At 33.5% G+C, this 72,089-nt stretch overlaps 5 protein-coding genes across 11 annotated transcripts in view; 4 read left to right on the forward strand and 1 right to left on the reverse strand.

Annotated features, from left to right (window-relative positions):
- LOC107195057 (RNA-binding protein squid) overlaps positions 1-8,326 on the forward strand; it is a 12,330-nt gene extending 4,004 nt beyond the window's left edge. Inside the window, exons 2-10 of one of the 7 annotated variants that reach the window (XM_015584820.1) lie at positions 527-562; positions 801-841; positions 1,055-1,182; positions 1,606-1,752; positions 1,840-1,971; positions 2,059-2,326; positions 5,253-5,324; positions 7,142-7,257; positions 8,083-8,161. In XM_015584820.1, coding sequence (XP_015440306.1) covers positions 527-562; positions 801-841; positions 1,055-1,182; positions 1,606-1,752; positions 1,840-1,971; positions 2,059-2,326; positions 5,253-5,324; positions 7,142-7,209 — 892 coding nt within the window. In that variant the 3' untranslated portion in view covers positions 7,210-7,257; positions 8,083-8,161. Of the gene's footprint in view, positions 1-526; positions 563-800; positions 842-1,054; positions 1,183-1,605; positions 1,753-1,839; positions 1,972-2,058; positions 2,327-5,252; positions 5,325-7,141; positions 7,258-8,082 lie in introns of all 7 variants that reach the window. The other 6 variants (XM_015584823.1, XM_015584825.1, XM_015584826.1 and 3 more) reach the window with 6 other exon arrangements.
- A 2,726-nt stretch (positions 8,327-11,052) lies between these two features.
- Positions 11,053-22,229, forward strand: LOC107195051 (ras GTPase-activating protein-binding protein 2). The gene is made up of 9 exons (XM_015584813.1): positions 11,053-11,238; positions 12,676-12,859; positions 12,932-13,112; positions 13,756-14,127; positions 14,193-14,618; positions 14,731-14,917; positions 19,084-19,343; positions 19,436-19,598; positions 21,590-22,229. Exons 2-9 carry the CDS (start codon positions 12,762-12,764, stop codon positions 21,733-21,735), a joined length of 1,833 nt encoding a protein of 610 aa, XP_015440299.1. The 5' UTR covers positions 11,053-11,238; positions 12,676-12,761; the 3' UTR covers positions 21,736-22,229.
- A 7,837-nt stretch (positions 22,230-30,066) lies between these two features.
- Positions 30,067-31,977, reverse strand: LOC107195053 (putative nuclease HARBI1). The gene is made up of 2 exons (XM_015584815.1): positions 31,561-31,977; positions 30,067-31,043 (listed from the first exon to the last, which is right to left on the reverse strand). Exons 1-2 carry the CDS (start codon positions 31,801-31,803, stop codon positions 30,543-30,545), a joined length of 744 nt encoding a protein of 247 aa, XP_015440301.1. The 5' UTR covers positions 31,804-31,977; the 3' UTR covers positions 30,067-30,542.
- Positions 31,978-32,383: 406 nt separating this feature from the next.
- Positions 32,384-60,083, forward strand: LOC107195055 (SPARC). The gene is made up of 6 exons (XM_015584818.1): positions 32,384-32,505; positions 51,189-51,271; positions 54,383-54,604; positions 56,285-56,503; positions 58,060-58,410; positions 59,569-60,083. Exons 2-6 carry the CDS (start codon positions 51,197-51,199, stop codon positions 59,623-59,625), a joined length of 924 nt encoding a protein of 307 aa, XP_015440304.1. The 5' UTR covers positions 32,384-32,505; positions 51,189-51,196; the 3' UTR covers positions 59,626-60,083.
- A 4,058-nt stretch (positions 60,084-64,141) lies between these two features.
- LOC107195056 (histone H2A.V) lies at positions 64,142-68,635 on the forward strand. The gene is made up of 5 exons (XM_015584819.1): positions 64,142-64,209; positions 64,355-64,432; positions 65,680-65,793; positions 66,911-67,040; positions 67,941-68,635. Exons 1-5 carry the CDS (start codon positions 64,207-64,209, stop codon positions 68,000-68,002), a joined length of 387 nt encoding a protein of 128 aa, XP_015440305.1. The 5' UTR covers positions 64,142-64,206; the 3' UTR covers positions 68,003-68,635.
- Positions 68,636-72,089: the final 3,454 nt, after the last annotated feature.

The raw sequence follows: 72,089 nt of genomic DNA on the forward strand, positions 1-72,089 counted from the left end.
TATAATAAGCTTGTATCAGTGAGTTCATTTATTCTAGGAATGGTATTTTCTCGTGTTCATATTAATACTGCAAGTTTGAATTTAAGATGATACTTTTATTCTTACAAAGCATATTCATTCTTTCAAATTTTCGAAGTAGACATTAATGTAGGTCACTTAATCAACTGTAGATTACATTTATACACGAGTATATATTTATATATTCCTAAGAAGCACTTAATAAATTACATATTACCTATTAAATAAAATTCCTTACCAAAATGTCTTTACAAATTCATCCAGTGCCCCTTTTCCAAATGATACACTTCTTGTTCTTTATTACAGTTCTTGTATATTGTTAATACTAAATTTTAATATTTTAACTCTGATTCTAATTTTTCCAGGGGTCAAGTCAAACTCCTTTTTTTTAAAATATTAGTGGAAATGATTTATAACAAAACATAAATTTTTGCTTCAACCTTAGTCCTTAATAACTAGAGAAAAATTTAAAGATTGGTTTATTAAAATTCCTTACATTGCTTTACAGGTCGACCGGAGGTAACCAGGATTCCTTGAATGATAGGTACTTCAAACATTTATTACTTTTTTTGTTTTATTTTTTTTTTTGAGTTCGTGCATGGCAGTGAGTATTTAAACAATGTTACATTACATAAACAGGATTCAAGTACAATAGTTTTTTTTTTGGATAATCGTGAAGCTTTACACAAGAATTTATACTTCGTACGAAGTCGAATATTTTTAAAAGTTTTTAGGTATTATATTTCGTCATCGAATAATTATTTTATCTTATCTTTTTGCAGGAAATTATTCGTTGGTGGCTTAAGCTGGGAAACTACAGATAGTGAGTATTTTCTTCTTCTTCAAGTTACTCTTTCTCTAAAAGACTATAATTTTATTTATAAACTATGATGTTATATCTTAGGACACCTTCAGATGACATTAAGTCATGTGAGATTAATTATATAAAGAACTGAGTCTTATATTCTAAAAAAAATTGAGTACTATAGAAACTTCAATTTTGTCATTAGTTTCTAAGTGACATTTTGACTTTCAGAGGAATTACGAGATCACTTCGGGACGTATGGAGACATTGAGAGTATTAATGTGAAAACAGATCCCAATACAGGACGATCGCGAGGGTTCGCCTTTATTGTCTTTGCGAAAGCGGAATCGCTCGATAAGGTAAATTAATTACATATTAACACATTCAGTAACGATTTTGTCATAATTATTAAAAACATCGAATATCAATGTTCTTTACGCGACAAAATTGAAATTTGAATTTAACTGCTAGGATATGATTCTTCATTTTTAGTTGGATGTGATAAAAATCGTTGTAACATAACGAACAGATTGCATGTCCACCAATGGATTTGGTTTGTTTCATTAAAAATGTGTGTCTGTGTAAACAATGAAGATAAAAACAATAAGTACTAGTAGTACAAAAGTTTTGGTAAAATGCTAACTCAATATGATGATATTTTCAATTGTCAGTTCTGCTACTGAGTTTTTTTTGAAGACATTCCATATTCTGATTTTAAACTATCAACTAAATTCATAAACATAGGAATTACAATATGTTTCATACAAATAATTTGTTTTCAGATTATGGCAGCTGGTGATCATGTAATCAACAATAAGAAGGTTGATCCCAAGAAGGCAAAGGCAAGACATGGTAAAATTTTTGTTGGCGGTCTTTCAACGGAACTGTCTGATGATGATATCAAAAATTTCTTCTCACAATTTGGAACTGTAAGTACCATACTTGTACCGTACTTGCATAACAATTACCAATTACTATCATTAGACTAACGATTTAATAAAATGAAATTCTTCTAGATTGTCGAAGTAGAAATGCCATTTGACAAGACAAAGAACCAAAGAAAAGGGTTCTGCTTCATTACTTTTGAGTCTGAACAAGTAGTAAATGAATTACTGAAAACTCCCAAACAAACGATTAATGGAAAAGAGGTAGATCGAAAGATTCTAAACGCAAGATATATAGAAAAGTATTTTTGACATAATCCTAAAGTAATAATTATATATATTTTCACATAGGTTGACGTGAAGAAAGCCACACCTAAACCAGACGGTATGGGAGGCATGCGCGGTGGTGCTGGAGGTCGTGGCGGCCGTGGCGGAAGGGGTGGTAGAGGACGTGGATTTGGCGGTCAAGGTGGTTGGGGTCAAGGTGGATACGGAGGCGGTTATGGCGGCGGTTACGGCCAAGGCGGTTATGGCGGTGGCTATGATGGCTACGGAGGAGGCTACGATTATTACGGCGGTGGGTACGGCGGCTATGGTGGTTACGACTACAGTGGATACGGTAATTTGATTGATTATTATTAAAGAACTTACACACCGCTTATCGCTGTGTAGGATCATTTCGAAGAGTTTGGTTTTCCTTTTTCATAATAATCAATGGCAGATGATTGTCTGCTGCTACCGTCCCAGTGTATTCGGCAGACGATAACGCAACTTTACAATTATAAGTTATAGATTTTATATTCGATCTGTTTACCCTGTGTCTTTCATTCACTTTTTACGCTGTAATTTCGAGAATCGTAGGATTCTCTGAAATTACCAGTGTTCAAAGTCAAACAATTCATATTTCGTCACATATGTATGCTCAGAACGTGTATTTTTGAATGTTTGGTGTGGAACGTATTTTATTTAATCGGATCGGATATTTGATTTTTATACTTCAAAGATTTAAGCAGCAAAAGAAATTAAACAAGTTACGAATAATGATTGCTACCGTCATTGTCTAGAAAAACATGTAGATGTTAAGGTACTATTTGTTTGAAAATGTTGTGTATGATTATATTATGAAGAATTGTCGTTTATAATATTATACTAAATCTAAACAGCATTCATAAATATAAATTTAAAATTAAGAAACGGAATCTTTTGGTTCTTGAAGCTCAAGAGTTATCCGATTAGATTAAATAAATCTTGAAACAAATTTGAAGTGTTTACAGCATATACATATGCGACCATATTGACCAAAAATCTCTTTACGTACCTACCCACTCAATGGTTTACTCTAAGTGAATTTTGTCTCAAAAACAATTTCCACTATATAAGTTATAATCGTCTGCCACTATAGTACTACTTTGTAGTACATTGATGGAATGACATAAAATTGGCATTGTATGTATGTATCATACAAAATTATAAAAGATGTATGATATTAGTAACAGATGCTGCAGGGTGAGCGCTGGTTTGCAGGCGGATCAGCGATAGATTTTATTTTTTTGCATAGTATTATTTAAAGTCACTTTAATCCAAGAACGAATTGATCTTTGCAAATACGTTTAAAATATTTTCAAAATTGACAGTATATTCTGTGTGAAAACATTCATATTACACGAATAAAGTGAACCAGCAGCTCAAATACATAGAAAATACATTCGGATTGTGTTCCTTTGCTTTTGAATGCATTGCATACAATCAGAAGCATAGCTATATTACATACAAAAAGCTAAGTTTTTATATCAATTAAATAAGTACATCTTTTGTTTTCTTATTTTACTGTTGAGTATATGTTATGTAGTGAGAAGTATTTGTACTATAAGAGTGTGAAAAAAAATGATATTTTTTGTATTAACAATTATTCAAATATGTATGATATACTATTATATTATGCATTAACTTGAGTGGTAACAAATTTACAGAAAAACAATTAATTATGGAGTTTTGTAAATAATAGTAATTGAATATTTGTATGTAAATACTATTTTTCAAAAACCTCAGAGTATTATACAGTAACTAGTGTACACTAATATAAAAAATAGTCTTGGACATTCACGTTTTGGCTAAACAAATACTTTCGCTTCCGATTGTATGTTTTCATTTTTATGTAGAATAATAAACAATTTTTTCATTTTATAGGGATTTAAGAAGTGGAAGTTAGGTTTACTTCAGTTTTCTTCTATAATTTTTATGTAATAAACACAAATAATAATGACAGGAACATAATTCGAAGAGTAAATCCCTACTTCCAGAGGGTTGGCTGTTTTTGAGCTGTGATGAACTAACACTAGCAAATTGATTACATTATATTCTTTAATGTCTCATGAATGTTTAACATCTATATATATACACACATACATATGAATGAATATGACATTAATAATGAATTTCAAAAAGCAAGATATCATATAATATGTAACAGTGAATGTGTGAAGAGTAACACATACTCGTCACTGAAATTAAAATATATTGGTAGTAGTTCAGTGCTTTTACATAGGATACAGTGGGCACATATTCACGAATTTCTTGAAAACGCATACAAGTATTAATATTTCATACGTTCACTGATTGATGTTAGTGATTCCGTAGAGTAAATTCTTTTTCATATTTTCTTTTGCTTCTCATTATAAATTCTACAGACTCGCTGACTTCAAATACACGCAGTCACTGTAACATCATTATATGTGAACTTACAATGTGTAGAAAACATTAAAGTAAAACTACACAGGACGATATGTCGTATGGAATGGTATTAAACCTTAAAATCCTTGCTTACCAGTCCTGTTAATCCTAATGTGCATGTTTTATTCTAAATTTCACGTAACCATCTCATTCATGAAGCATTAACATACTTCTTTGACAATAATTATCAACACTCGCAGTTATTGTGTTTCACTTATTCCTTTTATTAATTGCTTTCCGTTGTCTGTAGCATGATTTTTGTTTCATTCGTGAAATAAAACAAACATGTCATTTTCTATAGGTCAGACTACAAAGTATATGCGGCACAAAATCATTTCATGGTACATGCATCCCGTAGATATTCCAAAAAGTATTTAAAACACATACACGTGCGTGTTCGACCCTGCACACACTTCCTTTCCCTGGGACTGTGGCAAATTATTCTGTATATTACACTGAAGTACTTCGTCAAAACGAAAAATTTAAATGCATGAAATTAAAAAAGAATGTAATTCAAGTAGCATTCAGATGATTACTATTGAAAAGTAATGAACAACAGCCTCTGCACTTCTTTTTATACATTGAATGTGCAAACAATTAACCCTTTGGAAGATATTAGTTTCTTATATTTAATTACATTTTCGTATGTTATATTTTCAATACGTTAAAAGTTAAATGAAGATTTCCATTCAAATACCGGTAATTGGTATTACTATTGTAGAGATATTTTAATATAGAAATAAAAATACAGTTCTGCCGGTACATGTTAATACTGACCCCATTGTCTCTTGTACCGTGTGTTCCATGAAACGCAGACGGCTATGGCTATGGCGGTGGTAGTTACGATGGTGGCTACAGTGGTGGGCGCGGTGGTGCACGCGGTAAAGGTACGCATTAGCGTTCCTTCTCTATTGTTTTTGTACTTCCCCGTCCCACTTTGCTAGCATAAATCATTGTCATTCAGTATTATATTTCATTAATCATTTTCGACCTTATTTGTCTTTTTCCTTCATCATATCCTATTATTTTCTTTGAGTATGTGTGTACATGTACGTGTGATCATATGGAACTTATATTTTATTATTATATCATAATAATCTAAAGGTAAACATAAATTTCCAGGATTTACTGATTCACATTGCCATATGCTCAAAAAAGTTTTTTCTTTATATGCAGATATCTCCATTTTGAATGGTACCTCTGTACAGTTCATTTTTCTAGTCATTTACCAAAAATAGTTTGTTTTCTTTAACCAAATAAAATAAAAATTAAGATACCTAAATGTATGCAGTTTATATGGCTTTTAAAAACCATGTAAACATTTAATTTTAGTGAGAAACTATTATTATAGTTTGAAAACACAGTTACAAACTTTCAATACCGGAATGAAACAAAAATTTATTTCCCCCTTTAAGGGGTTTATCAGCTTCACAATACAATAAAATTCTTAGTGAAATAAATACATACAAATGCGTCAATATATGCACTTCACCAGTATGATTTATTTAACCTTCTATGGTTCTGTAATTTAGATACAATGTTAGATTATAATACAGTTGCTGAGTACTTTAATTTTCATAGATATATTGCCTTATGATATCACATTTAAGTAGTTTTTATACTTTATTAGATATTGAAATATTGATAAATGTGTTACAATAAAATACTGAAAATCATTTTTATCGAAGAGGATTAAAGAGTTAATATATTCTTCGACGGAAACCTGTCATTAGCTGTATTAAAAAGAAAGCAAAATTATTTTAAATTTGACACGTTTGGTTAAAGAAAATTTTTGTTAGTAATTACTCCGTTAGTATATTAAGTGCCATTAAATCCAAGCAGTTTACACGAATATAACTTATGCTTAGAAGTATTACCAATCATAAATGGTGAACTAGAATTAAATATATGTTGTATAATTTTTGCGAGTAATAAATGAATAATATTACTTCATTAATACTCGTCATGACAAAATCTAGCGAAAATTCGGTTTGTCATTAGTACCTTGAACTGTGTCAACCAATTAACGAAAACTACATTGTTCGTTTTATTTTTTTTATGAACACATTTAAATGCATGTTAAATTTGATCAAAATTTTTCATCCGTCCAATGTTGTGGTACATGTGACGAATGAAAGACATCAAAATTCAATTTCATATTACACTGCTAAATTCATATCATTTTTGCTTCATCTTCACATCCTTAACCTTAAACATTTCTGGTTATTTTGTAGAACTAGTTTCGATTATAGTTAATAGTAGCATATACAAAATGACATACTGTTCTAACAGTATCTAAGAATTATTTAATTTAAGATTAAAATAGAAATTTATTTAAGGTTATTATAGACTATTTAAGTAACTCGAATAGTTAACCATATATTCGATATATCCTCTTAGTATTCCAGCATACGAAGATCCCAGAAATGTGTAAGGAGAAAAGGAGAATTTGAATCAGAACGCAGCCTGCAGCTTACTACCTTAGCCTGTAGCCTCTATGTAGATTCTTTGTAGTCTTATATCCATTACGTTAGTCTGTATTTTCATATTATTTATTCTGTTATTAATAGAAGTGTGCGTGCGTTAATTTTTATACAAATAGACCTTTTTGTACGGTCTTCTTAATAAAAAAAAAACGGTGGGAAGGAGAAGGGTGGGAATAACCAAGTTGCTGGACTAACGTACGTCATGGGTATTGTTTCAGGAGGCTCAGGCTACGGCGGAAAGCAGAGGGGAGGTGGTCGTCAGAACCAAAGGCACCAACCCTATTAATGGAAATCATTCATTGCGACCGCAATGCAATTCGCATTGTAACCGCTGGTGAGTCATCATAGCTTTCCTCTGACATCTATAACTCAAATATCGACAACCTTTCTCTTCCTTTTCCAAAATCATTTAGAGTGGCTTCAAAAATAGTTGTCCATACTAACATGTACGAGCGTATTCCTATCCCTAAGTTCATGATCCTCCATAATGAACGCGCATGTTTTCTGTTGGTAATCAGTTAACAATAAAGATTTCATTTTTATAGCAATTTCAGAAAAATTCTAAATTAATTTTCAGGAACATTAATGGTAACAATATTATTACTATAACATTATGTACCACTCTTTAAAATGTAATCGTGTTTATAAAAGGTTACATTAATATCACTGTTCGGTGAGTTTTATATTTGGTATCTGCTGGTAATTTTTTGTAACATATTGAGAATAGTTGACCCACCAGTGAGAGCCCTTTTGTGAATTTATGAAAAATTAAAGATGGTAGGTTTATATCATAGATGTGATTAATGATAAGTTATGTTTATTACTAAACTATAATTGCAGGTATTAATGCGAAACTCATTTTAACATATTTTTTACAAAAAAGTTTAAAGTGTTTAAGAGCTTTAAAGTTATTATAAATTTCAAAATTGTGTTTAGGAAGCAAAAAGTGTTCTGTAGTAAACGTTTATTTATTTTTTTCTCTCTATTATATTAATATTACGAATGAAGCAACGCTCATATTAGTGTGTTTGACACATTATTAATATGGACAGCCATTTTTCAATCCCATGTAAATGCTTCATATGGTTACAGAATAACTTAAACACGACAGTAGTGATACAAAAGTGAATGTTTAATTTTTTTTTTGTTTTCTTTTCAGGTTTCCTGTCCTACAACAAATCTCATAACTCGTTAAATCATCATTCCATTAAACCACGCCACTTTCAACAAGATTTTCAACCACGCAGATTACTGCCACAAACTAAAACGAATCATCAGGAGCCACGACAGAAACTGTAATAGTGTCACATCTTGCGTCTAGCAATACATTGTATTATCGAGACAGAAAACAAAAGCAAAACATATTATATATATATATATATATTATATATATATATATATATTATATATATATATATATGTATATACACAACACACACACACGCACACACATACATACCATACATATAGGTACACGATGCTTTCTTCCATCTCTCGTTTACCCTTTTGTACAAAGTCGAAAATGGTTCATGTTTCTCATTGGTCTCTCATTTTTCATCTTATTTATCATTTAATTTTTTTATCGCGAATACGTTACGTGATTCAACGTAAGGCACTGTCGTATCGTAATACGTTTGAAAGTTCTGTGAAAAATATGTAATTCCAGACGCATGAATGACTAAATCGTCGTTACACCTTACGATGAAGTATTGTAACGTAATATCGAACGTGTTTGTGCAAATGGGAAAGCAAAAGATGACAGGAAATAATTTAAATACACATATTAGGAAGAATCAAGTTTTCTCATTCACCGCTTGGGGACTGTTGAGAGAGGAGCAATTTGGTCCTTATTTTTAACAATAAGATTATTTTAATTTGTCTATAAAAGAACTAAACTTAATAAGATTATGAAGCCCACTATAGAAAAGTAAGCAGGCAATGTACTTTTTACACGACTACGTTAAGACAAAAACGAAATGAAAAGTACCGAGTTGTTTATAATGAACTGTGTGAGGTATGTGAAATGAGGTAAAAAGATTATTGCTTCCTTATTGGTAAGAGAAAATAGGATAAAATAAATTCATTTTGTGTACATAAAATATATCTCGCGTATGTTTGTATTTGTGTTAACCGATCCTAATAATTTAATTTTTGAAAGAAAAAGAAACTATGTACACGATATTTTAAAGCATAGCGAACGAACGTCTATACACTAGATTTAAAATAAGACTGACACGGAAGTTTAGTGTTTTTTGTATTACAAAAAAATATTTTGCTGAATCTACTACAGTACATGTATCAAGTTAGGTATTCTTTCAGTTTTAATTTTACACTCAAGGAATAACACATGTACATTATATATATCGACAATTTCATTCTAGGCAAAGAACATCGTAATAAGGTTTTTAAAGTGAAAGAAAATATTGTATTTTTCTCAAATTCAACACTGTTCCATGTCACAAAAGTATTACATTAAAAAATTTAGCGAAAAGTGTTGCCCTTCTTTAATTTCACTGTTCAAGTATATAAGTTTACGAAACTCACTACATCGATATAATTAATATAACGCGATTCAACATTACGTTCAAAGCGACAATTTATTTTCTTGTAAAATTTCTTTTTCAATTTATTAAGGACTTTTTATCTTATTTTTCTGCGTTGTATTATGTTTGTGCAATTTAACATATATTCCATATTGCAGTAAGAAATTGATATTTTTATTAATTAAATCTAATGTCAGTAGTTGGTTTTGTACCAAAGGAAAAACAAAATGACAATTGTCATTGTTCTATTCAAAATCAAAGTCTTAGTATTTTTATTTATTACATTAAAAACATTAAATACCGAATATTTATTTTATATTATGATATAGTAGTACTTTAGCCTCGGTAAAGTAATTGTTTTCGTTTAAATTGTACTGGAAACAAAATCTTAAACGATTGATATGGCTTTTGTGAACAACAATAGACTATTTTGTTAAATTAGTAAAATTGTGAATTCTTTTATCTTGAGTAATTTATCAGTTTATAAATAATTGTTTCGTTATTACTTTCAGTTTACAATTTAAGAAATAATTACGACAAACTTTTTATAGGTACATAATTTTATAAAATAGGTGAAAGACAAAACTTATTAAAAGTTTCGAACATTCTACAATCATAATTTATACTTCTTTTTTTGTATCTTTCTATTTTTGTTAGTTTTTACTTAGCATTAAGAAGTATACTGTGCTTCGTACATTGAATGTGTCAAATATACTTTTTAAATATATAAACTATTACAATTTATTTGTTTACAGGTATGTATTAAGTATTTCAAAATGTGAGTATGCGATAACATAAAGTCGGGTATAATAGATTTGCTCTATCTTTTGACAAAAATTCATGACTTCATATTTACTTCAATTTTAATTTTAACAAGATTCGTAATGGAGTAAATATTAAAAGTGAAAGATTATTTTACCAATAACGAATTATGCAGTAATTTTTGTATTACATAAAATTTATTTTTCAATGCAGAAAATATTTATATACTTTTATGTCACTATAAACACAGATAATTCATTTTCAAGTTTGATAATTTATAATTAAATGTAATGTTCCTGTGTTAGAAGTTAATTTAAATTATGTTTTGCATCATATAGTATTCTGTTGTTTCAATGAATCTATGAAAATTGTATGAAATGTTCAAGCAAATCGATACTTTTGTAATCTAATTTGCGAAATTTTATAAAAATTTAGTTAGAAAAATCTAACTGCATAAACACCACAATTCTTTCTTAAATGAAACAAATATTACAAACGGTATTTGCAAAAATAATTTGTTCAGTATCTATATCGAGAAAAAGCAGCAATCTAAGTGCGTCATTCCACTTACCCAATACAATTCTCGATTTAGCAGAACCTAATACCTCATTGGACCTATCGGAAGCCGCACCAACGTCAAAATCTTTTATTTCAATCTTTCCTACAATTGGTCCGTTTTGCAACTACTAATCTTTGTAACCAATCAAAGTCCTAGCATACCAGAGAAACCATATTCCCTGATGGTACAATGGACAAAATAGTTCTTACAAAGTCCGCACAGCTCCGTCTTGAATACGAGAGTCGTTCATCTTCGTACGACCGGTGCTTCTGTGCAGGTTCCGCTGCATGTGCTGACATCAAGGTGCTCGGAGGACTCATACATTGAACTGTTTTTATAATTACCATTATTGTGAACTGTTGTTGTTCGCGCGAGCTCTTCGTTTTCGTAGCAACTTCTCGTCCCTCCTGGAAAAGCCAGTGACTATATCGGCTAGAAGCAATTCCGTCGGGTGAGTCTAGCACGCCATAAGATCTGTGTTCTTTCATTCGACCACTCGGAGGGAAGAACTCGCAGAAAGGCGAACATGAGACGCGAGTGTCTTATTGCCGAATTATAAACGATATTTACCATTTAACTCGTAAAAGACAGTGATACCCGCTTTTAACTGTATTGGAAATTTCCTGTCGGTTTGATTAGCATTATGGATTCTCGAACGAAGAAAAATCGCCATGCTTGCTCGTGCAACCGGGCAGCCCCCTTGCCCTCGACCTCTTGCATGGTACATGAATCGAGGGATCTCTTGTTTTCGAAGAACTCTTTTACACCAATTTTCTGTTAACTTCTGTATGTGTTAGAACACACGTTTTCTTCTAACGTGTGAATTGCAATTAAAGGAAGCTTAATATAAAATCATTAAATAGAATTGAATTTTAACACGCGATTGGCAATTCTATTGTGTTTATCGTGTGTGAACGCTATGTAGTTGTATATGTTTGTGTTTGTTGTGAAGGATTGAATTGGGCATAGTGTAACACAGACATTGTTCTTGGAAAAATATATGGGATACTGTTTTTAATTTCATTTTATTGTAGTTAAGAGTTTTTCTATTTGGCACATCACTCTCATGTGATATTTAGAGAGCCACTTAGATTGATGTGCGTGTTTCTGCACCTCTCATGTGGATATACTTTTGTTTTTTGTTATATTATAATTAAAATGCAAATTTTATACATTTATGGTAAGATCGAATTTGTCTCTGTTAAAATATTCAATCAATCTATATTGTAATAATATTAAAATTTTTAAATATTTGAACTATTGAATGTAGGTATTTCAAAATGTATTTGAATGTTACATTCCAATAATTTTATGTATATTACTTATAAAGATACCTAGTAATGGTTGGGTATTATATTGGTCTTAAAATAAAGTCAATCTTTTTTGTGTAAAATATGATTTCTTATTTCTAAGAGAATTGCAAAAATAAAAAGATATATCTACTTATATGAAATTGCCACATAACTTGTATGTCTTTGAATCACAGATCAATGTATATTTTTAAGCACTCTTGATTTATTTGCTAATATATGACATACATTTTCTATTTCTTATTCTAAGTTTGTTACATTCTTTATATTAAACAAATACAATAAGTATGTTAAGTGTTCCCACAAGACAAAAAGCACAGAACAATTATAGTAGTAATAATTCCTTTTTTCATATTATTTATAGTATTTAAAAGTCCACCCATCAATTCAACTAATTCAATTTTGTACAAAAATTACTACAATCTAAAATCAGTTACAACTCAGAAACAAGATTAAATCAGATATATAATTGTATATATATATGATATATATCCAAAAATTGTTTATTGAATTATAATTTTGAAGTCTTATTTTAATTTAACCGTTTATAATTAAATATATACTTTTATTTGTTACAGAATTTTTTTAATTGTAGAACATTTGCCACGCAAACATTTGATTGCTGCTTAAGCAAAGTATTACTTCAGACGTTAGGAGTAAGAAAATGGTCATGGAGGCATCCCCTTCTCCACAAAATGTCGGTCGTGAATTTGTCCGACAATATTATACTTTACTTAATCAGGCTCCAGCACATCTTCATAGGTAATTTATTATATTATTTTGTGACTAATCTAGCGACTAATATAACCTTGTTTACATTAAATATTATTTTAGGTTCTATAATCAACATTCTTCCTTTGTGCACGGAGGACTAGATTCTAATAGAGAATCAACTCCAGCAATTGGCCAGAAGCAAATACATCAGAAAATTCAACAGCTAAACTTTCGAGACTGTCATGCTAAGATAAGTCAAGTTGATTCACAGTTGACACTTGAAAATGGTGTAGTTGTACAAGTGAGTGGCCATTATATATAATAAGTATGGCAAACCTAACTTTAAATTTATTACTATTCTTAAAACAAGGAGAAAGATAAAAAAAAGTTTCTTCAACACCTCGAACACAGTGTCATCTACATGAATACATATATGGATTAAGAATTAAATATTAACAAAATAATATAAGTTTGCCGAATGTTTATAAAACTTGATCATTTTAATAGATATATACTAGGATAAGTCATTATCCATATAAAATTTGATACTCAATATCGTAAAATATGTCATAACATATTATTAAACAGTTGTATTTCCAAAATATATCGAGTTTCCTCCAACTGTGATTGGTCATATATCAATACTGTGACACTAGTTGCCAGTTTAATATTTATTTATTAAAATAGTAATGTAGTGCAATAGGTTCTATAACATGGTCAATTGATTCTCAGAGAATCCAGTGTTATACAAAACTACACTAATCATACACTATTGTAATAGTTTGTTTTATATATTTTAGTTCGTCAAATTTATGTTGTACCAGCTTTCAATTAAATTATAATATCTTACCGACAAAACTGTGCGGATCAAACCCGTATTAGGTATATAAAGTACTATTGCACAAAATTCGACATTAATTTTTATTGTATTTAATTGCTCGTAGGTATCTGGAGAACTTTCTAATGCGGGACAACCAATGCGTCGTTTCACACAAACGTTTGTGTTGGCAATACAAGCACCAAAAACATACTATGTACATAACGATATATTCCGTTACCAAGATTTGATCTTTCCTGACGAGGAGGAAGCAGATGTAGCAGGTGTAGAGGGGGGTGTAGGTGAGTCCGGTGAGAGGGAAGGGGAAGAAGGAGGGCGTTCTGAGCCCGAGGAAGATGAACATCAAAATCAAGGGCAGCAACTTTCAGCCCTAGCTACAGCCACAGAACCACAAGCCCAGCCACCACTTATTCCTGCACAACAACCTGTACTTCAGCAACAGCAGATGTACTATGCGCCGCTACCGCAACAGTCTCATGTTAGTTTGATGCCTTAAATTAAATACCCAAGTGAAATGTGATGCTAAGTAAATATTTCTTTTAGGTGCACCCGGTAATGCAACAAGTTTTAAATGGTTCTGTTCACGAAGAAACCCCACTAATTACCCAACAACCACCACTGCAACAACAACAGCAGCAGCCACCACCGCCACCACCTGCACAGCAGCACCAATACATCAATGAACCCACAACACAAACACAGTTTGTACCGGAAACTGAACTAGATAGCGTGGCTGAACAGCAACAGCAAACTGAAAACGAACAACAACAGACTCAGTCTACTGAAAACCTTGAGCAGCCTGAGCCTGAGACGTTCAATTCTACTACACAAGAGTCTGAACCAGAACATCAGTTGCCAAATACGAATGTGACCAGTAGTGGACCAAAAACGTATGCCAATCTTGTCAAATCGTTTCCAAGTAGCACAGGTGCTACCAGTCCTCAGGCTCCAAAGTTGTCCACGTCGCCGGTATATATTTTATTTTCAATGATTTAATTAAGGCAACCTTGAAAACAAATAAAAGTACACGAGTACAAAAGTACATTAAGTTGATAAAATATATTTGAATTTATATTTACAGCCTCCAATGACGAATTTGCGTTTAGATGATAGATCACCGTTGCATCCAACTAGTAGTGGACCTGTACTTGGCACATCGAGTAATGTTTCAACGCAACAACAACAGAGTCACAGAGTTGGGAACCAGCAGCCACAGCAACAACAGCATCAACAGCAACGGGTTCCAAGAGGTGGAGCGGTACAACGAGGTAAATTAAATACCCTGTTTATTCTACCAGGTTTCTTTCAGTTTAATTACGAGTCCTATTCTACTGTCTAATTCTGTTTTACTGACTACTGTTACTCTCTGTTATTCCTTTCAATCCTCACATTAAGCGGATCTAAATTCTGATGACAGTGGCATTTCTTGAATTGACATAACATAAAGGTATAGCCGGATAAGGGGGGTCAAAAGTCCTCTTAGACCGATTTGGACAAATGATATACCATTCGATAGTTTACTAAGAAAAAACGATTCGTATCAATTTTCAACCCTCTACCTCGACCAGGTGGATAGTAGTAAGGAAAATCCGGATTATGTGGTTTTTCCTCTATTTCTTCTATTTAATCGCATACAAATTTTTGTAAAAAATCTGATAAATAGTATTTGCCGAAGCACGCGATAGATAATTTTCTGCAACTTCTTGGTTGAAAATCCTAATTATTAATAATAAAAAACGCAATAGAAATGAAACTTGTTTTTCTTGAGATCTTAAATCGATTATATTTATATAATTACAGTAACAACATATTATCACAAGTATTGTCCTCAATTTTTGGAGATTTTTTGGTAGGGTGCGCCGTACTGTTAAAAATCAAAACCCCATATTTTTGATGTTTTTTCCGTGAAATATTAACTTATACTTTCAATTTTGGTATTTACTTTATTAAGTAAATACCAGTAAAACAGTATCTAAATTATAGATGTTGACAGTGACATTAACTTAATTAAAACTATGCTGTATCCGCTATATACTAAAATATTGACCGACTTTCCAAAAGTGTTATTAGTGGAGCGGCTAAGCATCCCAACTGCGAAACTGCTGTAAAGCTTTTTTAGATGTGGTTCGAGCCCCACACAATGTACAGTAAAAGATCCATGAGAGTTGGCTAGGAAGTTTTCCGTGAGAGTGCCGTGCCTACTTCATTCCCACCACTGGGGGGCATAAAATATGTAGAGGTGTTCCGACTTTTAAACTCTCATGGAACCATGAGAGTAATTTACTAGTATTATACTATATTTTCTTTTAATTTCTAACTAAATGACAAATAATAGTATTTCTGTTAAGGATATAGGGTAGGATAGTCACACTGTTAAGGATCTCATTAAAACGAGATTTATGAGGTTTCTATGTATATTGTAGGTTAAAATATTCTTAAGTAAATACTAATCATTGTCATTTAGTTACAAATTTAAAGAAATATAAATGTAATAAAAAAAACAACAGTGCTTTGTACGGGGCTCGAACCACATCAAAAAAAAAACTTCGCAGCGGTTCCGCAGTCGAGATTCTTAGCCGCTCCACCAACGACGCTTATGGATCGTTACGTGCCATGTTCGCGAGCAGCGCGGATGCCGGCGAGTGTAGGGTTTTCCAAGGAATATGATTTATCAGTTTGTTAGTAAGGTGCGCGGATGAATCTGACGCGAAATCAGAGAGCTGCTGGGTTGATTGAAAACGAGGACGAACCTGATGCGAAATTAGGGAGCCGCAAGATGGTGACATTTGTGGACGAATCCGATGCGAAATCGGGGAGTCACTAGGATAAAATTGTGCAGACGAACTTAACGTATAGTTGAGGAGCTGCGAGGAGGGTGGAAAATCTGTACAGACGTACCTAATATGAAATCAGGGAGCTGGTAGCATGCGAACGAACCTAACTAGGGAGCCGCAGGAAGTGTTAGTTAAGTCTCGTAACTCGTTAAATAAAATCTGATATAACTCGAGCGGTAACGTTGTATCGTGTGGGAACGGTCAATTACAACTATAATGATTACCAGACCAATGAATTTCAAGAGTAAAATTGCGTTTTTTAATGAATATTACTTATATATTACATAATCAGTCTTTGGTATAAGTATGCGTAGTATAGTGTTGTCGCAGTAATTACTAAGTGTAAAATTACTAAATGAATGCTCGGTGTTAACGCACTTGCAATGCGGAGACTAACAAGGAAAGGACCCCTATGTCCGACTTCGATTATAAAGGGGTTTTGTGATATGATAGTATGCAGGTTCTTAATGATGTATGTGAAGTATTAGGTGTAGACACTCAAAGGTTTTGAAGATATAAATAACTAAAGTTACATAGTTTTGAGATGTACTATGAAAATAAATCAAACTATGAATATAATCTAACCTATTCTGCCCGTGATTAAGTATTGAAATTATCATCGGTGTTTATACGTGACTATCTCAGTAAGATAAAAGCAAAAATAAAATTTAGTAGTTGTGAAAAAGTGGATATGCTTTTAGTTTATGTTGAGTGCCGTAGAAATGCAACAAGAGCTATGACTATGTAAGCCGAAATTTATCCTGAACGAAAGCAACCATGTCGATTGATATTCGAGAGACTTTGTACACCGACGAGCAAACTCAGCTTCCGCTAGGTGAAAAATTGGCGTAAGGGAAGGGCCTCCTACCACTTGATAAATTGATTTCAGGTACTGAAATAGATGTTACATCGGATGTTAATTTGGCATCAATTTCAGTAATTCCCAATACCAAATGGTAGGAGCATGGTAGAAGGCCCCTTCTTCCGTGTTACTTTTTCCCCTAGTGGAAGCCGAGTTTGCTCGTGAGTGTACATCGCTTCGAAAAAGCGGAAGTTTTAACTTTACCAAATGTAACGTAACCAAAACTGCTAGTTCTGAAGAAAACAGAATAAGCGATTACGATTTCATACGCAGAATCGGACATGTTGATAAACATTGTCGTGTAAACTCCGCGGTCTTATGGAAATCTTTGCTGGTATTGAATATCCAACTTAATATTACGCACAGACCATTTTCAAGAAACAAAGTGAAATTATTCGTTCATTATTGATCTGTTTGTACCGTAAAGGGGACAAATGTGCCCTTAGACCGATTTGGACTTGTAATATACCATTCGATAACTTGTCAAGAAAAACAGCCGGTGCCAAGTTTCAACCCTCTATCTCGATCAGGAGGGTAGTAATAGGGAAAGTTCGGATTTCGGAAGAACGGAGGTCCTGAGTTAAAGAAATCTCGAGTGAGGGTTATAATTTTGTTTGAAGCTTTGGTTATACGAGGAAGAATCAGAATTTTTCTCATAAATAGAATCATGTGAAACTTCTATTTTCAATGCTACTGCGAGTACCTCATCTAAAAAAACGGAATTAATAGAAGCGAGTGTAATATCCTTCCTCAAATTATTATTTCTAATAGCCTTAATGAATTTTTGACAAGCCTGCTTGTCACGATACTCAATGGTGGAATTAGAGAAAATCAACTCCGATAAAACACAAATTAGATTTGCCACTGTTGAAGGGATTCTCCAACATTTTGCTTATAATTATAAAACTTGTATCGGTTTAATTGAGTCAAATGTTCACCTCCACATTGGGTATTTAATCTAGAAACTAATGCGGCAAGATCAGTCCGTTTGGACTCCTCCATACACGTCCAAACAGATAAAGCTTCACCTTCGAGGGAATCTATCAAAGCTAAAGTTTCTGTTCTTTCATCCCAATTATTTATTTCATATTACATATTGTTGAATTTCGCGGGTTTAGCGAGGTAAGGCACCGAGGATAGGGAACGAGGAGAATTGTGTACTTACCTACTTTTGATAGGAGGAACACGACTACGAATATCAGAATTAGTTACGGGTACCGCGTCCAATCTACGAGGAATGTTAATTAATAGAGAATGTTAAATAATAGTATTGAATGTTATTGTAGTAACGAAGTAAGCTGATTATGATTGGTTTGATTTTCTATAGACTTTCATTGTATTTCGGCTCTTGACACTTCCAGAAACTCAGCTATCCTCTAATCCATTTCTGCCCTTGAAATGTGGCAAAAATCATTCATTCTCTTTTCTATTTGCTCTTCGAATGTCAGCATTCTCCGTTCCAAAGAATCGCTGCTCGCTGTCTAAGTATTAGTAGGGATCTGAATTATCCTACATATAAAACCAGTGTTTCGTGGGCGCGGCATAATCTCCAATAATGAAGAGACAAAGTTTATAACAAGAATTATTTATTTCAAGAAGAGGAGTACTTATCTTTGACACATCCTTCTTCCATATAGGGCAAATCATGGAAAATATGGGAATGGTCCAATGTTTTTAATGTAATATACGTTTTTGTTTTTCTTAAATACGTGTTAGAAATAATTTATATATTCTGTAGACGGTGATCGTCGTGGTACGAGGCAAAGTCAATACAGTGACGCTCACCAACTATTTCTTGGAAACTTGCCGCACAACGCATCAGAGGATGACCTACGACAAATATTTGAAACATACGGTAGGGTAGTGGAGCTGCGTATACATAGTAAATCGAACGACAGGTGTAAAGGACCGCAAGGAAATAACACAGGAAAAGTGCCTAATTATGGGTTCATCACCTTCGAAGACAAACAAGTTGTTAACACAGTGTTAATGAACTTGGTTAGTTAATTATAGATAATTATAGGAAAAAGTTTACTATATGTTTAAATTTTGTTAATAAGTTTACATTTTTGTTATACTTCCGATTTTAGCCGATTTATTATCCTGCCGAAAATCGACAAAAATTAAATGTGGAAGAGAAGAAAGTCAGGCCTAGAGGGACAATGGATGGAAGTGGTGGACGGTTAAATTCAAACGATGGTAATATGAGAGCAATGGGCGGACCACAGCAGCAACAACAGCAAAGAGGTCCTGGTAAGTTATATTATAAATTTTAATAATACAAGAATTATATGTAAAGATTGATAGGTAAGTAGTGTACGTTTCTAGCAGTGACATACGTGATCTGTTCCAAAAGGAATGAGACCGTTTTATAACTCACGTTGGTAACGCTGACAATAAACAAATGAATGAATACGATCTCTGAACCTTATTGAAACATCTTGCTTATTTATACCAGAGAAGAAACGGGGGTGCTTGCGCCCGGGAATTCGTTGTCCCCGAGCATGTATACTACACCAAGCGGCCAATAGTAGCAAAATAGTAGGAATTTATCCGTTTTGGTTCCACGCTGGCATCACCGACGAGGTATAAGAATAGACTTTTCATCTTATGGGAGTTGATGGCCCACCTAAACTGTAGTACCGATGCCTTAAAAAAACCTGTGATTTTAGCGAGCTCTACGTTAAGAGAACGATGAATTTGCGGTGGGTAGTGATGCTAAAATGGAAATGGGACGACATCGCCCCAGAAGTGGGCCGAAAAGATATGTTGGATGAAATGTCTACTCCTACACCTCGTCTGTGCTAGCACATGTATACAAGAACCTATTTGGTTCTATCACAGACGAGATATAAGAATAGACCCAACATGCAATGTAATTTTTTGTCCCATGTTTCGGGGGCGTCAGGAATCCCCATACCATTTCAGTATTTCATTGTTTGCTAGTGAAATCGGGACAATAATGTATGTATGTATCGCCATACACAATCACGGATGTGTGTGTGCTGTGTATTATTACGGTGTCGAACGTAGTTCCTGAAATCGGAAACTTTTATGTAAGGGTGCGCTCGAAACACCGTGATTTTCGTGGGACACGAAGTCGTATAAGATGTTAGGTCTATTCTTATATCTCGTCTGTGGTTCCAAGCTGGCACAGGCCTGGCCAACATGTCGTTGGTAAGGACGAAGTGATGTTCACTGTCCGACAGACCGTCCCTCCACTACTCAATGTAATATACGAAGTAATGAGTCGGCGTGTGGACGACAGGGGAGCAAGAAAGTACGCGCGCATGCTGTGACTATCAGAGTATGCACACTAATTGTTTTTTGTTTTGACGTCATGCGCAGCAATATCAAAACAAATTCGCGGTGGGTATGGAGAGGGAACACTCCCCTACGACAGAAGTGAGCAGACTGATAGGGGAGTGGGACAGAATGGCTTTCGAGCCGCCTGTTGGCCACCCCTGATATAGATATACTGTTAACAACAATCGAATGGACTGAAGTGGTTGCTCCGAATCAGAGATTCATGTTTCATGTAATTTTTCATGTTTTCAATGATCTAGTATTGTGTTGCATGAAAAATTATAGAAATCATAAATCTCCGATTCGAATCATCCACCTGTAAAGAAAATGTTACACATTTCAAAGTTACAAATATAAAACTTTTATTAAAAAATTACAAAATAATATTTAATACAATAATATAATATATACATTTTAAACACTGATAAAGTATGTTGTTAAATGTGGGATGGAATTCCACTGAGGATTACAAAACACCAGGAATTGCAAGATAGTTGTTGAGTACTTGTAGGAAAAATGTGCAACCATTGAAAACTACTGCACAATAAACAATTAAAATTACATACTACTAGTATATTTAAATATGAAATGATGAAGTATATATGATTATAAAAATATAACTATTTATTTATTTTTTTCGATAAATATCGTTAACTTCTTCGGGCTGTTCTTTTATACATATATTACATGTTTGTTCCGTACATGTTGCTGTGTTCCATTTAAAATTTGATTTGCAAAATTGCACCAACTATTTACTATACAGGGTGAGGCACTTAAAACCGGCCACCTGAATAACTTGGCTGGTATTGTTTTTTTTTTTTGAAATTAATAATATTCTACCACGATCATTATTACTATTTTATGTACTAATATTACTGTATGTATTTATAGTATATCATCACAGACTACGTAAACATTCATATCTCTGTATTTTGTAGGTGGTCCTGGCGTGATGCGTGGTGGTCAACATGGTGCGAGAGGCGGTCGTGGTGGATTCTCGCGAGGTGGCGACGGTACAAGGGGAGGTGGTGGAATGAGGCAACCCGGGAATCCTAGTAATCCAAGCTACCAGAACCGCCGCTAATACTTACAGCAAAGTTAAAGGCACTCCCGACTGTTTTTCTTCTTGAACAAGTCACCGGTATATAATTACCATCTTCATTTCCAAAAACACAAAATCCAAGACTATCTCGTATGCCACACTACGTGATTAAAGGCACTGTCCTTTTACGCTTAAAAAAGCAACGCTTGCATCGTTCGTCAAGCAACTGAACTGCAGATGACGCAGCTCAAACTGTATGGACCACGAACTCGAGTAGGATCAATCGGGTCTATTGCATTTAACTATAAGTTTGTGGATAGGGGGATAATTCATTGAACATTCAACCCAGTTCGTTGGATATTTGATGAGAAACGCTACGAGTTCGTCCTGCATACATCGACGTCAATCCACAGGACTCTTCAGATCGAAATACACATCTACATGTATGCGTACAACGAGCGACGCGTGATGATCATCCAGGTTTGAAACTTCGGCGTGTCTCGTCCCCGAGGTTTCTTCCAAGTCAACACACCCAAGAAGCAAAATCTTGTTGCAAAGTTTTGGTGAGAAGTGCGGAAGATAACTCTGACGAAAAGACTAAGGGTCTAGAAACAGTGTCGGAGACGTACGCAGATCACACACACACTCACACGCGCGCGCGCGCGGACACACACAATAGTAACTTTCGTTTTCCAATGGAACGCGTCATACACGTCGCTCCTTTAATTTTCTCCATTCGCAGGTTAGGAGACACAAGCGGTGCGAATTCCGCTTTCGTATAAAATAAGTTACGAGCCAAACTAAACGAAATTAATTACGAGAGGATACGAACCGTCGAAATTTTGAGAAATATCGTGTCGTACACTTCATATGCTCTCGAGTTAATTCATTGACTGCCGATATGAAACGTTCCACCTACGAATTTGCGCAGTGAGGTTGGAAATAATGTTTATATAGGTGTGTAGAGTTGCTCGGTGTTGGTTAAAACGAAGTAGAGAACTGCGGCTGTTCTGTGCTCGCATACAAAAAGACACAGTGTCGACTTTTCTCGCGAACCGTTGACCGATTATCAATCGACCGGTATCGATTGATAGTGGAACGGTTAACCTTTGACTGCAGCTGGTCTCGCCGTTTCCCGAATTATTAACCACTTAAGCTCTACTTCTGATTTTCGTTTGATTTTCTGTTCCTCATGCACTTTTTTTAATGTACGCTCTTTTTTTTTTCCCTCTTAATTCGTATTTACCTGAATCCTATCTGCCAATTTTCTTTTCCTTTTACATTTCACCTTTTTTTTTGTTTTGTAGATCAAATAAATAATTTTATTGCAAAATTTCCATTTTTTACTTATGGTCTCTGGTGATCGCAGAACTCGCTGCTGCTAATAGGAAGAAGGAAAAAGGTCTATTCACAACAGAAAATTTTAAATTATACAAGAGTTGATGTTTAGAGTAGAAGTCAATTTTCTAAGTATTGCACCAATTTTTGTTTCGTTTTGAAATTCTATTTACTGAATAAGTCTTCGCTTACGGTTTTAAAACACCCTGTTCTTGAAACACCCTAGTTTCCATATGCTAATAAGAAGCTTTTTGGAATATTTAAAAAAATACCAACGTAAAAAATTATAAATTCAACACGTGTACTTCTTATAATATATTGTAAAATGAAGTTGAGAAAAAGTTGTTCCCTTACATTAGTAAATATACATATATTGACATAGCTTAGGAATGCTATTTTTCTATTAACACATTCAGAAAGGTATGATGCAACAGTGGGACATCCTGTTATAATATAATCATTATAGATAGCATGGTTTACCAGTGACCACTCTGCATAGTTAATCGAATCAAAAATCTTACAGGTAATATGGACCACCAACTGTCGTTCTGTCATAATTGATGTAAGTTCAGAATTAGTAATTTAAGTCATCGCTTTTGGCAGTATGATCCACCGTTGGACAATCCGGCTGTAATATGATAGGATGTGTTACCTACCGGTGTTGGTCATTCTGTCCTAACATAAAGCGTCGTAGACATTATGACTCATGTGTGTCCAATCTATCATATTTAATTGTGGACTTGAGGAAGTCCATATGATCTGGAATTTGATCTATTTAATTTCAATAAAAATTCACTTCTGTCCCGAATGTGTTAAAGATACTCTGAGAAACGACAACAACAAACTAGTATGTTCAATAAGAAATGATCAGAAACAATTTTGAAATCTGTATTTACAGTTGGCAAAATGAGTCCTGCGATTGTTAGAGACAGGGAGACATTTCTAGATCTATTTGCCTCATTACTATTTGTTTCTAATCTGAATTATTTATAAAGATTTATCGCGTGAAAGGTCAACAGAGTTGAATCAATATAGGAAAGAAGGAAAGCCACGAGTGTAAATCATATTCGCAAAGACGACCGTCATCGTGAAACATTTGTTGTGCATATGATAATTTGTGTGCCATCTCGTATACAATCGCGCTCTGGCCCAACTGTACATGAACCTGAACGCTATTTTTTCCATGGCGGTAACAAAGCAGAGAGGCGACAAGAATATATGTTGAGGGTAGTAAATCAGTTAAAAGTAAAAATGAAAAACCACAAAGTACACGACGACTAGACCGCAAAAGATGCTACGATATTAAGGCTGAGAACGTGTGAAAAGTAATTATTTACGTTTCTTATCGAGATCCATTCAAATGAAAATTGTTACGTAGTAATCTACATTCAAACATCCGCAATAGTTTATAATTGAATGCGTTAAAATTGCTATGTCTGGGATATAGCAGAGTCATCGCTGGCCCAACGCCTGGTCTTCGTTGTACTCGGTCCCTTCCCCGTCACTCTTAAGGTATTTTAGTTAAGTAAGGGCTACACCCTCGCGAAAGTTTTGTGTAACAAAATTTCATGTTTTTAAAACATTGATTTTGTATTGTAGCGATGATACTGCTTGATCTCAGTCGTAGATAAAGTTACAGTTTCGCGTGGCTTCGTTGCTAAATTGTTTCTACACATACGAGGCCTGCTTTCCGGAGAAACTGCTGATATATACGCGAATAATCGTTACTAGAAACTCTCATTTTAAAATAATAAATTATGTATTTACTGTAATGTTTAGTCACATAGACAACATTGTTCGGAAATTTGTGTATTCGATTAATAATGTGGTTCATTCTATTTTCTTCGCGAAGTACATATAGTAAATTCAATGCAACATGTTCAAGTTTCTCAAAAAGTGTTTAAAAGCTACAGTCACGCGAGACCGCCTCTTTATACTTGAACGAAAGCTGCAAATTTTTAGTGTGAATGTTTTCGTTTCTAAGTGACTATTAATAATAATATTAATAATTATAACGATGATGATAATATTAATATTAATGAAAAAGAAGATGAATATAAATGAACGAAGAAAAGGAATGCGAAGACACACACATAATTATAACATTTATAACAATATAATAATTAGAGGATGGCAATTTAAGGAGTTGTGAATTTTTGTAGCATACATTTTTATTTCGGTCTACCAGGCCAGTTTGTGTCTAAACAACCACGGACAACGTTACACAGCAAAAACAAACATAAACTAATGTTAAAGGAAAATGAGAAAAAAACAAACGTCAAATGTATTGTAACTTTTTGCATTTAGTATAATATACCTACCTTACTACCAACTCCTATTAGTTTTTCTTTATTTATCTGAGCAGTACCATTTCTTTACAAATTTAAATAATTAACGTTGCTATGATCGTAATTAATTCTGTTGAACGACTAATACGTAATTACGCTCGTTACACATGTACTAGTTGTTATTCCACTACATTTGAAATACAGTAGCGGACAAATGAATTCAGACAGACATTTATATTTTTGTTTGTTGTCACGATGATGTTACAAAAGTTCTGCCCTGTAGAATGGTTACCTTTAGTTCGATGCTATATTTCACAGTAGTTACATAACGATATCTACTGTATTACAAAATATAAAATAAGTTTTATCTATGTGTATTTGGCTGGAGAAAAGTATTAGGACGCCTCATTTACAAGCACAAATTGTAATCTGAAACATGAGTTCCATGAGAGTATCAAATTCTATCATTATTTTATCCATTCAAGGATAGTAGGAGGCAAAAGTTTGTTAAAAATTTCAAAACAAAAAACCATAGATGACTTAAATGGAACGTTAATATCTATGGTTTCTTGACGTATGGATATCCCGAAATAGACGGTACATTCAATAAAAAAAATTAGTGTTCAACGAGGTCACTTAAAGAATATTATTGTAGATATCAAGGTGTGATCGATCCAAGAAAATAATAATTAGCAAGATAATAATTACTTAACCCAATCAGCCAAATCTGCAAAGCCAAATTTTCTCCAATGCCTGTCATAAAGTTATGGCTACAAAGATGCAAGATTTGCTACGAACAACTTGCGTGTACATTGGTAGCAACATCTGCAGCAAATTGGGTTGCGCAAACCGTGTTTCGGTTTTGTCCTCAATTTGACATACATGTTGCAAGACTTTCTGCCCATTTGTTTTACCATTTTGTCGTTGCCTGCAAAACCGAAGTCAAATGCAGGAACAGATGGCTATGGTTTTTTAGACAACTTTTCTCATTTATTGTTGGCAATTTGCTCGAAACTTGTACACAACTGGTTTTCAGGGAATATAACATCAGTGGTATATCCTTTCTTTACATAATACAACAACAGGTTTTTGTCCGAAAACATTTGTCCGGTACTGCATATACATATAAGAAAAAAACGCGACAACAATAGTCCAGGACTTTCAGAAATTTAATGCTCTTTAATTTTTATCTGAAACATTTTTCAATAGAACCAGCCGTTTTTGAGTTACTAACAAAAAACCGTTTTTTTAACCTTTTAACCAAAAAAGGCCGGGGGGGGGGGCGGAAGCCGGTATCCCATGGACGGTGATTTTTCAGGGGCTCATACTCATCAATAAAACAAGCGATTTATGAAGAGTCCGACCTATGTTTAGTTTTTTCGCAAAAATTTCTAAAAGTACTGGACTATTGTTGTCGTGCGTTTTTCCTATATACTATACATATGTATACATATACAGTACCAGACAGTACAGAGTTCGCACTTTTGGATCTGATACTCCTGAACTACAAGCAGAACGGAGAAATCGCTTGTAGTATGAAACTAATGTCTACAGATTGTTTCCGTTTGTCTTCTTCATCCGCAAAACGTTTGAAAGAGGAAGCTTTTATACTAATTATATAGAGATTGATTCAGTCATCGTGGTCATCTGCATGTGTATGTCGTTTCATTTATCTGGATAGGCATAAAACTGTACAAAGAAAAATAAAAATATTCTGTAATAAATAAGACACTCGACACTTCAAGAAAGGGAATTAACATCCTTTATGCAGTAAGACAGATAAAACACATTTTTCATATTTTTTCATAGCATAGTATAGTCATATCATTAACATCTTACTTATTATACATTGTACAGTTGGACGAGAACAAATAAACACCCTGTACACTAGTACACAGCCTGTATATCGACGATGATTTCATGATTCTGATAACCAGTTGTATACAAGAATCGAGCAAATTGCTGGGAATAAATGACAAATGTTGTCTAAAAAACCATAGCCACTTGTTTCCGCATTTGACTTGGGTTTTGCAGGCAACGTTAGCCGATAAAATGGTAAAGCAAATGGGCAGAAAGTCTTGCAACATGTACGTCAAATTGAAGGCAAAACCGAAACAAGGTTTGCGCAACCCAATTTGCTGCATATGTTGCTGCCAATGTGCGCACAAGTTGTTTATAGCAAATCTTGCATGAAACTTGTAGCCATAACTTTATAACAGGCATTGGAGAAAATTTGGCTTTGCAGGTTTGGCTGACTGGGCATTTTCACGCTTCGTGGATGAATATACATGAGCAAGATGAATAAAATGATCTCTGTGGCAATGCATGCGTTCCGTGTGTTAGGAATAGACTCCGGATGTGTATGCACAATAAATATGTACGAAACATATGCGATTTATGCACGAAAAATATGCAAGTATGTAGGAAAATGTGTAAATTTGCAAGGAAAATATTCAAGATGAACAATACCTTTTTGCGATTTATTGTGACATATTGTAATTCGAGTTACAGTAAACGACAAGCATTTTTTCTAAATGTTCAGCATCAAATAATGACGTCTCAATCCACGTACCCCATCTAGTTAAAATAGGTTCCGATGGTAGAGGAGTACATATCTTTTAATATTCTTCGGTACGTTTCAATACAAAGCGGTGCTTTAATAAAGACCTTGCTTATTGATGGTATTAATTTATTCACTGATGGAAAGTGAAGACATACTTCCTTCGCAATTCTGTGTAAACCATGCATTATAGATACATGTAATGTGTACCATATTTTCGTAAAATAATTTTAGTTCTTTCCCTGCCTTGATCATATACGTTGCTGTATCTGTGATTAGTAAAAGAATTTTTTCCTCACTATCGTTCGGTAGTAATATTTGTAGGGCTGAATTCAGAAACCGAGATATCGCAGAGATTTCCTACCACTAAGTTTGCAATGCATTGGCCTATTGCATTAGTGGTTTCATCCACAGAAATCCACATAAAATGATCCGCAATGTCTTTCCTAATATTGAATTTCGAATACTTGGATCATAGGAATCGTTTAAGTAATTTTTTCGTAGTGTCGATTCATCCTGAACAATGCGGTCTGTATATTTTGTTAGGAAATTCCTCCATACATCGTTACTTAAGACACACTAATTAATACACGCATATTAACAGTAACCATTGCTCGCGTTAAATTCACGTAAAATTAATTTTTTTTAAACTCGTTTGTAGCTGCTCAGAAATAGGTATCCCTTTTGTACGTATTAGCTGCTTCTTCAACGTATTCTTTTGTGTGTAGCAGTATTTATGTTGCAATAACTGCGATTTTCTTTCGCATTTTATAGTTTTATTATAAGTTTTCCAACATACACTTCTTTCATTACTCTCATCGATGACAAAATTGCAATTGCCTTCGATCCAATGTTTCATTAGTGATATTCTACTACTCCGAGTTTTCGGCGTTATTAAAAACACTCTAGTGGATACAAGTACTGCCATATCTAATGCTCAACGAATAACTGAAGCCTATGCAAGTATGTTTTGATGTTTGTCTGTAATTACCACGATGTATATGTTTACGTTGACGACATTTAATAGTAATCTGCAGTTATAATGCGATAGTTTCCTAATAGACTAAATTGATTTCTCGAAAAACTTTTTTTTTAAGAACACGGAAGATATATATAGGGCAAATAACATATGCATTATGCAAAAAGTTAAAAATAAAAAATATATTTTCAGAATTCTCTAATCATAAAACATGTTTCTGCTCAGATCCTATTGCTCTATCCGTTTTCTATAAAAATATGCATTTGCATAGACATCCGGAGTCTAGTTATGAATATGGCGCCAATAATCGTGACTAAAGCAGCCTATAGACAGTCAATATTATTGCAGAATATTTCGGGTTGTGCAATTTAATTGATCGTGTGTATAGACGATATTGAAGGTTGTGCAATATATTGCGTGATTGACGAAAAGTTGAAAATATATTGTGCAACCGGGAAAATATTGCGCTGTCAGTCAGTTCTGTAGGGTGGGCGACAATAAAGGATCGGTTTTAAGTTAATGGTATTTATTCGATCTCCATCTGGAGATGGGCAGCGACAAGCGACGAACTGTCCCGAACAATGGCAAGTCCAGGCGCGACGGTTGGGCTTCGCGCTCTTCTGTTTTCCGCGACGTGTGTTCGACGAGCCGCCTCGCTACGCTCGCAATATGCGTCGCGTCTGATCGGCACACACACACACACACACACACACAAGTGGTATCATATCAACAAGTTCGGATCGTCATGGGTGAAAAGAGTTCAGAAAAACAATTTATTTTAGAAGTTATTGAAGTGTATCATGGCCTTCTGGCTCTTTGGGATGTTAAGTGGAAGGATTATAGTAACCGTGCCAAAAAGGGGGAGCAGTATGATGTGCTTTTGGAAAAATACCGCGAAAAATACCCAGACGCTGACAAACAACAAGTGGTAAAAAAAATTAATTCTCTGCGTACCAACTTCCGCAAAGAATTGAAACGTATTCGCGATGCTGAGAGAAGCGGTGCCGGTGCGGAGGATGTTGAACCTTTGCTATGGTATTTCGAAGAAATGAAGTTCCTTGCAAATCATGAAACACCTACTGCTTCCATCAGCACCATGGACATCTCTAAAGACTCGAGTATTGATGTGGTGGACAACAACGAGGATTTGGGCAATGCAAATGAAACCGACGACCCAACAGTAAGTTGTCTGTTGATAATTTTATTAATTTTCACTACGCGTCTCATATACATGAAATCATTATTATGAATGAAATCAAATTAACAACTTATTATTACATATTTTGCTAAATCAAATCAACTTTTTCGCTTCACAGTTTCACATTTTTCGGGATAGGTATGCCATTTTCAATTGTTGGTCGAGGCTGGTACACCTACAATTTTCCATTGCCATGAAACCTGGCCTTCATTGTTGAAGAAATCAGAATAGGCATTTCTGACCATTTTAGCACTAGTTGTTGCGTTCCTCAAGGAACTGTTTGGCTGAAGTGGTGTTGTCTCATTTACAACATCCCTCCATGATCCGCTCTCGACAACAACGGCCTGCAAATCCTCACTATCTACGAGATTTCTGGTTATGTAAGCTCGTGGTTGGCGTTTTCGCAAAAAGTTGTGTAAATAACAACATGCCAAGACAATTATGCGAGTCTTTTCTGGAGACAGCGCTATTGGGTGCTGTAGTACTCTAAACCTGCTGACCAAAATCCCGAAGACATTTTCGATTACACGACGTGCACGACTCAATCGGTAATTGCGAACTCTTCTCTCCACATTTAATCCTGCTTGAGGGTAGGGTTTTGATTAAATTTTCTGTCATTGCGAAGGCATCATCTCCCACAAAAACGAATGGCAATATTTTCTGACTATTCGGCAGTTGTGCAGGTTCCGGAATTCCCAGTGTCTTATCTGCAAGCGCTTGCCCGAACTTGGTGTAACGAATTACACCGCCATCCGATATTCGCCCGTTTATTCCTACATCAACCATGATAAACTCATAATTCGCATTAGCGACTGCCATCATCACAATGCTGAAGAATTTTTTATAGTTCAAAAAAAGTGATCCAGAATTGTGGGGTTTTTTTATTGCGACATGTTTCCCATCGACTGCACCCAGAGAATTTGGGAAATTCCATTGATCGTAGAAATCTTGCGCAATTTGTTTCCATTCTTCTTCGCTAGTTGGTACCTGCAACAAAGGATAACGAAATTATAAGGCAACAGAACATTTTCACTTTTTTATTTATTTATTTTCTATTTTTTTTTCTTTTTATTTTTTTTCCACACGAAGGATACACCTTCTACAAAGAAGATGAAGAAGAAACGTGGACCACAAGATCCTTCTGAGGAGTTGGTGAAAATGGCTTGCCAGCGCCTTCGACAACCACAAGATGACAGCGACAAAATTGCTGCAGCTTGGGCAGTAGAGCTCAGAAAAATGGATCCGCGACAGCAGATGTTTGCCAAGAAGGCCATCAATGATATACTATTTGAGGGGCAAATGGGGACCTTAAATCGTAATTCGGTGTTAATCACTCAGTAACCCTTAATTCGATCAATTTGATTCCACAGCATATTCCCGTGAGCCTGGGCAAAACGCTAGCACCGATTTCGCTAGTTTTCAATGAGGAAGTTACTTTCAAAATGCATGTCTTCAGAAAAATTTTGCCTTTCAAATAAAATGATGAAGTTGAAAAAGTGCTCACCTTGATGTATTCCTCGAGGCTGTTGATCAGAGCAATGCAGGTTTCCATAACGATGTGCCCTATTGACTGAGGTGAAACAGCAGTTAAACACTTGAGGTCTTCAAAGCTATTTTTGGTCGCGAGATACCGTAGGGTTATGGAGAAACGTTGACTTGGAGGAATAGCATCGCGCATGGTAGTGTCCATTTTTTCGATTTGAGGAGTGACCACAGCAAGGAGTTCATCGAATAATTCTCCGTCCATCCGTAAAAAGTTGCGAAAATCATTAGGTTCAATGATTCTCAGTTCATTGAGTAACTTTTCTTCCCGTCTTCTTTTTCTTTTTCAAGCCTACGCCCACAGCAATTGAAACACAACACGGTTCGGTATCACTCAACATGACTTCACAACATGAAACTCTCTAGCGCTTCCAGGAGACTGATTTGCACTGCGCTTCCAGGAGGTTGCACAATACATATACGTGCCGTCTGTGCTCGTGGTTGCACAAAATATTGCACAACCTTGAATATCGCCTTCGAACGATTCAAGTTATTGCACAATATTATTGAACGTCTATGGGCCGCTTAAGATTAATCGTGAATCCAAACGATTATTACGAAAAACAAAAAAGAATCTTCCAGGCGTGTTGCGTAACTTGTCGTGGACTCTCCCCCTGTACAGCGAGCGGAACGAGGAGAACCAGTGCATATGGTAGAAAGATCAAACGGAGGTGTCGGAAGAAAGAAAAACGATGAGATCATCTCTGCACGGTCGGCCGCTGCATGCTCTCCGACTCGCTGTCGCCTGTCGCTGCTCGCCGCCGCGTAGTCAGTACTCAGTACCGGTCCAGCGACCGATTTGGAGGGTTCTTTTGATCGTTCCCGAAAACGGCTGGAGAAAGGACGTAACTGCGGCGCTGAGCACGGGGGAAAGGAACGAATCGCCAAAAGAGTATATTGGCTCGAGGTACGTAATTGCAACATACAAGTTGTACCTTCGGACACGCACGTGCATGAATTCAAATGATTCTTGCCAATCGTTACTTGAGCGGTAAGAATTGGAGCGATTTAAAGAAAGATAGAAAAACTCGAGGAATACATGTAACGGGGGAAACAATGTATATTAATTGTAGGTAAAAGTTAACGCATGCCATGCTTGAGAATATACTGGGTTCTTTGGAAAGTTAATTAGATTTTTTTAAGGGTAATATGATTTCAATGTAAAATTTTTCATTTCCATCTTCCTACAATTTCTTCCCACTTCCCGATTGATTTTATTTAGTAGTTACATGAAATTTCTATTCTTTTGATTTAAAAAACTCATAATTTTTGTTTCCGCTCCTAAAAGACAAAACAAGAAGCGACAAGAAGCGTGTAAGTTTCACACAGGGCAAATTCGAATGTACCTGAAAACAGTGTATTCATCGGATCAATTGATTTTTTGTTCTTACAACAAAAAATGGAAATAAGTAATATTTATGGTGTGTTTTTATATAATGTTTCGTTTCCTAATAATGATGAATCTGGCCATGATATTTGATCATGTTTTCTTCTGGGTAGGTGTGGTCCATCGATGGTTCATTCTTTCATGATAACATTCTCCGTAGGTACTATAATCTAAGAGGGTCGTCCAGTGATAATTAATAAAAAGATTGACAGACAGCACGTCTGAATTTAGCTATTTCATAAGTAATTAATTTCTTATTAACGTCGAATCGTTTAAACAATACGACTTAATGGTATTTAATATAACTTACCACTTTATGTTAATTAATCAATTTTTTTCACAAAATATCACCCATTAGTAGCTAACTCGCCATCATTAGTAAATTTTAAAAATATTACGTTTACTATTTAAATATTATATAATTCTCTGAATTCTGTTGTTAAAGAGAAATCTCATCATTTTAAGTTATTGGATAAACGTTCTGCATTATTGAACTAACTTATGATGTACAATGCTTTTGTTTATTTCGAAAAACAGTTGACAACTCGAAATCGCGATGTTTTGACAGTGACTACAAACATAACTTGTAATAATGTCGTACAAATGGAAAAGTAAACATACTGATTATAATTTTTACTTAACACGTTCACTGCCAACTACGAGATAACTCGTAGTTGAAACATTGCAAACATGCTGGATTATTTAAATACCTCTACAAAATTTTCACATAAGATTAATATCACAGTATAATTTAAAACAAGACAAGCAATCTCTATTAATCAAACGCATATATTTTCAAAGATTTATGACTTAAAAAACGAAATAAAGTGTGTCTGGGTACGTACTGCCTTTTCCACTGTGGCAGTCAACATGTTAATTGCATTTTTTACGGTTCTCAGTTAGTGCATCGAAGTAACAACAAGTTCTCAAGTTTTATCAAAATGCATTATTGTTAGTGAGATCACTATGTGGATGAATTATTTTCCTAATTATATAGTTAAGTTCGCGTGTCGATACGGAAGTTACAGTGCAGTCGCAAATTCATTTCTTTAATTAATTGATGAATGTTCTTCATTGACTCGGCAAAAGATGAATGCAAATACAGTTGGTGAATCTATCTACATAAGTACAGTGGGCGTACTGTCACAACTAACTTATCTTGTCGGACACTATGTTTTTTAGAGCGGAAGTTAAACATCCTCTTCACAGAAAAGAATATAATTATCAAAATAGTTGTTGTTGTACAGTTTCCGGCGTTATTGAATAACAGTACACGTGTTCTTCCATAATGTGAAGTTATACCGAATAGCGTTAAAATTTGTAATTGTTTCAGTACTTTCACTCTGGTACCAATTGTGATACCGTATATGTATATTCGTAAATTTTATTTACATATCGACTTTTGTGTACAAAATAATGTTTGAATGTTTTAATTTTGTGTATTAATTTTGTTGCATGCATCTTTATATTTATTCGAGTTTCTAACAACTTTGCTATCGCATAATCAATACATGTATGATTTCTCCAATACACGTACAATCATCTCCTTCTCGAATTTTAAGTGCCAGAAGTACCATAAATTTTCCCACTTGTTACCGTCTCCCTTTATAAACAGGTTCCAAAAAATAGATTATATTTTAATTTTAATATATTTGTGAACTACTTAAATAAATTTTCTATATTTTGTGCACAGGTTACTTTAAGTGCCCCTTAAGGTGGCTCACGCAAATTTTGAATAATTATACATTTAGTTGAAAATTTATCAGAATATTCTTAAAAGCTTTAATTTTCGATTGCTACTAAAAAATCGCAAGGCCAACGATAAAATTATTGAAAAAGAAACGTTATAAAAATGTCTTTTTGACACGAGTCTTACGGAACTGTAGTTGGTACTGAGAAGTTAATCACTTTTTATTCAGTTACAAAAAATGACATTTTCATAAATATAGGTGGTTATAGAATTTTTACGAAGATTCTGATGGCACGGAAAAAAATATGTTAATGATCAAATAAAACTAAAAATTATGATCATAGTACGCAAACTTATGTAGGTTTCAATGCGCTTGATAGTTTTTTCTACGCATGTCTGCTATGAGCGTTAACGTTACTTGCTTTCCTTTATTTTTTGTTCGACAAACTTTCCAATTTTTTTCTTTTGAAATTAAAAAGAAAAATTAAATTTTTTTTACAATAAGGAAACAAATTTTTATTTTTCCACTTATTTGTAAATTTTTTTCCATTTCAGTATTTTGAATTAGTTTAAAACATTAATCATTCAAATTAGATTGACAAAATTGATAAAAAGTATAAAGCGCCATATGGAGCCCCAGCTAGATACGACACCAAACGCATGAGCTACCTTCAGGGGTTAGCCCACTTTAAAGCCCAAAAATGAAAGCTATTTCTTGACACTTTTCTTTTGAAAAAGATGAACTAAATGGGAAATTTATTACCAGACATTTATTCTACACATCTTCGAGTTCGCAAACAAATTTTTTTAGAACAAAATGGCGATTCATGCATATAAAAAAGGTGGTATATGCTTTATTTTGTAAATGGCATTTACTAAAGAAATACGTAGGGTTGGGTGCAATATGTTAAAAACTTCCTTTGTTATGGACATTGTTATACAAAATTTTTCGGTTGAAAAAGATCCTTCTTTTCAAACATTTACTACTTGCACAAAAAATCATATTTCTAAAAATTCTTATGTATTTCTTTAGTAAATGTTATGTTGAAAATAAAAACCGTTTTCAAGTATCTTGCATACCGATTAAATGCCGTACCATATTAGTGAAGGGCGATACATATGAATTGTATCGATATTTCGTATCGATACATATTGATGATCAAAATATCGATACGGCTAAAATATCAGAAGCGAAGTATCGATATCGTCAGTACCGATGACTGAAACGAAAGAATAAATATATGGTTATAAAATGGTATCAAATGTCGATTGTCGATGTTATCAGTGCGGTGTCAATTATTATTTGCCATTATCGCCACCTGATGTAGAATTGTCTCAACTTGAGAAAATCTGGTATACTCGAACGAATGAGAACAGTTTTGTATAGTTGTTTCGAAATTTCGATATTCATGGGTCAAAAAAAAAGAAATCTTTTATCCAATCAAATTCGTTCGTGACAAAGAATGCGAATGGGATCCACTAGATTAAGTGAGATAGAGCAATAACAGAGTAATCACGTGGTACTGACGTAGTAATGACGTGGCGTCTTACAATACTAACCATTGGTCAGCGAAATACCCCTTTTGTCTTCGTGCCTTTCAGTTTGTTGGAGCGCAGCAAACTGTACAATAAATGTCTTTCAACAGATTTCCCATTTACTTCATTTAGTTTCACAAAAAAGTGCCAAAAATAGCTTTCATTTTTAGGTTCAAACTGGGCTAACTCCTTCATATGTCTATTTAGGAAGTATCAATGAATAATAATCTTTCTCACTTTGTAGTATGTAATGAGCCGCAAAAATTCTTCATAGTAAATCTTCGTTTTGTTATTCGAAGCTCTTCATCACTCAGTGGGTATACATGAACACATAAATAGATGGCAGATTTTTTGCATTTATAGTAGACGCAATTATTTGCAAAACGCAATAAAATAAAACTTCAATAGAATTGAAGGCAAGCGTCTTCTAATTGACTCAGTAAAACCGTTCATTTGGGTAAAAAGTTCGTGAAACTGCATTCGTGAAGTTCACAGAAGTCGTGCAGTCCTTGAACAGAGGTATCAAATTTTATCCGCTAAGGTAACATACGATATTCAAATAAATTTTTGAAAGATCAGCTAAACCATATTTCTTCGTTAGACACTCAGGAGGGAATAGTAATGAGGAAGAAGTCTTTAGAACGTGTCGAATAGATTACACGAAGCACAGTATTTACTTCATTGGAAATTTTAGTGGCCCTGTTGACAAAGGTATCGTACAATATTTGTGTATAAATATTATTGTTATTAGGGCCTTTGATAGCGTAGGACATAATTAGAGGTCATAGTTTTGAACGTGTGTTAGGAGGCTAAATGAAACATGCACTATATTTGTGGGAATTGAATATCTCGGTTCTTGGTAGACACTGTAGACAGATAATCCTGAATTTTATTATCTGTGTACAGAAAAATAGATACACGTCTTTGTATTACGAAATACTATTTCGTATATATTTTTATTGTATGTACATTGTTTTGACTTCAAGTGGAATGCAGCTAACATATTTGTTGTTGTTTTAACCGGCGATACAAAAGAGATTACTTGAAGATCTACTTGAAGCTAATCCTGCAGACATAGTAAATATAGAACAATTTAAATTATTCTAGAAAAGTGTCTTGAAATTACTACACGACAATGAAATTATTGAAATGTTTAATATCGAAGGTGTAGAAATTGAAAATTTATATAACAGCAACTGAATTTAGATTTAATTTGAATCCGTGAATTTGAAGGGCCGAGTTTTTATGATCTAAGACTCGCGTGTATATACACGAATAAACATTGTTTAGATGTGCCAGTAACTTTGAACACACGGATACTCATATACAAAAAGTTTTCAAACTTAAATACAGACACGTTTAATACATGTGTATCCGTGTATTTCGGAAGATGTCAAATAGAGACCTCTATTACAAATTGTAACACCATCGATTAAAGGTGAATCAGCTTATAGTGATTATATAATTCCCATCTAATCGGTAAATATTTGAAATGACAAAATAATGAAGCGTCGTTTACCTAAACTAATCGAACTTACAAATATTCACCATTTCTAGTGACAAATACAAGGTCTGTCCCTAAAATAATCGAACTTTAAAAAAAAAAATAGGCAACTTTAGGGACAATACGTTTCATTTTATTCAAAATGCATTCCTTCTGCGACAATACAGCGGCTTGCATGGTCAAGCAATGTATCACATGACTGCTCTGTGTCCTTTTGTGAGGTGTCTGGGAGCAGAGATGGGCAAACTCATTATCTAGATAAAAAGTTTCGAATAACGAATATAAGATGAAAAAAGTATTTCGTCATTTTTCATTGATCGAACGTGGCAATTCCAATTTTTATAATAAAATAATATTTCTTCTTAAACGAGTAGACACTTCGTAAATAATTATTTAATCTCATGAACTGTTTAAAGGTCAGGATGACGATCTTAAATACTGCTGCTTCTCATTATGTATTATTCGAATAAAATTGTGCCTATTGTCTTTGAAAATCTTTGTCAGGGCATTTTGAATGTTTGGGATGTCATTATAACGCCTTGGTTTCATGGTTATTTTAAGCCGTGAAAACAAAAAATAATCCAGTAGCCAAAAGTAAACCAGTAACATGCGATTTGAGGAAGTTTTGAGCGACTTTAATGATGTCTTTGCAATGATCAACACGATTCAATTGTTGGCCACTAGCAAAATCTTGCAAAATTTTAAATGCTTGGTCAACATGCGATAAATCGTGTCTTTTGTTAATCCCAGTTAATTGTCCACCTAATTGTACCGAAGATTTTTGCTGAATTTTTATTGCTTCACGCACTTTTTCGATATTTTCTTCGATGATTTCTATTCATCATTGTACTAATGATAATTCTATTTCATCATCGTTGTAAATGTCTTCTCTACCTGCCTCGAATCGTTCAAACCAACCGTAAACTTCTATACGAGATAAACAATTGTCGCCATACAGTTTTTGCATCAATTTATGCGCTTCGATAAATGTTTTACAAAGTCTAAATTTGTTCTAAGCTCGTTTTTCAACCCGTGTACAAGAAATACTGTTACTTTGGGGGCTATAACTCGGCTTCCAATAATCCAAATACCATAAAACTTTGACACAATATCAATCAAGAATGTATTTCTCAATGACAACATTTTCGTGTAGATCCACTATTAGTTTCTTTATTTTTAAAAACTTCGGTTACTTTCGGGACAGACCGCGTACGATTCATTCGAAGATGTGGTCCCCTTATTTCGGTAACTATCAAAACGTCGCTCTTACGATGACCGACAGAACTGTACGGCGTCTGTAAAAATTTACTAAGTACGATCTTTAAATTGTCAATTGGAAAATTTCGGTCACGATAGAGACACGGAGTAAAATTCCTTGAAACTTCGCATGACGCCGGTTACGCGATTCCGTGGGCGCCGATCAGAGAAGCGATAAAAACAGAGTTGACCGCGATACGTACACTCGCCTCCACGCTTCATAAATGGTATTGCTGGTTGATATTCTTGTCGGCTTGAAAATCTAATTTTATTTTTGAACCTACAGACATAAGACAGAATTCGCTAGTAATTCTTTTATTTCTTTAATTAATTTACTAAATATTTAACGTATTGGAGATGATAGCGAATTGTCCTAAGTGGTCGTTACCGTTAAAGATTTTATAATAATTGAACAGCTTGATTCAACTGTTTCTAAGCATTTTTGAATACTAGAAAATCGGGGATTCACCAGTTTGACAGTGTTATCAACAGTGTATGTTTACCGACATCTCTGTAAGTTTTGTAGATAGCGACAAGTTATATTTAATTTACTGAATACTACTAAATGTTTTGTTACACGTCATATTTTTGTTACACGTCAAATAAATAAACATTAATCTGTATGCCCCTGTGAGTTTTAATCGTTTAGTACGGTTTTCATGTTTTATAAAAAAAAAATGGCCTAACCGCTAGGTGTACGATTTTAAGTGACAGTCACTGTATTTAAGATTGGGGTTTTTAATTCCGTGTCGTAACGAATATATACGGCAATAAGCTTACAATGATATCAAACAGTAGAGGCTACGATTTTACTTGTATCGAAATACACGTGTACACGTGTAATTAATATACCTACCTGTGTTTTAGTCCATGTAGTTTTTAATACACGGGTATACAGGTGTGAGCCATTCCACGTTAAAACGCGCATTTGGAATTGCAGTTATAGTCAACGATTTTTTCCAATTTAGAGCAGGTGTTGATAACCACGAAAAAAATTAACTGTGTACATTTTTAACTTCCAATCTCGAACCATTTCCGAGATATTTAATGTTAAAGTTTTGAAAAATTGGACGAAATCAGTGAAAGCAATACAAATGCTATAAATTTGAAAAAAAGAAACGTTGACTACATGACCGTAGTTCGCCATCTGTTTTGACGTGGACTGGCTCGTACTTGCGTAGCCGTGTATTTCAGTACCCGTGTACCCAGGGCCGTTCCTGGCGGGGGTGGAAAAGGGGGCGGCCAAACCCAGGAGCGGCCGCAGATCGTATATTATATGTAAAATTGTAGTTAGCAAGTATAATAATTAATCAAAGTTTTCTGATGATTATGAAAATTTTAAACAAACAGAATTCAATCAAATTAATTTTATACGTAATCGTTGTAACACTACTCATATACGAGAATGAACTATCTTTATGGACGGACCAAAATAGCATATGATATTTCATCATATTTATTGGATGAAATTCGTGTAGGTAATTAATTGTCGCTATTCATTAACCATAACATCATTATCACAAACATTATACGTTAGTTTTGAACTTGTATGTAGAATAAAATATTCATTTTAAATAAAACCATTTATTTTTTAATGATCTTCGTGTCATTATATCAAAATAAAAATTGAAAAATATACCTTTTACATGATAAATGTTAAAAAAAACTATGTATGTATATCGATTGCGTGTACCCGTGTATTAAAAACCACACGGATATAAGGTTAATGTCCCTATTTCTAATCACGTCCCGATTTCTGCTCAGTACGTATATTTTTTACTTAATGTAAAAAGTTAAATAACAAATTAGTTGTACAAAAAATTATTTAAATTCGTTCAGTATTTCCGTACAAAATGCTACAGCCCGCTGTTCACTAGATGGCAGCATTTGAAAAGAAATAAAAATAAGTATGTCCGTCGTAAAGAAACGTGATTGGAGCGGTTCCGTTGCAATCGTGAGTTCCAGGTGGACGCTGCGTTTTTACTAAAAAAACTTTCGGAATGTTTAATATTGTTCGCGAATGTTTGGTTTTGGCACTTCCAATCCTTGCTGAGCAGAAATAGGGACACTCTCGTGAGTAGAAATGCCAGCATTTTCATTTTGGCTGAACAGAAATAGGGACATTTTATACTGCATATTAAATTAACTATTATTACGTTAAAATGTTTTTAAAAATACTTTTATTTAAATTCAATTATAGAGAGAGGTTTATAAATGATATCTAATAAGTTTTTTTTTCGAATGTTGTATAAATAAATAATAAATATCAATTTCTGCGACAGCAGAACTCTTACATGATTAGAAATAGGGACATTGACCTTATTGATTACACGTTCAAAACCATAATCTCTACTTTATAAATATGTGACTATAATGTTAGGAGTCGTCATAGAGGATTAACCTTAAGTTTTCGCCATCCTATCGAAAAAATCTTACTAATTTTGGACGTCATATAGTTCAGTTTTCATGACGTTGAAATAAATGAATAAATAATCATTGAATATCCTATAAAACTTGGACATCTGTAAGACAATAGACAAACAGAGTCCCATTTTTATTTATATTAATTGGGAATACATCGATTTTAGGATTCCAGGTAGAAGAATGTTTTTAAGAATCAGTTTTTTTTATTTGACGTCGTAATTTATTTAGAACATTGTTTATTCTCCGGAGTATATTTTTTTCTATAGTCTTATGGATCATACTATCGGGAAGATTAGAGAGGGCACTGAACTGTATTGCTGTAGGGCAGAAGTGAAATGCAAGACACATGCTCTAGGGTTAACGCGATTTCGAGGAAAGGATGATTAGAGATACATTCCTTCTGAGAATGAACGTAATGTATCTATATGTATACATAAGTAAGAATGGAATTTCTCTGCTGTTCAGATTTTTTCACGGGCTTTGATCGTTTCGAGACATATATTTTTTAACGACAAACAAAAATAACATACTTAAATATGAAGAGAAAAAAATAGATTACTCATAGTTTTGAAAATAGAATAAATAGTCCGATAAGTCCTTTACAATGGGACATCGGCCATACATATATCCTGATAGGTCTCAATGACGGCAGAAAAAATGATAACATCTTCGAAATAAATTTATTCATAGAAATGTCTTACAAAATAGTTAACAAAGCCAAATAGTTGATAGAGTAAGATAATTAATTATAACATTATGAATGGTGAAGTGTTAATATTGTACATTTAATACAGAGTCCAATTTTACCGCTTGAACATATAGTGCTGGTCTGTTTCTTTATAAATTTTATTGCTGCAAGTATTGCAAAAGTTACCTTGGGATGTATTGTCCTGTCAGTCTCGAAAGGGTTAAAACTATTCATATTATGCAAGCAAGTTTTTACAGGGTGAAAAATACAATGTTTTGTCCAGCCAAAAAGGGATGGAAAGAATTTCGTGAATCTTGACACAAGTATCAGAACGTGACCGGATTGGAGAAAATTAAGGTATACTGCGTTACAAAGTTTTGCACACGGCAAAAGGGTGTTGTGGGTGACTGAAAATCTAACATTCAAGAAAATCATTCTTCAGAAGAAAGATTATAAAGAAACAGTTGTGAATCTAACTTAGGAACAACTTTGTTTAGCGATAGTTTTTCGTAGAACTACTAAACTTATTGCATATTATACATGTATAATTATGTCTGTTATTCACTGAATTAGTCTATTTTTTACTAAACACAATAATCGTCCAAACACCTTGTAAAAATTTTGTTATTCTGTAGCATGAAAAATGTAGACGTCGACGCTCATAAATACATGAAAATTAAATGTCTGTGGTACACATAATCGACGAATGTTTACTTTTTACACATTTTTGTATAAACTTTTGCCTTCAATTGACGGAACTATTTTTGGTATACATAGCAAGTTAACGTGCTTTAGATCAGCCTACATTTTAACAGGTTGTTGATTTTTGACAGAACAGTCTGAGATAAATAATTTATAATTAAGTATCGTGCAGAAACCAGTATTAACGATTGAAAATAAAAGTTAATGGTACATGTATGAAAACTTATTTTTTCTTTCTGTGTATGTCTTATGGAGCATACGCAATTTATAATTAAACTAGGTAGACGTCAAACTCCGTGACATAAACAGCAGAGGAAATTGAAAATAGCACAGAGTTTATTTTTCAAGTTTAGCTTAACGTACAGCGTGTTTGCTCTAACTTCAGCCCTTAGAATATTTCTGTTACGTTTTGATGATATGAAAACCGTTTGAAGCGATAATTATTCTTCCCACATAAATGTTGTTATAACGAATTAATTTTAACGTCACAGTTATTGTATTTTTCAAGGGACACGGAATTTAATGAAATGTTCTAATCGCGTAATATACTCGTAAATACTTATGTTACAATAAAATTATATTACAATTAAAAATGCTGAGATTCAGTTTCTATTATGTTTACAGGTCTTTTTATAGACCTACTAATGCAACACCAAAGAAATGATACTGAAATTAACAGATATTACATTACGAATGTAAAAATAAGCAAAGTTAAATCTTCTATTTTACCATGATGTCAGATACAGGGTGTCCTGTAAACTGTAGTTACAAAATGTATGATACATCGCGGCGGATCAGTACCTAGGCCACCGCGATCACCAGGTTTCACGCGTCTCGGCTTTTATTTATGGAGTCATATCAAATCGATAGTCTATTCCGAAAACATAACGAGTATTGAATATTTAAAATCTTTAAGGAAGGACTTCATTACCCTTGCATTTGAAATTATCAGAGAAGTGAACACATTAGAAAGAGTTCCTAATAGTGTATTTAGTACAAAAGGCCCAGATACGTCTGCAAAAACACGGGCAACAGTCTTCCAGCAGTTTGTAGGATAATAAAATACAACCTTTAGAAAGTAAACATTTTGTCTTATTGAATATTTTTTTTACCTCACATGGATTAGATATTATTTGATTCTACAGAAACAGTAGTGCATACCAAGGTCCGTCTGGTCATTAGTTAGGAGACAAACGCACTTGGTACATTTTCAAAATCGACTTCCTCCAGAAACGAAGTCCTATTTCAGAAAAATTTATTGTTCATTTTCGATTTATTAGTTCATAGAGAATCACACCTTTTTCGATAGTGCTAAACTGTGTGGGATACCCCGTATTTTTTTAGGAAAAAAGTGTTTACAAATAATTCATAAAGTGTTTATATTTTGAATGGATATAGAAGGCAAAATAAAATTGGAACTGACGTAAAATTTGTAATGTCCGTGGTCTCGAAAGCCTGTGTTTAACGTTTCGCAGCAATTTCATGCTATCAATGTAATCAAGCCCAATGAAGACTTACGCACACACAAACCAAACAAGTTATATTTAACGCGCTGATCGCAGAAACTTAGGGAGCCCTGTCCTATTTCCTAGTTTCTAAATCATCCTACAAAGTTGTAAAAAAAATTCTTTTTCAAAAATTCCTAAACTATATTAAATAATTATTACTAACGTATACACTTCTTGTTTTATTACTTTTCGATAGGAAACATTAAAATCTCTACACTATCGAAATACCAATAATTAAAACGCAAAAACTTTATTAATTTAGTTGATATGCAAGAACAAAAGAGACAAATGGAATTACATTTAAGTTCCATCTGATATTTCATTACATGTTACAATTATTACCAACAAAGATACCTTTACAATCTATTATCTACAATTTACACATGTAACTAATTATTACAAATAATTATTATAAGTTATTTCCAATCTTCTGTCCCCTAACTCTATTTTCACAAAAGATCAAATGTTAAACGTTTTTCGTGACAGTAACTGTGAGTATATTCATAAATAAGAAAATAAAAAAATCAATTTGAAATATAATAACAAGTTTTTAGTTGTAGCAACGTTTCTGACGTCTTTCAGGCGATATTTAAATGTTGGCAAACTTTGGGTGGGTCAATGTTGTATTATCATTGTAAACTTCTTGTTAATTAACCAACTATAATAATTGTAGCTCCAATATTGGATATTCGTTGACAAATTGTCATAACTTTTTCATTGTAGGCTCTACTTTGGGAATTAGTAGGCAAGAAGACTAACTATATCCTAACTAACTCCCAACTGTTGGATACCGTTAGCCAACCATAAATGCTACTAGGGTAGATATCGTTAAAAATTTTGTTTAACATCTATTTTTCAAAATTGGACAGATTTGTCTACCTATTAGTCCGCATAATTTTTATCTACTTGTCTGTTTATTCTTTTACTGGAATACTAATGTCAGTTACAAATTATAAAAATTAGCTCACTTACGTTTATTTAGTACATAAAGCATCATAAAAGGAAACGACAAGAAAGAAAAGATTGTAATTGTCAGAACTAAACGACCGTCGTTGAAATTATACGTGGGCGTTCATATTCTGACGATGAGTTCAACATGTCCTTCGTTTATGATCGTTCAATTGAAAGCAACGCTGGCACCGTATAAATAGATTTTATCATCAGCATTTGTCGTAACAAGCAATTACCTACGCACACAAGAAATCCGGAATGTGATTCGCGTGCCTGCAATCCGAGTTACGAACGTGTTCGTAAAAAATCGTGCTTTCTAGTATCTGGGTTATCGCTTCGTTGCTCCTGTTAAGGTCCCTGAGATTTATCGCTGGCCACGTTGACCCATACTGTACCCATGCACGTCATGTCACGAGACATTTTCAAAATGAACGATGATCGTGAACGCGAATCGTTTGAGGCGAACGATCTCCAATTGAATGTTCCAGTTAAACGATAAACACTGATGAAGACAATTTATAAAAGGGGCAGATGGGTAGCAGAACCTTGTTCTCCATCTGTGATAGCACATTTAGTTTAATTTAAAAAATATAATTTATACGGTAGAAAATACATACATAGAGTGTCACACTATGTGTGGAAAGTACAGTAGGGGTGAATTAAATACATTAAAATAAGCAGAAAAGTTCAGATAAAAGTCCGATATGATCTTATTTTCCAGGTATAGCCTGTTTTGTAATGCAACAATCTTCTCCTCGTGTAGACACAGCAAAATTCGATCTTCGTTTACTGTTTATCTGAAAAATTTATGTGTCGTAAGATGGACTACGTTGTAAACACTAACATCTGTTATATATGTATGTACCCTCACGAGCAAACTCGGCTTCCACTAGGGCAAAAAGTGGCGTAGGAGAAAGGCCTCCTACCACTTGGTATTTGGAATTACTGAAATGTATGCCAAATTAACATTCGATTTAACATTTATTTCACTACCTGGAATAAATTTACCAAGTGGTAGGAGACCCTTTCTCTGCGTTATTTCTTCCCCTAGTGGAAGCCGAGTTTGCTCGTGAATGTACGGTAGAAACGTAAAAAATTAGTACACAGACTGTGCTCAGTGAACGATTGTACTCAAATTGCAAGTGTTCATTTTCGGCATTTCTTTTGAAGTTAAATACACAGATATTGCAACGCGGAATAGGATGCAACTCGAAAACAAGATCATATTGAACCTATGTTTGTATAAAGTTTTTTTATTATTTTTGTGCCCTGAAACACCCCCTGCAATACTTCCCACATAATACGGGACACCCTGTATACTACAGTCAAATTCATATTGTGCAGATTCTGCGATTCAGACAGTGTGTATTTTTACTGCTCCTTAGCTCGATACTTGGAACTGTTCGGTGTCGCATTTTCATATTGTTGAAAAATTGCTCGAACTCCTGTTTTCAACACATTAGACTTCTTCCAGAAGAGCAGACGTGAGGTTCTTCACCTGAAAATGAACCAAGTATGACCTGGTTCGTACTGTCTTCAATTTTTGTGGGCGATCTTTCGAACTATAAATGATTCAAACTAGTTTTGTGTCATTTTCAACCAAAAGACCGTATCAGTATGTTACAAACGTTTTCATAAAGATTTTACGAAAATATTGAAGATTGTACTTTCGTTTCTGCACCTTTTATCTTACCGTACTGATTAGTATCCACGATGTATGCGCACTATGAAAGCCATTTCTGTTTACAGTATTCCTACAAGAATTTCACAATTTCTGCCCTTGCGAGCCCCTAATTTAAATCCCCATATTTTTAGGAATCATTCAATGAGTACCAAGCGAAAAACTGCGCTCAACGCTCATAATTTCAAAGTATGTATTGTAATGCAATATTACGTACAATACCCTCGCGAGCAAACTCCGCTTCCGCTAAGGGAAAAAGTGGCGTAGAAGAAAAGTCTCCTACCACTTAGTAAATTTATTTCAAGTACTGAAATAAATGTTAAACCGAATGTTAATTTGGCATAAATTTCAGTAACTCCCGAAACTAAATGGTAGGAGGCTCTTCGTCTACCTCACTTTTTTCCCCAGCGGAAACCGAGTTTGTTCGTCGTGTACATATGTCAACCACTAATAATATACACAAATTTTAACAAAACCTATTTTTACGGATCTTTGCATTTTTGAACTTCTGTTTAGCATCCTACGGTTGAGGGTATGGCACACAGTTGGGAAATTTATTAGGAGAGACGTCCAACAAGATTATGTAGTCATGGCTACGCAAACGTCCTATTTCGAAAATGTAGACCAAAGATACCTCACTAAAGCTATTATTTTTTAAAACTGTCTGTAATAGAGAACCAGTAGTTTTTTTTGAAAATAGAAATAAACACAATATACACACAGACCATACCCCCCAGTGGGCGTTGACCTAAATACAACCACAGTACAGCCCGTTTTCTTAGATGTATTTTATTTTTTTCAAGGTTACTGGGGTCTGTCTGCCTGTTTTTATTATTTTTCTGGTTATACATATGTACGTCATAACAAAGTAATTAAAAAAGTTCTCGTCAATATCCATGAGGGCGTAACACATCGACAGATTGACCGAAGGCAGTTTCAATGGTATAAATTTATGACCACCTTTTCATAATCCGGAATTTCCGCACTCACTCATAAATCCGGAGTTTCCGCACGAAACCATACATGTTACTCGACTCGCTTTCTCATGTAGAATCAACTAACATATCTCATTTCGAGACCTATCACCTTGCACGGTATGAAAGTATCTACTGTACACTGTACAGACTCCTCTCGATTAACGTCTGGCTTGTTCTACACGATTATTGTACTGGTTATCCCCACCACTGGGGGGGGGGGGGGCCGTGGAACCTGTCAAGCGCATACTGTGTTGCCCCTACGCTTTTGTTTCCGAGGCTGGGGCTTTGGGCAAAAAACAAATTTACAAGGGTCTGAAACATTTCTCCCTATAAGATTATTGTCTCGGCTCGTACCTGAGGTTTTAATCCGTAGTATAAAAGTTATATACATATTGTGTGATCAAAAACGATTCCACTCCTCAAAATTCTTAACCGACCTGGACGAAATGTTTGGACATTTTTTAAGCGAATACTATTTAGTTACACTAGTATCCGCGAGAAAGTAAACAGTTTTGTCCAGATATACACAGCTTCAGAAATATTATAGATGGATAATGGATTTATTTATAAAATAGTAAATACCGCGTCTCGGATGCAGAAATATTTTATACACAGATTCAAATTTTGTATGTGTAGATTGATCATTGTTATTTTTAACATTTTATAGAATGTTACTATAGTAATTGCATTACATACTTACGATTCCACATTACTTTATACTTTATTTCTCTATTTCAAAAAGATAGATCCGTAATTGTAATCCGATACTATTCTCAGCAAAACTAGACGTGGTGTATCACATGCAATGAAGAACTTTTGGGAAAGTACCATATGAATTTTTATGTGTTTCATCGAAATTAACTTATTTTTATGCATACCTATCCCGTATCTACTACATTACCTATCTATAGTAACTCATTACACATGCTGTATACTTGCATGTAAAAGAATTAAGCAATGATATAACTTTAAAGTGTTAAAATTTTATATGAATTAAATTTAATGTTCAAAATCATTTAAAGAAGTCTATTAAGCGTTCACCTTCAAATAACTTTGGAGCTAATGTCAAACTTGAATAGTACAACTTTCCTGTTTGACATTTTCACCCATTTTCAATCCTCACAGAGATATTTAGGTGTTCTTTCTCGTGACTCAGCCTGTATAACTTGAAATAATCCATAATAATATGTAACTAGAAAAAGCTGATCCTATTTGGATTCATTTTTATCAGAAAGGTCTCAGCAGTCCATTAAATTAATTGTTACTAAACCTTTCGTGACTAGATTAAGTCCTTTTTGTAATGGATGTCAAATTGAGATCAATTTTTGTTTTCTCTCAAGGTTTTTTTATTTTGTTCGAAAAATCAGATATGGGACGTATTTGCCTCCGCTGAACCCTGTCCTGTGTGTTATGAATAAGGAAACGGATTTTGAAAGAAACAAAATTTTTGCAGCGGATACTTTTATTAACACTTCTTATAAATTGTTCTGTACAAATATTAAAAATCACTTCGTATGGAATCTTTCGACGCATGGGTGGGACACAGAACAAAACTTTACCTGGTACGGTATTTAGCAATAGACACGGAAAATAACATGAAAATGTCGTTTAAGTAAACAAGAATTAAAACACGTAACCTTTTATCTGGACTACCTCTCACAAAAGGCAGAAATAAATGTAAAAATACACAGTAACAAGACAAAAACATATAGGCACGTAAAGAACTTCACCACTACGGTTTTACGCGGGAAACTGCGATCTGGTATGGCTCACACAGTTTGAGTACACAAATGGGACATACATGTACCTATGTGCCTCACTGGTCACGATAGGCACCACCTGGTATATCATATACAGTTCGTGTAATCAAGTGGGCTATATGCGTCCTGGTCACGAAAAAGTTAACACATTTGCTATACATAAATGTATTTCGCTTATCTTTCGATTTACGTCAGTAGGATTGTGCATTAAACTGCCAGTCATACGTGATTACCAAAGTATAAAAAGGAAACACAGTGTCGGTCATCGTTGACCGTCACAGTGATGAATGTGTTTAAGAAACAATAAATTTAAAAAAATCTTAAGTTTCAGTAATGGATTGACTATTCTTACTTCTCATCCCCCCCCTCTCTCTCTCTCTCGCGGCGGTAGGGCCCAGCCATTGAACTCTATGTATACATATGTATGTACCCCATAGTAGACATATATAGACGGAGCATAAGCTACCACTTTGGCCGAGGGGACCGTAGGATTGGAGGGGAAAAGGCAACGGTCGTTAGAGCTACGTCGGTTAGCTTTGGATGCATTCGGTTCGATTCGGCTCGTTGTTAATGGCTGGTTGGCTGTCTGCCGTACTATTATTTAATGCTTTGTACTATTTATTAATTTTGTTAAATACATATATCTATACTCTATACAAACTACATGATACACGGAATTTTTAACGTATAATAGGTATATTCTTTTCATCTCTCATGGCATACATGTGTGTAACGTGATTGTATACCCGAATAGCACCGAAAAGGAACGAAGTTACCCGATTTACTACTATCCACCCCCTTACCGCGAATCTTACTCCCCCGCACAGTTAATGCTCCGTCTATATATGTCTATGCCTGGAACGATAATAAAGTACAGAAAACTCTAGATGAGCCAGGGCCGAGGGCGATAACTATTTCGAAGGTATTCCCATAGACATATATACATGTAGACAGAGCATTAACTGACGGGGGAAGTAGGGTTCGCGGTAAGGGGGTGGATTCACTACTAGTAAATCGGGTAACTTCGTTCCCTTTCGGTGCTATTCGGGTATACAATCACGTTACATACATGTATGCTATGAGAGATGAAAATAATATACCTATTATACGTTAAAAATTCCGTGTGTCATGTAGTTTGTATAGATATATGTATTTAACAAAATTAATAAATAGTATAAAGCATTAAATAATAGTACGGCACAGCCCACCAGCCATTAACAACGAGCTGAATCGAACCGAATGCATCCGAAGCTAACCGACGTAGCTCTAAGGACCGTTGCCTTTTCCCCTCCAATCCTACGATCCCCTCGCCCAAAATGGTAGCTTATGCTCCGTCTATACATATGCATATGTCTATGGTGCCAGGTATAGAGTTCAATGGGCCCAGCATCTAGGGTTATCGCGTTCCTTATGCCAAAAGAAGAATCGTCCCGAACCAAGACTTTGGTCTCTCGCGAGGATTATTGTATTATTTATTACAATATAGATTTCATAGTACTTATTAATAGGACATTTTTTTGTGCAGAAATCAAAATGCAATCAAAACTACAGCTTCTTCTGTTTACGCTGCTCTTGGTGGGACTCTTGGTGGATGTGTCGGCACAAATGGTAAGATAATTGAAAATTGAATGCATTGTAACATTCTGTCAACCGCTTATTAATGCTTATGTAGACTTAACTCGTACTCGCAAATATTCACTGTCGGCCTGAAAGTCCTCAGACAGCACGTGACGCTCAATGACGCCTTGAAGACGGTTTAAAGACGCCTTAGTCCTAAAATAGCCGTCAAATAGGCGTCTGCAAGGTGTCATGTGCTATCTGGGTCTTAAGTTCACGTAAATCCATGAATTCGAATGCCAGTAACGGAGGGTATTTTTAAAGCAGCCCATAAACTGGTTATAAACGCTTTAAACAGATTTACCAAAAATATTCAGCATGACACTGTATCTTTCACAGATGGGACCGTCTTCAAATGTCAGTTGTAAATTTTAATAAAGCCCTTATGTGCAGCAGGCCTGGATTAAGATTTTTTATGCCCAGGGCTATCAGATTTTCTGAATTTTAAATAAAATTAAATAACATTTTTATCATAACGAAATGGAAGGTTCAGAACGGAGGCCCCCTAGAACGTGGGGCCCGGGGCTACAGCCCCCCTACAGCCCCCATTGATCCAGTGCTGATATGCAGAACGTAATTTGTACAAGAATATTGTACATGTAGTTTTTTCAGCTACAAACATCCGGAGTGCGAACGGTCTTTATAATTGGAGATGATAAATATAATGGAGATGATATATAATAGAATAAATTTCGGTTCTAAAGTTACGTGTTTTTAAACAAAATACTTTACATTTTCGAATAAATTCGTCATAGAAGTTACATAAAATTTTGATTAGTTATAAAATAATTCTTTCACATGATGTTAAGCAATGTCACTTGTTTACGAGGAGTTTTTGTGACACGTAATATTACCGCTAAGTCTAGTGAATATGTTGGATGTATTTATAATGTGGTCGAACTATTTCTCGTAAATGTCTTTTAGAGTTGGTCGCTCACTTCTACGAGAGCTTCTTTCTTCCCTAGAACATTCGTCACTATCAACTGTTCCTGATCTATGTACATCCTTGACCCATAATTACACCCGTAAATCAGTATTGATAAAAGAGATCGAAACCCACCATTTAATATACAAATAGTTAGATATGTAGCTATAAGGCCTAAAACTGGATATAGTCGTTTTTTAGCCAAAATCGAAATCAGTGAGTTCAGGCATTTCTTGTTGTTCTGTGTATTGGTTTTCGAGCATTCTAACAAACCATTTACATATTTCATGTTACATCTTTATGTACAGTTAGTACTAACGATATAATTGTCTCAGTAAGTGGCGGTTATCCCGTTTAAAAATAACGATTTTACCGTCAACTTTCACCTAGTGATGGGCGATATATGTCAATTCTATCGATATTTCGTATCGATACATATCGGTGGTCAAAATATCAAAAGCGAAGTAATGATATCGTCAGTATCGATTATCGATACTTTCAACTCATTATCTGTAATCTGTACTAAGAAAGAGGCTTAAATAAATGGCTATAAAGTGGTGTCGAATGTCGATTGTCGATGGCATCAGTGTGGCGTCATTGTTATTTATCATTATCCCTACCACATGTAGAATTGTCTCAACTTGAGAAAATGTGTTACACTCAAATGGATGAGAACAGTTTTGTACAGTTGTTTCGAAATTTCGACATTTATGGGCCAAGTATCGATACAATGATACATCGTCGAATTAAGAATCGATACAGAATATCGATTTTTAGATTCAAAAGTATCGATATTCCGATATATTGATATTGTATCGTCCATCACTACTTCCGCCCTATGTCATTTACACCAGTCGTCTAAACTGGGTTGAGAAAAATGGTGCTGTAGATTTGCATTTGCTGACTATTTATGGAAGTATGATATCAATGTTTACTTTCTCACACTTTCCACACAGTTTGAGTGTCTTCTACTGGACAATTCGTAAGACTTTGTAAAAGCACTAATTGCTCTTACTGTTATATTACTACGCCCTTTCCTTACAGTGCCATTGTGATTTTTTTAATATTATGCGAACGTGTGCCCATCCGTCCGTCGAAATATTCTACACAGTCCTTCATACTTGGTCAACATTTCGAATTGATCAAAAATTCGAAGTACTAACGTAAAAGTTATTGATCTAATTGTATATTAAACAGGTGTATAAAATCTCAGAATTTATGTTAGTTATACAGCTTCACTGTTAAAGGTTTAGTAAAACGTTTGAACTTGTCAAAACTGTTGGCACAATCAATACTATTAACATCGAAATAGCAGTTTATATAGCAACCTCAATATTTAATTAATGATACTCTTCAATGTTAGTAACAACAGACATTGTAGATATCGTGTTGCGAGCCAACAAACAAAAATTTAACTGAAACGCAGGACAGATGTCGCATCGATACCATAAACTTACGAGCATCGATTTACTCAATAGAGACTAAAATTAGCAAAAAATTAACTGAACAGTATAATCTAAACAGTGTATGTATCTTGTAACAAGCGGAAGGTTTATTATAGTGAATTAAAATATCCGACTAATCTTAAGTTAAATAATTTCGCAATAAAATACAAATTATGTATCTTTATAGAACACTTTAAACGTGACTTTCTTGAAAAAGTGTTTTCCAAATTCGTGGAATGGATATCTGTTCAGTTCTCTGCTGGAAGATAAATCTAGATCTTAATATATCCTACAAATCTAGATAAATACAGATTTATATCTTCTAAAGACTGCCAGATATTAATGTTATTTTTTTCCAATTCAACAATGTAGAAACAGAGCATGGTGAAAATGATCCTCCAAGTCGAGTACACCACCATTTTATAAATTTTCTATTTTTTAAACTAAACACGGGTGTTTTGTACCCAGTAAGTTAAATAACACGTAACAATTATTTTTGCTTCATTTGTTTCTGATTACTACTCGAGTTATAACATGTAGGTACCATAATTTTTTTTCCAATCGAAACGTTAATAAATCCATACTGTTTCTTCGTACGTAAGTCGGCTATGTGTTCTTTCACTTTCTTGTTCGTAGACCGGCACCATACTTAACTGTAGTATGTAACGCTTCTCTGCTTATAAGACATATAAACAGTTTACAAAAAAGAATTATACGATTATTGATTTTTAGCGGCGAAAAAAATATCGGCGCCGTACGACCACGACAACGGAAGCCAGCGTTCAAGATGAGGTCATGAACATGCTCGAAGATGACGAAATAGCCGAGAGGGCAGCGGAGCAGGCTGAGGTCACCGTCGAAGATGGCGGAAACGAGGTTGGATCGAAGCGTCAGAGCTTGCTCCGTATGGACCCGTGCATGGACAAACACTGTGGCGCAGGACGAGTCTGCAAGGTTCGTCCAAGCCGACCAAATGATGTCTTGCTTTAAACATTCTCTCAGACATAAGCGCAGCGATATCGATCGCTAGAAATGGAATTTACAAAAATGTACAAAAACGATTATTCAAACCGATTAAACATTTATCCCCCAGAATCAATTCTTCATAATTAAATTAGAAAAAACGAACACTCTATGAATAATGTCACAGACAAAAATACACATATACAGCCATTTCTTTATGAAAATCGCAGTCTATAAACGCTCGTATTTGTAAACAAATTTGAAGTTACCAAAATAGTTTAAATTCTTAGTCGAATATAATTTCACGGGATCCAGACCGTATTTAATTCCATGAGAATAACAAACATCAGTTTGGTGTGCAATGACCCGTAAGGGTTTCATTCTCACGTTTATTCGATTATGCAGTTATTTGAATGTGGATCTGTTTATTTAGTGTGAAATATTGTTCTATTTTACACTTGGAAATCTTTGCTTATTCAATTATTAATATCGAATAAATCTCTGATCGTTTATTCATTATCTAATGAATTTTACCATTTCTTTGTCACACAAAGGCATTCTGAATTGCAGCGACTGAAATTTTATACAAACTATTCTTATTTTTCAGTATATTCTATCTTTTTTGATCAGGTGTGTAATAAAGTAGTGATATAATAAATTCATTAGAAGACAAAAAATACTACAGTACTATCAACGTTCATTAAATATCAAAATAATAAAAAATGGAGACAATCAAGTTATTTTACATTTGTGATTTGTTTCTGCATGTAAATCTGTGTTGTTTTGTTATACGTACCGCTGATTTTATTGAACACTCTGTATAATTATGTAAGTACAGTAAATCCTCTATGAGTGTTCCAAATATCCACGACACTGAACATTAAATATTTCATAAACTAATGGCCATATGTGGCTGAAACAAATATCATTCGCTTCAGAATTCGAAGCTCTACCCATGTGTTAAAGCTCATTAAAAACGTCAGCGTTACACCTAAGGACCTCTCCTTGTCAGTATCGAGGAGCCTTCGAACACTCATCAAGGATTTACTGTATAATCATGGTACACATACACAGATTTGCAAACATTTTTGCATATATTTCTCCAAATTGCAGCCATTCCACTGTACTTCATTTTTTCAATGTATAATCACAATCGGAATACATATGCAAATATAGACTTTAAATAAATTGTATGCAATAAAAATAACTTCCCGAGGTAATCCACTTGATTCACTTTATATTAGGGAAAATTCAAAATAATTGTTTAAAAAATTGCTTAAACGACATTACCGAAAAAGTACAGACCCACGTATGATAGTGGTGCAAAACTCTTCCTTGTTTGCGTAATTAAAATATTTCAACAATTTTTGTTACGGTGAAAGAAACATTTTCAAACCACCATGTATGTATGTACCTATATGCTATGAAATATCGTAGATGGTCATTAATTTCAAAAACGAATGACTGGATGAATTAATAAAAAAATATGTCTCTTTTCGGCATATTGTGCACTTATACAAACTCACAATACGATACATATTTGAAAAAAAAAAAGGATGACTATCTGTTTTTATCTTTTCCTCGTTACGTAGACTCTTTCAATATCAATATAATACATTTTCTTTGTAACGAATGTTCAAAGACTATAATAAATATTGTTTATAATTTCAGCTAATCGACGAAGATACTGCTGAATGCGTTTGTGTCGATGTATGCGACGAAGAAGTCGACCCAAGACGAAAGGTTTGCACGAATTACAACGAAACCTTCGGCAGTGACTGCCAAGTATACCAAGCACGTTGTTTCTGCGACACCGGTGATACTAGGTGCAAAGGACCTGACTATCAACACGTTCATATTGAGTATTATGGTGAATGCCGACAGATGCCTGTAAGTATTTTATTTACATACCTACTTCCTATCCGTGGCGTGTCTGTTGCCGCCATTTTGTTTTTAACACCGCCCGCAATGGATTACGCAAGATGTCGAATATTTCAATTTGTAATATAAATATTTTTTAATTAGATAATAAAAAGTGTAAGAAATATCTCCATAGATTTTCAAATTGTCATGTAAAGCATTGCTTTCCTGTGTAACAATATAAAGATTTTATTTTGCTATCCTGTGTAACAATATAAGCATTTAATTCTTTTACAGAAAATATAAACTTATAGCACCGTCACATTTATGCATGTGTTGTTACTACACCTATTGAAGGTTTATGTTATTTTCTGCATTTCTTATTTGATTTATAGTAAGATGTATTTATTTTAACATTATACATATGTGGGACACTATTATATTTATATGTTCCATTTTATTTGATCATATTTTATCTTTCTGACAATTTGTCCAGGCCTTTTACATAAAAATTCTTCACCATATTAAGAAACCGGCCGTAAATTGTAATGACATTGTTGAGACGCTTTTCAATTGTCACTGGCAGTGAATAATACCTATAATAAAATAGGATAGTCTGTTCGTATCCAGAATTATATCTTATCAGTTGCACATTACTGTTATACTACACAAATGATCTCGTTATAATCTTATATCATAGCTCAAGTTTGGAATCGCAGCAGTTTCTATTTGTTTATATGCTACTCCGTAGATAGTGTGACAAATCTTCGGTAAAATTTAATAAAGTAGTATTATTATTTAATATACAATATATCTTGCGTTAATATTGGCTTCTTTTATATTACAAAATTGCACCTGTTTTTTGATACCATTACCCCTATACATATTTAGCTATACATACAATATATTTGTGGCATGTTATTCTCTTTATATTTTGTCCTTATCATGTTTTTAGCTAGTCCTTAATAGGCCACTTCTTGCACTTTTGTGATGAGTAGGTACTACTCCTTTCACCTTTGACAGTGAGAAATAGTATTTTGCTCGTGTATTCAACACCAACTGTAGATGTTCTAGAAAATAATGAATCTACAAATAAGCTCACCCATTTCAAAAAAATTAACTCCCTAAATACGCACTCGCAACTATGCATTTTCCTTTTGATCTGTAATTTAATCTATGTAACAATTGTGGGAAAAAATGTCATTAATATATAAATTAACAATACTTGAAATAAACAATAAATAACTTAATCTCTTAATTGAATACATAATTTATTACATTTGTTCAAAAAAAATATTCTGTTACAGTATTTGTCATTATTATATATTATCGTCTTTTAGTTCTTTTCATTACTACTTAATTTATCTAACAAATAGCTGTGTGATAATAATGATGCGAAATATCATGTATACAACTCGATTAAGTTTCCAAAAGAATACCCTATACATATGTATAGTAATGATAGGTATTTAAAAAAAACGAATAATTCTTATGAATTATTTAATTCAACTTTATTTTTAGATTTTTTTATAAGAATTAATCAGTTAAATCAATTTAAAGTGAATGGCAATTCAATCCTGTTGCAGATGTGCAAAGAAGAAGATATGGCGGACTTCCCCAGACGCATGCGTGACTGGCTTTTCAACATTATGAGAGACTTAGCCGATCGTCAAGAATTGCCATCCCATTATTTGAAAATGCAACGCGAAGCAGAAACAAATCACACGTTGCGTTGGACTAACGCTGCCATTTGGAAATGGTGTGATTTAGATGGCCACCCTCATGACAGGGCTGTTTCTAGGCACGAACTTTTCCCCATTCGAGCACCACTGATGGCTTTAGAGCACTGTATCGCACCGTTCCTCGACTCTTGTGACACTAATGACGATCATAAAATTACCCTCGTCGAATGGGGTAAATGTCTACAACTTGAAGAGGTAATCATAAATCAAATACATCCTTCACTTATATTAGAGATGATCAGAACAGAATTTTAATCAATTCTGTAAAAATTCATACAATAGTTATTATTAAAGTTACAATTCTGTTTAATCATATTTCTCTTTCATACCATTTTTACGTTTATTTAACTATTTTTATCTTTTATGTAAATTATTGATTATTGAAAATAATAGAACAAAATACGCAGACAATCACGAAAGTCTACAGACACTCCATAAACCTGATTGGGTTTTAAATGGTAGAAATATGTAGAAAAATGTATAACATAATATTTATTTAAATAATTTATATTAAGAAATTACATAAACGCATAAACAAATTACTTAAAATTTAAAACACTTGTTTTGGTAGTATTATATGTTCAAGAAAAAGATTTCAACTTAGGCGTGGATTTCACTACCGTCAAAAATGAAATATATTGTGTACATATGTATGCAATTTATACAATTAGAGGATAAACTTTCATATTTTTGTCTGGTTCACCGTTCTTTTCTATAAGGAATCGGTTAAAACTTATGACTATAATTACGTTTTATTGCCAGTTTGCATCGTTAGGCCCATATGTTATGCAGGTGAGAGCAATAAGAAACATTCGACCATATCTTTAGTGGAGGCGCCACACACGAGTCGTACAACGTTCGATGATTCATCTGGATAATGAAACAGTATAAAAAGCAAAACATTATCGTCATAAATTTTACAGTAATAATAAGTGTTAAAGAAAAAACCGTAATGTATACTGTTTTACGTTTGTAAAATGTGCACAATCCATTTCCAAGAAACAGCTTTTAATACTTTTCGTAGATTACCCTATATGTACATATTTGTAAAATCGGTGAAGAATTTGTTTGGAGCTCATTTAAATAGTGTGTATATATTTTTACAGTCAATGGATAACAGTTTTATTTGAACATACAAAATATAAAAGTTTAATAAACAGTTTCTAATATTTTAGATGGTTCAACATGTGCATGTAAATATATACATATATATTCGTATCTTCAATTAACTAGAGTTTTTTAACTAAAAAGGCTACAAAATTTTGCTAAAATAATATCTACCATTTTCAGCCCTTAAAACATTCAAAGTCGTTCTGTAGCAGAGTTAAAGTAATATTTTTTTAATAATTGTAGGACGATTTGGAGGATAAATGCGACGCGCTAGTCGACGCAGCGTACGCTGACCAATAACAACTACAACAGATTTCACCGACACACGATGATACTTGCGACTGAGTAAACGAACGGAAGAGGCAAGAGCCCGGTAAATACGAAGCACATACTGTTAACGAAAGGAACGAGAAAAATGGCGGGAAAGTTGCAGTTGCAAGTAAACCACCACAGGCAACGCGCATGCCTTCACACACAAACTCGTCGATACTGGAAGCTATCATGGTGCCAACCGTAGTTTTAGACAGTGACTCTCAATATATGTAGAGATGTGTGCGTTAGGGACTACTTGCAATAATTCCATGGTAATTTTTTAATAACGAGTGAAATTTTGTTTTCCCTTGCTATCGTATAATCTTGATATTATTCACGTAGTAACACGTACGTATTTTTTGCATATATGTATACATACACATAGTTTGTATAAATTTATTATGTGACTGCCTTTTTATCAATAAAGAGTGATACAATTTTTTTTATCTGTGGAAAACGTATATTGTTTGTATTTCAGGAATGATTTTCTCTAACTAGTTATAAATGGAGTATTTTTAGTACGTTAAGTTATACTTTTTACGAGAAATTATAAAAAAATGTATTATTATAGAATGCTTTAAGTAACTTCCCAATCAGCCATACCTGCAAAGCCAAATTTTTGCCGGGACATTGATAGCAACATAGGCAGCAAATTGGCAGTAACATATGCAGTAAATTGGCTTGCGCAAATCTTGTTCCGGTTTTGTCCTCAATTTGACATAGGTCATGTTGCAAGACTTTCTGCCAATTTGCTTTACCATTTTGTCAGCTGGCGTTGCCTGCAAAACCCAAGTCAAATGCGATAATCGATGGCTATGGTTTTTTAGACAACTTTTATCATTTATTTTTAGCAATTTGCTCGAAACATATACATAATTAACTGGCTATCAGGATTAATCATTAAAACATGAATATACATTATATTACGTATTTATTAAAAGCACATTAAAAAACTAAATATGTATTTAATATGTTCAGAAGTTAGTATTAGTTAGTAGTTTAATTTCACAGAAATGTTTTTTTAGTTAATATTTATCATCGCATAAATACGATACTGACAAAAACATAAAAGATTGTAAATGAGATAAATAGTACAAAAAACTGTACTATAATTATTAGCAACTGTTATTGATGCAACATTAAATGTGATAAAAAAAAATAATGGTTAAAAAATAGATCAAAGTAGATGGGTCGTCATTTACAGAACTTCTTATTAATTTTGAAAGTATTACACCACTAATGGAACATATTATTTATAAAACTTTTCATTAATCCTGATAGGATGACCATATAATTAAATTACAGTGTTAAATGACTTTATTAATCATTGGATAACTCGACTGGTGGAAATATTGCCTGTAGCCTACAGGCTGTAGGGTTTTCTTCATATTTAAATAGGAGGAGGTGGTAGATTATGCTGTCTATTGACTTCAATATATTATGATATAGTATTACCCACTTTTCCTTATTCTGAAGTACTATACAAGTATACAAAGAAAACAATCATTAATGAAATAATGATCCAAAAATCTCGAATTTTAAATCCCCCCCACACCTTAGTTTCTACTTGCCGAGCAACTGCGCTCGGCGCCAAACTTTAAAACAATGCTACACAACGTATTCATATGTCAACTTCTAAGGCAACATAGGTACATAATAATTTTCTTATTTTATATTATCGTTTATGCAACGTTTAATAACAGATTAGTAACACTTCTCTAATAAAAATGCGTTCGAGCACAATAATTCGGATAGTTTAATTAACATTGCTTTTGAACTCTTTTTTCAGGTTAATCTCGTCAATCTATAAAAGTTTCATGAAACTAAAACAAGGAGTAAAAAAAATTGTATATCGATTTAGTACCTGACATAGACAAGTTGTTTAGCGTATGAATTTGAATTGTCACTGGTAGGTTGTCTTGTTCACTCATGAGTAGACTGAGGATGTCTGTCCAAATTCGCTGTTTCACGAATCAATACAGGAAAGTGTAATTTAATAACATATATGTTCTTTATTAAGACGTGAATCTTTATTATAATGTTTACACATGCAACTTTTACACGTCTCGATACGCTAAAAATCTACAGTAAGTCGACCAAAAAAAGTCATTACCTGATCAGCAACAGTTCTATAACTTAAAATTTGTTGACTAGCGCAAACCGCATTTTTTAATATTGTCGAAATATGTACATAGTACAATATCTTGAAACTCATCGACAGCAATTTATTAATACTCCACAATGCATTTAAATATATGTACATAATTACAATTGCATATATAATTACAAATACCTACATATATACATATAAGCTTCAGTTACTTCATGAAACAAAATATATTGGATTGTAAGAATATCATTCACTTGAAGTACATACATACATACATATATGCCTTAGTAGCATTGTTATAAAAGTTCTGACGTAATATAATAAACAGAGCATTTACTTCTCTCAAAAATTGAATTATCCTTGTGCTGGCCATAGAAAAACATTTTTGCATTTATAGAAACAACTGGCTAAAACTGAGTTTCTGCATGAAAAAATAAACTGTCACTGTATCTGTCTTCATAGGAAACCTTAAAAATTGATTGATAATTGAAAAATAAATTGTCTAAATGGTAAATGTTAACAATGATACAGTATCCTTTAAGTAGCGTGGAAAATTACCCACAGTATTCTTGTCGTTGCAACCAGTTGCAACCTTCAAGCATTACCAGATAGAATTTACCAAGTTATGGATATTCAATACATTGTTCGGTCAACGATTCGAGCATCCTCTATTGAAATACTTCAGCACTAAATTAGTAAAGGCGGAAAATTCAAAATATAAACTGAAGCCTGATAAACTTAAGCCGCCACCTATGTAGAATACGGTATTTTGAATTTTTACGTATACATTAAAAATAGTCTGCTTTTTCTATAATTTCCGAGGTTTGGAATTTGCAACTGTAACAAAAATATATTATGGCTATACATTTGTTTTATGATTAATGATACTTATTACATAAAATGTCATAGAACATAAGAAGTGTATATATGTACAAAATAATATAATATATATGGGACAATCGAAATAATAACAACTAAGTTAATACAAAATATATTTCTCGCAATTATTTCCCAGTCAGCTAAACCTGCAAAGCCAAAGATTGTCCAATGCCTGTTATAAAGTTATGGCTACAAATTTGATGCAAGATTTCCTATATGCATTTGCACGTATATTGACAGCAAATTGGCAGCAACATATGCAGCAAATAAGCTTGCGGAAACCTCGTTTCAGTTTTGCCCTCAATTTGACATGTAGTAAATGCGTAAACAGATGACTATGGTTTTTAGACAACTTTTGTCATTTATTGTAGGCAATGTGCTCGAAACTTATACACAATTAACTGGTTATCAGGGTTTCTTATTAACTTTGCATATACTCTTAATCGAAACTGTTTGGAGTTATTGAAGTATTTTTTCTGATTATTATTACGTATTGTATAAACGGGAACAACAAATACACAATTATAAAAACTATTAATTTTTTTTAGGGATATAGAGAACTTAGTTTTTTCTGAATATGTACATAAAAACACGGGTTTTAACAATATTTTAGTTTTCCTATATATATAAATTGTGTTGAATTATTTATAACCAAACTGCAGTAACACAATAACATTCTATGAATTGAAAAAAATCATAGATTACTGACAAAATATATATTATTAATTAACATTTTAAAAATCTCTCAAAATTGCAAAATGTATACAATACAATAAAAATCTTTACAATTAATTATGTCAAATGAATTAAAATTGTACAGACTTATTTATAATTATATATAATTTATATTAATATACAATTTTATAAAATCCATGATAATTGCAGATAATAAAATAAAATGGTATCAATTCTTATAATATTGTATAAATTTATTTATACTTTATATAATATCTTGTAAGATCCTTTAAAATCATATAATATTTATAAAACTTGTTTTAATTTCAGTTTTATTTATAATAAAAATCGTCGATTTATTTTTCTAACAAAATTACCGTTTTGATAGGTATATTTTTTGCAGTCTCCCGGCTCAAACTTAAAATACTGCCATCTTATGGTAAGGATGAAATCGAGACCGAACGACAGAAATAGCTCTGGAGTAGCTCCTCTCTTGCTTGCTTATCGCGGTCGGAGGGATGAAAGCGTTGGAGGGCAATGAGGGGAAAGGATACTGCACACATGTAATGCCTGCACTACAGTCGTAGGAGAATCTCCACCCAGCCCCATTAGAAAGAGAAGTAGCTGCTCCTGGTATTGCCCTCTCTCTCTCTTATGTCGACTTCATCCCTACCATAAACGCGCAATTGTATATGTCTATGGCGCTTTCAGTAACAAATATATTTCGTCAGATGGCGATCAGGCCTCTTCCGAGTTCTCTCTTATTGGTGTTTCCGAGTCACGTGATATCACCGCGGGACGCGCCGGCAGCGCCAAGCGTATTTGGCGGGACCGCGCTTAGACGGCGTCGTCTGTGCTCCTCGTAAGTCTGTCGTGTAGTGAAGTGCAAAGGTTCTCGTCGCATAATGGTGAGTATCCGCGAGTTTTCACCTGAACCTTCAGCCATCCATGTCTCATAGTAACATCACCGCGTTCTACGGTCTTCAAACTGTTTACTGGTGGAGTTTCGTGGCTGTGTCTTGCAAATTAACCGTGATTTTTGCTTCTAAACAGGCTGGCGGTAAGGCGGGCAAGGACTCTGGCAAAGCGAAGGCGAAAGCAGTCTCTCGTTCGGCGAGGGCCGGCTTGCAGGTGAGTTATTCATTCTTCGATACACGTACTTGCCAAATACACTTATATTAATATTATTTCTTGTCAACACATACGTTAATGGTTACTTTATGTAATTTTAAAGACAAGCAACTTAAATCGTAATGGTTGGCGCGAAAAACCGGTGCGTTTTAGATAACTAATCAACAGTTTATTTTTGCCAAGATAGAATAATTTTTTACTAAATCATTGTGTGAAATTGATTCATTTTACTTTAGTTTATATATTAAGCGACAAAAATTTCGAGAAGGTTCTGAAGAAATGGATTATTTTTTGAATTAAAGTTACGACTGTTACGTTTAAGTTCCGAAGTTTTCAAACAAGACGGTTGAGTCTGTTGTGCCCCCTCCCCCTCTTGTTTCTTTCAGATGGTTTATTAACATCTTTCATTAAACTATTTTAAATAGTAATGGATGCAAAATGTCGATGAAAAATGATTACGTAAGAAATGCTTATATTTTTATAGAATTAAGGTAATTAATTTGGGTCGATTTAAAATGACAGCAAATGTGACTTGGTCCCTGTAGTATTATTATCGTATTTGGTTACGCTTATCTGTCATCGAAACTTAACCGAAAACAACATAGACTTTATTTAAGTTTACATTGTTTAGCTAGATAATTAACATTGATAATTTAACCAATATTTGCTTCAATATTAAAATGATTTGGTATTTAAAATATTTGAATACAATAGGAAGTTTGAAGTATTAGTGAAGTGTACGAAAAGTCATCATTGGATTTGTCATTTTTTACGATGTCAAAGAACCGATAATAATATTTTAATCGTAAATGAATAAAATACAGGACTTGCACAGTAGAATGACGATACTACTACCAAAGCTGGAAAACTCGGGAAAGTCGAATCATCGTGTATATACCGCTCGATATTCGTTGCGTTAAAAGTGGACCGAGTTACGTATGCCGTTCTATGTGCAAACGTATTTGTTTTTCAGAGATGATCGTATATAGAACAACGTAACAAGGGATCATAGATGCGAAAATGCTGTGAATGTAAAATATTGCGAAAAATAGTGTCATTGCTCCTCGTTCGATATTTCTCGCGTGAAAAGCTGCTGACGCGTGTGAGCTTATGTTATTTGAACAGACATTACATAGGATGCGTTCTAACCTGTAAATATTTACCTTACCACGGGGCCACTATTATCTTCCGATATAGAATCATTTGTGCGTATAGAAAATGTATCATGGCTGTGTTTTACATTTCAGTTTCCTGTGGGTAGGATTCATAGGCATTTGAAAAACAGAACCACAAGTCACGGTCGAGTCGGTGCTACCGCGGCAGTATACAGTGCAGCTATCTTGGAATACCTCACTGCTGAGGTGAGTGAAACATATATATCTAAGATACGATGGTGAAACAATGAGAAGTATGTAGAGACATGCTGTGAGTGAGCGAGTGGGCAAGCAAACGAGTGAATGAGAGAGAAAGAAACTCACGATAGGAAGATGGGCGTTCTAACCAGACTGTAGCGACAAATGGCGTCACTAACACCAAACACAGCCGTTTTCCCGCCTTTTTGTCAACGTGCCTTTATTTTTTTATTTTGTTCATTATTTGTTTATAGTTTTTTTTTTAAAGAGAGAAACTGGATTTCTTTTTTATATGTGCAGAAATCATAATTACATACTACACAAATTTTAATGTAATTTTTTAACCTTTACCTAGCTTGTTTCACTTTGTTCTTCATTGTACAAGCTAAAGCATCCTTTCATCATTGTGTGAAACTGCAGTTTTTCAAAGTTATTTCTTAAGTTTAAATAAAAGTTATTTCTTTACTTCCTTTTTCTTATAAATATTAGTCTACTAAAAAATTTGCCTTTTACTTGTATTATCAAGCCAGTTGTAATTTGATCAGTCTGCCAGAATTTTTTTGTTTATTTGATATTTTTTAATTATAATATTAAACGTGTTACTATAAAATTTATTTTACAAGAAATAAAAGCAACTATAGCAGTAAATGAAGAAATTAATATTCAGTTTAATTTGACTATATGGATATGATACAACTAAAAGTGCATATTAAAAGAAACAAAATAATATGTTTACTATCATATTCTTGAAACTTTTCCACAATTTCTAACTTTTATATATTTGTATAATCACATTTTCATATCCTTTTATATTATATTTTCGTTCTTCTACTTCTATGTTAATCTTCAAAACACTTTTCTATAAAAAAGTAATGGCTTAGACTCAAAAACTAGCTACAAAATTACATTATACAGGGGAGATTCATAAGAAATTGAAAAATGGTTGGATGAAATCATTTTAGTGTTTAGAAGATGCAAAATAGTTTTAAATGTAAAGACGTCATCTTATCAGATGTATTGAATCATGAAAAAAGTCGCTTCTACTGTAATGAACTGGATTAAAATAAATACTACTACCAGTACTCTAATATTAGCTTTAATGTTTTTAATGTCCTTTTTTTTTCAGGTACTAGAATTAGCAGGAAATGCATCAAAAGATCTGAAGGTTAAACGTATCACACCAAGACATCTTCAACTTGCAATTCGTGGTGATGAAGAATTAGATAGTCTCATTAAAGCAACCATTGCGGGAGGAGGTATGTATTGCTATAAACTTTTGAGTATTAAGATTTTAATAACTATTTTTGCATTTAATACATTAAGAATTATACGATTTTCTAGTTATACCAAACCTAATAATAATTTACACAGATTTTATACAGTGTGAAACTGTGCTATACAGAAAAATAGTGAAAAACTACTGGAAATAGATTTGTGACACAAAAGTTAATGGAAATAAACCTATTTGTCCCTGCGATTATCAGAAACAAAATAATTATTAGAATTTGTTAGATTTTATTTAAATTATCAAAATGCTTTTAGAGTGGATTTGTGTTGTACATGTACAATGTTATTCTAGGGCTATTTGTAGCTTTCTATTCAGTGTGATAAATATTTAAATATATTTAACAGTACATAACACTGCACCACAGACTGTAAAAAATAAATATTAATAACTTAACATTTAGAGAAACGCCCAATATGAACAGTTCTTTTAACTTCATAAAATACAAAAAAAAACATGGGACAGAGACTGCATGATTTTGAAACTAGAACCAACAGGAAATAACTTTGTCTTCAAGATCAACAATATTTTTAAAATAGACACAAATTTTAATGTTAATGTATGTACATTAGTTTACTTTGATCGTGAATAAGCATAAAGTTTTCAATGTTTGTTTAAAAATTATTACATACTTAGTAAGTTGATTTGAATTTTATTAATTAAAATTGCATACATTTTTTTTTATTTATGTTCATTCGTTTTTTTTTATTGTACTATATTATTACATTGTCCTTTCGTCATTTATTATTAAATTAAGTTAAATTAATAAATTATATTAAAATGTTTTAATATTTTATATTCTAAGTTTTTTTTTTGTATTTTCATGTATAGACGAATTCATTTACTAAATATTATTTTATTTTTGTTGCAGGTGTTATTCCACATATCCACAAATCGTTGATCGGTAAGAAGGGTTCGCAGAAGCCAGCATAATTTAGTGAATCATTGCGGAACATTTAAAGCTACGTAGGCAAAAAAACGAGAGATGCGAAGCAGCAGAGTGATTGTTGACAAAGTGTACCTATGTTATTAAATTGATGGCGAGACTGGCGTGATATAAATATATATATAGATATATAGTTATATAAATAAAAACAAATATTGATATAATTTAATATAGGTAAATGAGAGTTAAAGAAAAGACAAATTCTCACCAGGTAATTGGCATATTCAAAAAGGGACAACTAATAATAATTATCGGTCTGAAGAAAAAAAAAATTTTAGTGTATGCGCTATACTGCAAATAAGTGACGAGCGATGCGTTGTAGCATGGCTCGTTTAAAGCTGCTAACATTTTTGGTACAGTAAGTGTTCTAAAGGTTGGGGTATTTAAGAACTTGGATGTGTAAGGATCGTTTAGAAGCTTCGCTTTCGTTCCCTTTGTTGGATCAATGGTGGTTTACTTTGTCTCTTTTTTAAATGACCGCGTACAACCAACGCTATTTTCTTAAAATTTGCTATCTAGATATAGCATGACTATTGTTTTTGAAAAGCTGTATGATATGTGCAAGTATTAAGTAGACCAATATTTTCAATATTTAACATTTTAAATTTTTACCTATGTCTAAATGTTTAATACTTCACTTATGTGGACACAAGTGGGAATAAGTAATCATTCTTGTTATTAAATACTCTCAAATATTTTGCAACTGTGAACAGTGTGTATAAATGTTCTATCGTACATTTTTTATTTTGGACAATTATCTAAAAGTTTATTTTGCCAAATGTCCTTAATTCAATTTTTAAAGCTTTCAGTCTTAAACCATTAAATGTGTCTACTGGGATATTTGAAAAACTTGTTTGGATAAAAGAGAAAGAATTTTTAACTAATTTTCTTTAATTTATGAATTACAGTAAAAATCAATCCAATATTTGTTCACCATTAAATATTAAATATCTGAAATTGTGTAGATAAATAACATAGAAGGACATAACTGATTTTATTTTTAATGTAAGTATCAGAAGGTGTAAGAATAGTTACTAATTTTGAAAAACGTCTCAAAAATTCTGATGTAGAGTTTCGTATCATTATACACTGTACAACGTATATTGTAGAAACTAGTTCTTCGACATTATTTCTGCTAACTCAGTGGATTTCAAGTAACTAAACCGATTTGAACTCAAATATCGTACAGTTCATGCCACAATGTATTGATAATTATGAGACTGGAATATTTGAAGCATGGTATAAGCTTTTATATGCATATAAAAATGATAAGAAAAATGTTTCGATCACCAAATTTTGATGTAATATCATAATATCTATTCCATTGGTGTTCAAACAATATAAAAATCATAAGCAAATTTTGATCCAGTCTAAAACATACAATCAGTATGTGTTTATAAGAAAAAAACTAATGTTTGGTTCTTTTGACTTTATGTCGAGTTGTATTCTCAATATTCATGAAATTGTTATTTGCGGCATTTAGTGTAATTTTCACTGTACCTACGGTAACACGCCGTGGATGAAATACACGAGCCATATGTAAAACGTTCATTTTTCATAATAAAGAAAAGTTTTACTATTAAGTATCTACCGATCATTAAAGTTGGAGTTAAAAGAAAGAAGTATACTAATTTGTATTTTGTGCCTTCTTTAAAGATCGTTAAACTAATATCACTTAAAAGGATAATGTGTAGGTGAAAGGCTGTAATACAACGAATAATTTTTGTAAGTCTATCATTGTACATGGATTACGTATTACATGTAAAAGTACGATTTAGAAATATACTTTTTCTGATGGTACAATATGATTGTGTGGTTCAAGATAAAGACTACCTAAAGTTCAAATTCTAAAAAAAATTTAATTTGACCGTCTTTAATTACGTGAACGTTTTTTAAATTAATTCTACAATTTTTAATGTCTAATTTTGAAAAAGAGTAACATTAATTATTTTCGAAACATTCTAATTAATCAAAGTGCAAAGTGTGGAGGCTACTCCCTTTGTTCAATCAAGGCAATTAGTTATCAATAGTTTTTAAATGTAATAATTGTTCAAAAGTTTAGTTTTTACAAAGTAATTGCCAGTATTACAATAAATGCAGTGGATAAGTAGCGTTAATTTACAATGATAGTATAATATTTTATATGAAGTCACAAGCCTAAAGAAGATAAACTTTTTCTATAAAGGAACATTAATATGGTGAACAAATATTTTGATTGTACCTTTTTAATACGACAGAAATGTACATATATTAGTTATCTAAAACTTTTTAAATCATTTGGGATATAATTTTAACATTGATATAAATTACACATTATGTTGACAAATTTTTTATCATAAAGTGTGACTTCAGTGTGAAAAGGAAATAGGTATACATATACCACAAGTATATAATTTAAAAATTACTTGGTATAAAATATGGCTCCATATGTACATTATCAGATTAAAAAGGCAATTACATTTGTTTTATGTTTCTTTAATTATTTTTATATTACTTTTATAAACTCGACCAACACTATTTGTATACTTATCAGCACATTTAAAATAAGTACATTACATAGGAAACAAAAATTAATATGATAACCATATAATATATAATACAATCTTAGAATCTACAATGTCATTTGAGAAATGTAAATGTATTCAAATATTAGGTTTCTGCAAAAATTGCATCTGTTAATTCTTTATTAATTAAGAAAAATGTATTTTATTCTATTCCACAAACTGTTAACAATTGTATCTTACTGTATGTAGACATGTTATTTTAAACACTTATTTAATATTCCTCTTTTTAGTTTGAAAATATTCTAAATTCAGGAAAACATATTTGACTCAAAAAACTAGTTTTACAAATATTGTTTAAAAAGTATTACTACTGAGAGTGTATTGTAACTTCTGCAAGAACTTAATATTTATTACACCTACTGTGTACTGACATAAAATTTTATTATAAAAAATATAGTTGGTCATAAAAGTATCCACTTCACAAAATTTAAAAACTTTGTTGACTGATACATTAAATATTTTATAGTAGTATTTTATAATTCTAGTTTTTGCTTGATGTAGAATTATAAGAAATAAGGTGCTTTACAAAGTCATAATTTCGTACAAAATTTATTCAATACTTAGGATAGATGGGTACTTTTGTAACAAAGTGTACATTGTGAATGCGAAATGTAGTGATTTTACATCATCAAATGCCGTATGAGGTAAACACTATGTAGATCTGTGTTCAGTAACGGAGCGAGGCTGAATCTTTTTGGACCTTATCCCGGCTGTAACATATTGTATTCCGGTACCTAACTGGTCTCCTAACAACCTACAACCCTGTAATGAATAAATCACTTTTCACTATTACACACCATTCAAAGTTATACGTATTTGAAATATTCAATAGGCTTGAGTTTATTAGAAAAAACTTACAATATATCCCCTTTACTCAGAGTCGAAAAATCATTTCGAGTATGATTCCACCTCACGTATCTCTGAAGGTGCACCAGCATGCACCAGGGTGCATCGTGCAGCTTGCAGCATCACAGAATCACGTATCAAAATTCATCGCATAGTGCTGCCACCACAGTGGGAGCGGTCTCCAACCTTTGCTCCCCAACTAGGCAGCCAATCCCGTGGCAGGTTCAAAGCCTTGCGGCTTTTCGTCGGGTCCGTACATAGTGGGGTACGGTGTAGCTCCTTGCGTGTGTGTGTGTGAGCGAGCAGCAGCAAGGAAGAGCTCCCCACTAAGCCGGTCAGAAGCTCAGTCGCCTTTCACGAGTACGGTTGTTTGAGCGATTTGGTGCTGCAGGTATAGTCGTAAACGTGAACCATCGTACTTAAATTCTATTCGTATCAAAGTATTCGTTTATTGACTTGACGCGGGGGACAGGACTCTCATCGGATCGTCCTCCGTCGTCCGGAGATAGTGCTCGCCGGTGAACGCGTGACTGTCAACCAGTGTACCTACCCATACAATTCCATCGTATTGTGAACCTTAGAGTTTCGATTTCTGAGTAACCAGTGTTCGAGGATTCGTTTCCGGTTCTGTCAGCGCTGTTGCCGTATTTCAGCCGAATTTTTG

The sequence above is a fragment of the Dufourea novaeangliae genome, unplaced genomic scaffold (genome assembly GCF_001272555.1).
Source record: "Dufourea novaeangliae isolate 0120121106 unplaced genomic scaffold, ASM127255v1 scaffold46, whole genome shotgun sequence".
Lineage (NCBI taxonomy): Eukaryota > Metazoa > Arthropoda > Insecta > Hymenoptera > Halictidae > Dufourea > Dufourea novaeangliae.

Coding starts and splice junctions, on each gene's coding strand:
- LOC107195053 (XM_015584815.1), bottom strand. CDS start 31,803: ATGGACGGAGAATTATTCGATGAACTCCTTGCTGTGGTCACTCCTCAA. Junction 31,044..31,560: donor GCCTCGAGGAATACATCAAG/GTGAGCACTTTT, acceptor CCTTTGTTGCAG/GTACCAACTAGCGAAGAAGA.
- LOC107195055 (XM_015584818.1), top strand. CDS start 51,197: ATGCAATCAAAACTACAGCTTCTTCTGTTTACGCTGCTCTTGGTGGGA. Junction 54,605..56,284: donor GCGCAGGACGAGTCTGCAAG/GTTCGTCCAAGC, acceptor TTATAATTTCAG/CTAATCGACGAAGATACTGC. Junction 56,504..58,059: donor GTGAATGCCGACAGATGCCT/GTAAGTATTTTA, acceptor ATCCTGTTGCAG/ATGTGCAAAGAAGAAGATAT.
- LOC107195056 (XM_015584819.1), top strand. Junction 64,433..65,679: donor CGGCGAGGGCCGGCTTGCAG/GTGAGTTATTCA, acceptor TTTACATTTCAG/TTTCCTGTGGGTAGGATTCA. Junction 67,041..67,940: donor AGCAACCATTGCGGGAGGAG/GTATGTATTGCT, acceptor TTTTTGTTGCAG/GTGTTATTCCACATATCCAC.
- LOC107195051 (XM_015584813.1), top strand. CDS start 12,762: ATGGTCATGGAGGCATCCCCTTCTCCACAAAATGTCGGTCGTGAATTT. Junction 13,113..13,755: donor AAAATGGTGTAGTTGTACAA/GTGAGTGGCCAT, acceptor AATTGCTCGTAG/GTATCTGGAGAACTTTCTAA. Junction 19,344..19,435: donor ACACAGTGTTAATGAACTTG/GTTAGTTAATTA, acceptor TTCCGATTTTAG/CCGATTTATTATCCTGCCGA.